A 72,089-nucleotide genomic window follows, 5' to 3' on the forward strand; every position below is an offset into this window, starting at 1 on the left:
TCGTGGCGTCTATTTTTGAACCCTAAATCCCTTTGGGCGCAAACATTAAAACTAAAAGTGCAAAAAGGACCATTTTTGTTATTTTCCTTTTCCTAAAAGTGACTCAACTACTAATTAATCCTAAAATGTGAAATTAAATTCTAAATGCAAATGCCAAATATATTTTTTTTTTGTATTTTCCATTAGTTAAAGTGCGCAAACAAAAACGCAAACAATTACTACAATATGTCACAAAAATCGACAAAATTGCAAATTAATGGAAGAAATCATTTTGTTTGAATTTCTAGGAATAATTCATGTAGGGCAAAAATCACGTACTCACAGCTGCCCCTCTTTGCTCCAGAACACGAAGAGTTTTCGGGCAAAGATAAGTGAGCGGATACGAGCGATTTTTGCCCGTTTGAATATTCCGTGCGAAGCATTTTGAAAGAGTTGACCGCACCCTGCTTCGGAGGTTGCCTACATATCCTTGGCTAAAAAGGAATCAGGTCAGTGTAGTTCGGGAATGTCTGGTAGCTGGGACTACCAGGAGCTGTGATTTCACTGCTATTGCTGCCGCTACTGCTTGCTGACCCCCTTATTACACCGTGTCAAAATAAAAAGAAGCTAGCCTAAGCTATGATCTATGAATTACAAAAAAAGGTCCTATCTATGTCTTCAAACTTGCTCTTGTGTTGCCTTGAACTTGTATTCTTCTGATGGAATTCTTGCGTTGTTGCCTTGCATTGTGATCGGAGATGTTTTGCCATTCCTCCGAGTGATGCTTGACTGCTGAGATTTGAAATATATGCCTCTGTTCTCCAGGCGGGCTCCTGACTGCTAACACTTGAAAGATATTCCCTTGTTCTCCAAGTGGGCTCCTGATTGCTGAACTTTGAAAAGTATGCCTCTGTTCTCCAGGCGGGCTCCTAACTGCTGAAACTTGAAATGTATTCCTCTGTTCTCCAGGCGGGCTCCTGACTTCTGAAACTTGAAAAGTATTCCTTTGTTCTCCAGGTGGGCTCCTGACTGCAACCAAATAGACAAACAAAGAAAATTTCTTCCCCAGCTTGGTGGCTGGGTACAGCATGTTATCAAGTATTAAAAATTGAAAGCTAAAATCTGAATTGTACTTCCCTTGGTCTCCAGGTGGGCGCCTGATTGCTGAAGCTTGCAAAGTATTCCCTTGTTCTCCAGGTGGGCTCCTGATTGCTGAACTTGAAAAGTATTTCCTTGTTCTCCAGGTGGGCTCCTGACTGCAACAAAACAAGCAAAGAAAAGTTTCTGCCCCAGTTTGGTGACTGGGTACAACATGTTATCAAATATTAAAAGCTAAAATTGGAATTGTACTTCCCTTGTTCTCCAGGTGGGCTCCTGACTGCTGAAGCTTGAAAAGTATCCCTTGTTCTCCAGGTGGGCTCCTGATTGCTGAACTTGAAAAGTATTCCCTTGTTCTCTAGGTGGGCTCCTGACTGCAACAAAATAGACAAAACAAAGAAAATTTTCTGACCCAGTTTTGCACTAGGAAGATTTGTGAGTTTGTTAGCAAAATGTAGATCACCTAAGCTATTGATGATGAGAGTAAAACTAAAGACTTGACGGGAATGCACGATCGTGTGAGTAAAACCAAGGACATTTGACTAGCAAATTCATCAGACTAGGTCTTCTATCTTAGGAGAAAGATTTTGATCCTAGGAGAAAGGTCATCAGACTAGGTCGCCTATCTTAGGAGAAAAATTCATCAGACTAAGATTGTGATCCTAGGAGAAAATTCATCAGACTAGGTTGTCTATCTTAGGAGAACAATTCATCAGACTAAGATTTTGATCCTAGGAGAAAGTTCATCAGACTAGGTCTTCTATCTTAGGAGAAAAATTCATCAGACTAAGATTTTGATTTGGAGGAAAATCCATCAGACTAGGATTCAGATCCTAGGAGGAAAATAATGTGAAAAGCAATGGCAGCATTTTGTGCGCGCTAACAAGACAGGCAAGGGCGAAGATTTGAGAAACTTCCCTTTTGCCGGCTCTCATCTTCTTCCTTTTCTTTCTTTTTTTTTCTTATTGTTGAACCAACTTTCTTGCACTGCTTTGTTCCTGTTTCAAACAAAGAAAACTTGTGAGTTTAAAATGAGGTGGTTAGTTTGTGGCCTTGAACTTTGAGGCTGGCTGCTTCTGCATTTGCCAAGATGACTGATTTCAACCCGAAGACCTTGCTTGTTCCTGATATCCTCTACTTGTTGCATTGCATGAACTGGCATCCCCCATCCCTTATGTCTCATATGAATCCCAAAGCACGTCTATGGTGTTCTTTCTTGACTTAATCACTGGCCTCGGCCTTGAAGTTGCATTGTTCCTTCACTTGCCTTGATAACCGATTCCCACTTGGAGACCTTGCTAACCACTTTCCTTAACGCAGAAAATACCTCTGATCCGTTCACCAAGCACCCTCCATCTGATATGTACCAAACCTTTCATGTTTCAATGAAAATACCTTTGATCTATTCACCCCAGCCCCTTCATTTGTTGCGTTGTTCATGAATTGACAAATACCAAGCCCGTGCATTTCACAAGGATCCCGAAGCATGTAGATAGTTGCCAACTCAGTGTGCCTGCTGTTTTTCCTGACTTATGACGATTTGATATGCTGGCCAGATCATGTGTTTGTTCAATTGGAAAGCTGGTGGCAGATTTTGAAGTCATTTCTCACTTGTTACGACCGAATTGACTCAGGATGAGGAAGTAAACAAGGTAGGAGGAATAGAGTAAAGGATAATGGAAAGAAACGATTCCTAACAAGAAACCTACAGAGTAGCAACCCATCGGATGTGAATACCGACTCTAACGACCTCAACATGCACCTGCAGCCTACTCTGTTTAGCAAATCTGATGTTCGGCTCTTGTTGTACCTCTTCGCCGTGAAACTGGGCTTCAATGCTCCGCTTGCCCGATCTGAATCACAATCCTTTTTCGACTTGTGGTGCCCGTAGGTTTTCACCATCAAGCCTCTCTCATTTTGGTTTTTTTCTCAACTCACCATCGCCTTATGGTGCCCGTGAAGGTTTTCACCAATAAGACTCTCTCATTTTGTTTTCTCTCAGCTTTCATCGCCTTGTGGTACCCGTGAGGGCATTTATGTAACGACCCGGCCGGTCGTTTTTGGAATCTATGCCCCGATACCCCATTTACTGCTTCCCCAAAGTTTATTTCTGCTATTTTGGTATGCCTGGACGTTCGGTGTTAAGTTTTGGAGAGTTTTGGGACACTTAGTCCCTAAATGAGAGCTTTAGTGTTGAAAAATAGTCCGTAATTAGAACAGTGCGAGGACGACCTCGGAATAGGAATCCGATGGTTCCGTTAGCTCCGTTAGGTGGTTTCGAGGTTGGGAGCGTGTTCGGAATGTATTTTCGAGGCTCGTAGCTCATTTAGGCTTGAAATGCCGAAGTTTGAATTTTTGAAGTTCCGGTCCGATAGTGAGTTTTTAATCCGAGGGTCGGATTGGAATTCCGGAAGTTGCAGTACCTCCGTCATGTCATTTGGGATGTGTGTGCAAAATTTCAGGTCATTCAGACGTGTGTTGGTTAGGTTTTTGATCGAAAGCGTATTTGGAGGAAACTTGTAGTTCTTAGGCATGAATCTTTGATTTAATCGGGTTTCCGGTGTTGTTTTAGGTGTTTTATGGATTGGTGCAAGTTTGAATAAGGTATTAGGTGGTATTGGTGCTTTTGGTTGAGGTCCCGGGGGCCTCGGGATGATTTCGGGTGGTTAACGGAAGAATTTTTGAAGTGTTGCAACAGCTGGTTTTTTCTCTCTTCTGGTATTTTCGTTTCTGCGGCTTGGGAACCGCAGAAGCGGAGCCGCATAAGCGGCCATCCCATCGCAGGAGCGGAATCTGGGCTCCCTTCAGTTTCCGCAGGTGCGGAAGTTTGACCGCAGAAGCGGTTACGCACCTGCGAGGTATAAGTTGCAGATGCGGCCCTGGGTCATTGGTGAGAAACCGCAGAAGCGGTAAGTATTTCGCAGAAGCGGCTACCGCAGGTGCGGTTTAAGATCGCAGAAGCAGAACCCCTGGATTTTAGTTAATAGTCGCAAAAGCGGCATTTGTTCCGCAGATGCGGTCCCTTGTCCGCAGAAGCGGAAATCCCTAGGCAGAAATAGAAATTTCGAGGGTTTGAGTTCATAAGTTACAAAGATCAATTGAGAACTCGGGTAAGGGCGATTTTGAGTGGGTTTTGAAGAGAAGACTATTGGGTAACGTTTCCTTAATCCCTTCTAGTTATATTTCATCATTATATAGTTAAATGTATCATTGGAATTCGAATTTAGGATCAAAATTGGATAATTTGGGGTAAAACTTCATTGGCTAAATTATGGAGTTTTGAGTGAGCATTTGACCTCCGATTTGGGAGATTTTTATATGGTTAGACTCGTGAGAGTACGAGGGTTCTGAAAATGTGAAAATTATTCGATTCCGGGGCGTTGGCCTGGAGGGCATTTTGGTCATTTCACCTAATTTTACGCCGTAGCTTTGAATTTATTAGCAAAACCAGGTGTTTGCGATGTTATTTACAATGTGTAATTGAATTGAATAGATTTGAGCCATTTGGAGTGGGATACTCGTGGCAAGAGCGTGATTTCTAGTTGATATTGAGCCGGTTCGAGGTAAGTGGCTTGTCTAACTTTGTGTGGGGGACCTTTTTCCCTTAGGATATGATCTTGAATATTTGAATGCCCCGTACGTGAGGTGACGAGCGCGTACTTGAGCTAATTGTTGTAAATCCGTTTCTACTTGAAGTATTTAAATTGAGCTTTCTTGTTTACTTGTTCATTTTAACTGTAAGTTTGTACCTGTGCTAGCTTAGAGACTCATGTTTAGCTGGCTTACCTGCTCATTTGCTTTAACTGTGCTATTTCTACTCTGTGAAGCATGTTAGGCTATAATTTACTACTTCGTGTCCTGATTTTTAGCATTGTTCCGAGATTTAGGAATCGTTGTTGTTGTGTGTTTAATTTGGGACTACGGGACGGCTTCCCGGGAGATCCCTCTGTACTTGAGATATTCTGGACTGAGGGTGCGGGATACCAAGAGATCCCTGGCACAGGTGTTTCTATATACTTATTGAGGATACCAAGAGATCCTCGGGATACTAAGAGATCCCCGACTTACTTATTGAGGATACTAAGAGATCCTCGGGATACCGAGAGATCCCCAGTGTTGATGATGAGGATACCAAGAGATCCTCGGGATACCAAGAGATCCCCCGGCTACTATTCCCTGTGAGGGCAGTTTTCCGTGTATTGTTACCTTTGCTTTCTATTACTGTTCTTCCTTATTTACCTGGTTTAGATTCTCGCTGTAGACTTTATTTAAACTATTTCTGTTATCTCATTATTTATTATGTTACCTCAGTAGGGCCCTAACCTTCCTCGTCACTACCCAAACGAGGTTAGGCTTGGCACTTACTAAGTACCGCTGTGGTGTACTCATGCCCTTCCTGCGCATGTTTTTCATGTGCAGATCCAGGTACTTCCTCCCAGACGTATCATCCTCGTGGTGGAGAGTCCTAGCTGAGACTTGAGGTATATCTGCTACGTTCGCAGACTAGGAGTCTCTACTCTATTCCGGCTTTAGCAGATAGTTCCTTTTCTTTCCTTTCATGTTGTTTAGACATTCTGGTGTAGAGCAGTTTACTACATTCTATTAGCCTGTTTTTCCCGTGAGTTTCCGGGTTTTGGGATTTAGTTGTAGACTTCCGCATATTTTGAGTTGTATAGGCTGAGTGGCCTTATATACAGTTGTTATTTCCGTGTGTTCAGTTTTAATTTATTATTCCGCAAATATTAATTTGTTATTCCGCACTGTTAGGCTTACCTAGTTGTAGGAACTAGGTGCCATCACGACATGTTCATGGAGGGTGAACTAGGGTCGTGACAATTTATCATCAAGACTCTCTCATTCTTCATTTCCCTTGTTTGGACCGGAGTGTTGCCCCTGATATGGTCCACCTCTACTCGCTTGACTTGGCATCTCTCGAAGACTGATCAGAAGGTCTTCCTTTGGACCGTAATGTGGGCTTTTGGATAGGGTTAGAAAGAAAGGGTATCAAAGGCTCAAAACAATTCAACATGGGTTCAAAACTACAACTTTCGGAATCAGATTTCCCACAACAACCACAACTTCTGCCCCAGTTTCTTCCTTGGGGACTTTGGACTTTATTTCGGTGTGACTGAACCTCAGAGAGAGGCTGCCTACGTACCCTTTCGGGATCAAGTCAAACGTAGTTCAGGTCATAGAAATTACTTTGTTGTTGCAATCTTTCCTTTTCTTCCACTTTCTTTTCTTTCTTTTCATTTCTTTTTCTTTCTTTTCTTTTTTTCTCTTTTTTTCTCTTTTTCCTCTTTTTTTCTTTTGCCTTCTTTTTTCTTTTCTTCTTTCTTTTTTTTTTCTTTTTTTTTCCCTTTTTCACTGTTTTTCTCTTGTTTCTCCACTTTCTTTCCCCGCTCGGGCTTACGAGTTTTATTATTGATTCCGAAAGAGGGGTATGCAAGAAAATAACCGAGGCTCGAAGGGGTAACAAAGGATAAAATGTTTGGATAGCAGAACAAAATGCCTTCGTCATTCCAATCTCCAAAACATGCCAAGTACAAACTACATAATTAAACAAACATGGGGAAAACATACGTAACATCTTTTGACTGCACCAGAATTACTAACCATATCCACACATTTGCCTTCAACATTTATCAATTATAATGCGCCATTGGACAATAATCTCGGTACCATGAACGGCCCCTATAGACTTGGGGCAAACTTGCCTTTGGTTTCAAGCCGATGTGGCATGATGTATTTTCACAGTATTTCTTTATGTTCCGTTTGACCCAGTTTCACACAACTTGGGCTCGAAGAGATTTCAAAATCCCTCGACTGTCCTTACATCTTTAATATTGTCTTATTGCTTCTTTACTAAACTGACTTTTAAAACCAGGCTGAGAATTATGCGTGCATGTCATGTCACCAGAACCAGTATGAAAAGAATTGCAAAAGGAAAAAGGAACTAGATAAAATGACTAGAAATGGCGGGAAATAGAGAATTGCATTAGACTGACGGTGAAAGGGTTTAAACAACGAAACAAGCAAACTAGACTAGAGTTACAACCCTTGAACAAACCCAAAACAGCACTACACAAGCTATTACGACGAGACAAACAAGACAAAGTGAAAGGATAGAAGGGTTTGAGTCACAAGACAATATCCGGATTACAACCCTGAAATAACCCGGACAACAGAAATGACAACAAAATAAACCACCAAAACTCCAAGAGATGGAGCGTCTTTCCAATTACCAAGCATGATGTCTTAGCCACTGAATTTCACACCAACATTGCTGGAATTTTCACAAGTCTTCATCACGTTGTTCTGAGCAAACTGCTTCTGGGTTTCTTCTGCCGGCTCATTCTCATTGTGCACAAGAGATGGATCTTGGCCAGTGTTTGTTGCATCTGGATTTTGCACGACGATGTCGCCTGCATCAATAAGCTTTTGAATTGCATTCTTCAGATTCCAACATTTCTCTATGTTGTGCCCAGGGCACCTGAGCAATATGTGCACTTTTGAGAAGGATCAAACTTCTTTGGGAGAGGATTCAGCATTTTTATCTGAATCGGCTTCAACATGTCCAAAGTTCTTAGCCTCTGGAACAGACTGTCATATGATTCTCCCAATGGAGTGAAGGTCTTCTTCTTCCGTAACCTCTCATTCTTAAACGCTGGATTGGGCCGAAAACCTGATCCGGGGTGTTTTTGGTAAGCTCGCGGGGGTAGGTGGGCATTTTGAGGAGCTGGGTACTGTGATGTGCGACTTTGGGATTTCTGTAGAGAGAAGTAGCATCGAGGAAGGTCATCTCATGCACAAGGATAACCACGGGGACGATGTCGAGGCTGGAAGTGTTGATCAGGAAAACCTATCGGATCGTCTTTTCTGTTCCTCTTTCTTCCAACCAAGCTTACTGGTACGTTCTGAATGGCTTCCGAACAACTCACGATTTTGCCTGACTTGATTCCTTCTTCCACTAGCTCCCCCATTTTTAAGACATCATTGAAAGGCTTTCCCAGGGCCGGGATCAAATGACTGTAGTAGGTGGGTCCCTGGGCCTGTAGAAAAAGCTTAACCATTTCTTCTTCGCTGATCGGGGGACTGACTCGAGCAGCTTGCTCCCTCCATCTGAGCCCAAACTCATTAAAGATTTCCTCCGGCCTCTTTTCCATCCTAGATAGCGAGGAGCGATATGAGGTAACCCTCGATTTGCATTGAAAGTATCGGACAAAGTCTTGAGCCATGTCACCCAATGTAAGCCACTCATCGCCATTTTGACTACCATGCCAGTCCAAAGTTGCCCCAGTTAGGCTTTCACTGAAATATGCCATCATCACGTCATCTTTCTCTCCAACAATCCTTATTTCGTTGCAATAGACCCTCGGGTGGGCTACCGGGTCTCCACGCCCATCATACAAGTTAAAGTTTGGTACTTTGAATCCTGCGGGCAGGCGGGCGTCATGTGGCACAATCAGTTCTTTGCAAGTCATGCTACCCTGACCTCCCACTCTTCGCTTGTCCCTTAAGGGCTGTTCTGTGCTTGTCAACTTCCTGGGTACCTCATCTCGTCCTTCTCTTCCTGTAACCTTTTCATTTCTAGCATGGAGCTCATCTCGGGAGCTCTTCTTGTATGAATCAAGGACCCTGTGGGCAACCTCTGGAGGGTGATATTGGGCATTACGAGCTTTGAATGGGTGTTCATTGTTTGGGGTAATGGATATGATAGGAGGGAAATTTTAGGGAGTAGTAACTGAGGGATGAGCGATGGAGCTACTAGGGTAGTTAGGACGAGTGTGATAAGCGGGTGTATCTGGAAAATATGGAGGATCATCTGGTATTGTGTTGGGAGTTCGGGTAAGGTTAGTGTCCGGGAAAATTGGTGGTGGCGGGGGTGGCGCCTTTCCAGTCGTCCAGGCTTGATACATGTCTGTCATGTGTTGTCTCAGCATCCGCACCTCTTCAACCAACCCATTATCCCGTTCAACCAACTGTTGTCGAGCACCAGTATCAACCAACTCAGTTCTCTTGTTGTTTGCCATTGCCTTTTGTCCTTGTGTTGTAAAGAAGAGTTACCATTTTCAAACCACAAACCAACCACCTTTTTCTGGAATGACATGACAAAATGAAACCATCACGTTAGCATTAGGGCATTTAACACATTATTACCGCACATTTGGAGAATGAATGGACCTAGGCAGTTAACAGTTCCTATTATGCTTTTGCTTGGATTGCATGCGTCATCCCGGCTTTATTTACCAAGCCTTTCCCTTAATCCTCCCTCGTGTTTTCCATTGTTTGTTTCTTGCCTTTCCCTCTTTTCTTTGCTTTTCTCTCAGTTTCCTTCTATTTTCCTTTCCTTCTTTTCTTTTGCCTTGGTTTTTCTTGTTCCTATTCTCTCTTTTCCTCAAAATCGTTTTTCCGCTCGTTTCTCTCTTTTCTCTTGCTCTCTTTTTTTATTTTCTCTTATTTGCCCTATTTATTTTTGGTTACGATCGAATCCTATGGAGATTGCCTACGTATCATGACCCCGCATGAATCAGACCAACCGTAGTTCTTGCAAATAAATGTAAAAATAAATGCAAGAAATAAAAAAACAATTTTTTGGGAATTTTCAAATTTGCATTAATAACAACTGCGATTACAAAGCTATTAGACTATTTGTTTTTCGCTTCTCGGAAAAGGAAAGTACAAAAACCAGACTCAAAAGCAGAAATACAGACTCGATTATCTAAGAATACATCAAAGTTTCAAATGCTGGGGCCCGCGGGGCATCACTCGGCATCGCTGCGGGCCTGCGCAAGACTGAGAAGGTTTCAATGTCAACTGTAGACTATTTAAAGAAAGCTGGCCATGTAATGACTTTTTTTTACTTAAAAAAAATGAAAAGTGGCTATGTTTCAAAAATATTTATTTTGAGAAAACAAAGACTCGGTTTTGCAAATACGGCTTTTCAGCACTTCCGGAAGGGAGATTTTAAGGCTGTGCCCGCAAACCATGTAAAAAAATGACTCAGGGTGGCTGTTCTTGCAAAAACAGCCTTCCGGCGCCCTTTTAGGAACATTTGGCTTATTTTAGACAAGAATGGCCTCACCCGACTTATTTATGACAAAAAATTAAAATTTTGACATTTTTTGGCTATTTTTGCAAAAAGGGAGGTTGGACCCGATGAGGGTTGCCTACGTATCTCACATCCGGTGAGAATCAAACCGGCGTAGTTCGGGTAAATAAACCTAACTATTTTTGAAAATAAGACTCTTTTGTTTTTGTTGGCGAATACACTATTTCTGAAAGCAAAATTCATTTTTTATGTTTTCTTGTTCATCAAATAAACAAACTAATTTGAAAATAAAAACCCTTTTTTTCGTTTTTCTTTTCCATTGGTAAACAAAACAAACTAAAGAAAACTACTTTCCTTCTTTTTCTTTCCTTTTTTCAAAAATCCGGCAGCATTTCGGCACTACTTGGACACTGGTTTTTCAAAACTAGCAGTTACCCTCACTTAGCCTTAACACTGTTATTACCTTTTTCCATTTTCTCTTATTACACGAGCCGGTCAACATGCAAAGCCGAGCAAATAAATGCGCAAGTAGCACGTAAGATGCATCAGGATGGTCCATTATTTCAGGTCACCTGTCCTAGACGGACCCAACCCCTGTGTTGAGTCCCCTAAGTCAAATGCACATGATGCAAGCAAGCGTCCTACTAGGGATCCGGCATGAGGTTTTGTTCTTCTAGGTTTAAACCCTAGGTTTATTGGTCTAGACCTGGCTTACCCGAGCGGACAACTCGGGCCGAGGGGGAGGCAGCGTACCGGGGATACAGAAGCTCCGCCGGCTTAGCAGCTTATCCAAACCTCGTTCTAAATGGGAAAAGACTCTAAACAGAAGAGAAGCTACACGAAGTGCACCCTTCTCCATGATGTAGAAGACTCAGAGAGAGGAAGGGATTCACGACAGTTTATATACAATTCAACAAATATCAAAGCGGTAAAACATTTAGCACACAACATGGAACATGTAGAAAAATCATATAAAGCCAAATATAACAATTTAACTGAGCTCGAATTCTTGAATCCTGAATCGAAATTCTGGGTTCTTGTTCCCCAGCAGAGTCGCCAGAGCTGTCACACCTCCTTTTTCATTATACCCCTGGGAGGGCATATAATAAAGGGAGTTTTTCCAATTAAAAGACAATCGAAACGGGATTTATTTATTAAAAGATTCAGAGTCGCCACTTGGGAGATTTATGGTGTCCCAAGTCACCGGTTGAATCCCGAATCGAGGAAAGGGTTGACTCTGTTTAACAGTCTGCGAACCAGAAATCCGAGTAAGGAATTCTGTTAACCCGGGAGAAGGTGTTAGGCATTTCCAGGTTCCGTGGTTCTGGCACGGTCGCTCAACTGTCATATTTGACTTATTTATTTGATTTTTAGTACATGTTTTGGCCTAACTTTGAACCGCTTTTATTATTATTATTTTTAGAGAATTGCAACATCGTGAAAACACGTCTCGAACCACGTCACATAAATGCACCCGTGATTTTTGACACATTTCGACTTCGTTGAGATTTGGATTTGGGTCACATAAATGTGCACCCGTATTTAGGAAGGTAAAATTATTACAACGTGCCCAGAGCAACTAACGTGTTGTTATCTTTGGGGAAGGCCGTAAAATTCGCTAAACGGCCTATCCCGAAGTCTAGGTATTTTAATAAACATTTATCGAGGGCCCCGCAATTTGTTTTGCTTAGCGGGGCTCATCTCGTCTTATTTAAGGATACCCCAAAGTGAATTATATTTTCTATTCTGTTCGTCTCTACAAATAAAGAAAGTTCCTAATCAATTCGATGTTGGACTGACGTAAGCCGGGCATTGGCCCAAGTCCAAAGTGAGGGAAAATGAAATTAGTTCAATTATCAAGACTAAACTAACATTCAGCATTTATTATATTTTGGCCACTATGAATATATGAGTAGGTGCAGGTGTGGATTCAAAGCAAGCTAACTATTTTGGCCACTCAAATTAACACTCCTCAATAGCATTTAATCACTCAAATGACTTCGTGACCTTGCTTGAATCGCTGAAGTAAACAGATAAATTATTTTCAAATGTATATCTACAGCTACCAAACTCAATCAAGTGTTCAGCTCATGATCCGAACCTATAAAGTAATAATCATGCAGTCTATTTTTTAACAATTCATACACAGTATTCAGCTACTAAGAAATTGATCTACAGCTGATTCTAAACATCAGCTGTCCAGTTATACAGTCCAGTTAATACAACTATGAATATTCAATCAAATAGTAATCGAGCTATCTAGACTTAATAAGATTTCAGATTGCAATTCTAGGGCAGCAAACAAACTTCAATTGTATTTCATGTTCAACAGGCGCAGTTACATCAACATAGGCTGAGAATGTGTACCTGGAGAATAGAATATAAGCAAATGAGGATTCACAGCAAAGAAAAATCAGAGGATCAGCACAGCAGTACAAGTAGCAGCAAATGAGAGTTTCCAACAGCAACAACACAGCAAATTCAGCCCAGGAATAGACCAGTGATCCAAGTATCAAATGGAATTGAGAGATTGAATACAATAGCACCAAAATAGACCCAAAACTGACTTGCTTGGACTCCAAACCCACTCGAAATCAAACCAGGATTACTTCTGAACTTCAACTACTAGAAATTAAGTCAAACAATGCAAACTAACCACTAAACTTGAAATTGACCTAAGAGATTGAATAAACATTATTTTTTGGATTTTTCTGTAATTTTCTATTGTTTTTGGCTTTCGAATTTTTGAATTTCTACTTTCAGATCTGGAAAACTGAAGAGTACTTTTGGGTGGGAGCTTTTGGAGACTCCAAACTTGTGACTTAAGGCATTGGCATGCCTTTTTATAGGCAAAATGAGGGCAGCCTTCAGATTTTGTGTTTGCCTTCCAGTCCCTAGGTTATTTTCAAAATAGTCCCTTACTTATTGACTTGTGTCACAAGTTAGTACCCTAAACTTCCTCAAATTCTAAGCATACCCCTATCTAGAAAGATCTAGGGAGTTCTAGCACTAACTAGAACATGATTCTCCCATCCCAAATACCCAATTTGCCCCCTGGAATTAATCTAAAACTACAGCTATAACCAAAGAAACCCCTAATCTCTGACTTACCAACATATTGAAAACTAATCCTAATTCGAACTAAAACTAACAAACTAAGATTGAACTAATCAGCTAAGACTTGACATAAACAAGACTAAACAAGAATCAATTTAAACCAACACTGATAGACTAACTAGCAAATTAAAAGAAATATAACTGAGAACTGAACTAAATCAAAGTTTGGAACAGCTAGAATAACATGGCTGGAAATAAACTCACACCAGCAAACTAAACATGATAACAAGCTAATCGGCGTCAATCAATTATGAAATTAATCTCAAGGAAATGAAATCATTGAATTAAAAATGAACAAAAATCAATTAATAACTCCAAGAACTAAAAACAAACTCAAATGAACAGACAAGAGGGCAATTGGCCAAACCAAGAACAAAATAAAAATAAACTCACTGGCGGGTTCCCAAACTCAAAAGCTCGACCGATTCCATTGAGATTCGAGGGCCCATAATCTTGAATTCATCACGAGGGAAGAGAACAGACCATACAGTACCAAACTTGGCCGATTTTAGAGAATTTAGGGTTTTCGGCCAACTTTAACTCAAACTTCGAGACGCCTGGAGATGATTTGAAGAAAACTAATTGAAGATTCGGGCAAAAGATGGTAAGGAGAACCTATGGTGTTAATTTGGAGAGATTTGGACGAAGTAGCGTCCTGGCCGGAAAGTTTAGATTTAAAATTCGAAGGCCTAGGATGAGATTTGAGAGAAATGGATTATGAATTCGGACAGAGGAGGAAGAGGAGAATCATGGGTGTTATTTTGGGAGTGAACGGCGATGATGGTGTTCGCCGGCGGCGGCGGCTCCGGCGAAATACAGAGAGTGTACGAGGAAGGCGACTTATGTTTTTTAGGGTTTTGAAATTAATTGGACAGTTTTATGTGAAATCAAGATCCATCCTTGGCTGTTGGATTAAAAACGATGGACAACCGAGATCTAATGACGCGAAACGGCGTCGTTTCAGTGGCATGGGGACTGGACCTGGTCAGGGTTCGATTGGGCTTGGGTGTGGAGTGATTCTGGGCTGAGTATTTGGGCTGAAGAAATGGCCCAATTGTGACTAATGAGAGCAGCCCTCTTTTCTTTTAATTCCCTTTTTTATTTTCTCTTTATTCAATTTTGTTTTGTTTTCATTTTTTGTATTTTATATATTTATTTGTATTTTATTTTCTGATTTTGTTAAATGCTAAATTAAAAACCAAAACTCAAATTGACTCTAAAATTATACTTCCAAATTTCCAATTACACAAATTCCCTATTTAAATGCAAACTAAAACAAATTAAAACTAAAAGTGCAAAAAGGACCATTTTTGTTATTTTCCTTTTCCTAAAAGTGACTCAGCTACTAATTAATCCTAAAATGTGAAATTAAATTCTAAATGCAAATGCCAAATATTTTTTTTTTGTATTTTCCATTAGTTAAAGTGCGCAAACAAAAACGCAAACAATTACTACAATATGTCACAAAAATCGACAAAATTGCAAATTAATGGAAGAAATCATTTTGTTTGAATTTCTAGGAATAATTCATGTAGGGCAAAAATCACGTGCTCACAAGCATATGTACAAATCGATAATCGATAAGTAATTATCGATAAGGGTCAAAATCGAATCGATAAATCGAATGCACACCCCTAAACTGTAGACACTTGTAAAATGAGTAATTACCTATTTGTGTAGATTAAAATAACATACAGAATGTATATATATTCCGCTACTATTTTAAAAGCGGCTATACAATATCATTTTCCCTAATCTATACCCTTTCCTTTACCCTAAGTCTCTTACCCTATTATTTCCTCTATCACATTTAAGGAATGATCATATTTAAAGATCAAAGGAATGAAGTTCAAATTAATGGAAAACAGAATTAGCCGTGATGATGTATTTTTTTTATACCGTTGGAGTGTTGGTGGCATACATTTGATCCCTTACTTTAGTTTTGTTGCATGTGCTTGTTGACACAATTTTTATGTTATAAATGGTGTTCGTCTTATTTTAGCTTCTTTTTGTCCATATTAGTTAGGCGCGCTTATAGCGATATACTTTCTGTGGAATTCCGCAAATTTTCTCATTGGTGTAATCGATAACCGAATCGATAAGCCCCCAAAATCGATAAATCGAAATCGAAAAAATCGAAACCTTATTGAAACGATAACGATAAGCATATGTACAAATCGATAAGTAATTATCGATAAGGGTCAAAATCGAATCGATAAATCGAATGCACACCCCTAGGTGAGCCTCGGGTCGGGGGTGTTGATAGAACTAGAAACCCTGAGGCATGGGAAGATCGTTTCGTGAGTCAGGTAGCATTTCACAAGTTTTGAGAGTGGTGGCCCTTGAGGAAGTTGATCCCGGAGAGAACTTTCATTGACAAAGACCTTCTACCCCACAACCCGAACGTGCAAAAGGAGTTCCGAACTAGATATGGCTGGGAATTTTTCAAGGAAAGGTGTATTGAGGCCAATGAACACATGGTGAGAGAGTTTTATTGCAATGTTGCTCATATAGTCAAAGATACGAAGGTGACGAAGGTGAGAGATAAAATGGTGATGTTTGATGGAAAGTCCTTGAATGACTACTTGGGATTCAAAGAGGAGGATGAGTCGGAGTATTTTGGCTAAGTTGGCAATGAGAGAGGAAGTGCGACCGTGGTTGGCCAACTACTTGGAAATTCCAGGCACTGTTCCTAAATTGTTGAAAGCCGGAGAGAAGATTTACAGGAACACCTTCAACTTCGAGGCTCGAGGGTGGTTGACCTTTGTTTGTAGCCGGATTGACCCTTCTACCCATGATCATACAGTTCCTCTTGCCCGAGCTGTTCTTGTGGCATCTATCATGGTCGGGCTTCCTATCAATGTGGGTAATGTGATCTCAAGGGTCATTTCTGCTGTAGGACAGGAGACAAACACAAACTACCCTTTTCCCAACACCCTGTCTATGTACTTTAGGGATCTGGAGGTCAAGAAGAAACGGTTTGATGTCAAGACCAAGCCGGTGGCTCCTTGCTCATGGTATAGCATGTTGGGTTCAGACAACCCAAAGTCAAAGAAGTACCAGCCACCCACCTTTGCCCCACCTGGCCAGTCTGAGGAGCCAGTTGTGGTAGAGCCTTCTACCGGGCCATCCACCATTCCTGCTGCTACTACCGGTGAGACCTTGCCCCCAGGTCCTTCTTCTGTTGCTGGCCCAAGTACTTCAGCTGGTCTGGCAGTCCCATCATCAAAGACTCATCCGTTCATTGCCCACCAATTGAGTCAGTCATTAGCCAGTTTGAACAACTGGATGTCAGCTGTGACATCCAAGTTGTCCACATTGGCCACTTCAGTTGAGGCCCGGTCAGCACCAGCCGTTGTTCAGATTCCCCAATCTATTGAGGATACATTACAGAAGCTCCTGGCCAACCAGGAGAAGATTTTGGAGACTCAGGCCACCTTGATTATGGCGGTAGATTCACATGGCAAAGCTCTCAAGGAGCTTGCCAAGGAGCACAAAAAGATGAGAAAGTCAAGGGCGTCTAAGGAGTCGGTGAAGAAGCTTAGAGCGGACGTGGACAAGCTATTGGCAGATCAGATGCCTTTAGACTTGCTATTTGGGGACCCAGCCCTAGACCCAGCAGCATCTCAGCCACAACAGGAGGAGGAGCCCAGGCCTCCAAGGAAGAAGAGGAAGCTTCCTAGCACAAAGGGTGTAGTGATTGAGCTAGCACAGGTTCAGGAGGGTCCTTCCAGTGTTGCACCCGACATTCAGCCGGTCCAAGAGCAGGCCCTTGTCCCAGCAGCAGGCCGGGAACCAGTCTGAGGTTCCCGCCCATACAGAGGACTAGGGGACCACTGAGGACCCCATGCAGACAGACCAGGCTTAGGGAGCCCTTCTATATCCTTTTATCAATTTTTATGCTTATTTGTGTAGTTGGCATTGGGGACAATGCCAGCTCTTATTCGTGGGGGTTCACCCTACTTTTTGGATTATCTGGATGACTGTACATATTGGATTCTCATTTTATGTTTTGGTTGTTTTGGATTCTCTAGTTGGTCTGTATATAACTTTACATTTTAGCTACTTTTCTCGTACTTTTTAGTCTCTTTTGGTCTGTATATAAAGTACGTTTGGTATATATTCATCCCTCATTGTATATTCTACTCCCCTATTGTACATATTCATTCGATTTTTCTATTTTCGCAAAAATTTTCGTTTTTAGCTTAGTAGTTAGGCTCGTAGCCTTTTGGTTTTGTTTTTGGCAATCTCAATAAGCCCTTGGTTTTCTTAATGCCACGGTTCTTTCCAAGGGTAGAGTATAGTGTGAACCGAGTGGCTCTTCCCGATGATAGATGGAGTGACTACCTTCTTAAGGGTTTGAGTTTGTTTCTTTGAGTTTTCCTTTGTTTTTGATATTTCGTAGTTAAGAGTACCTCAGGCAAAGCTTCACTTGGGCCTAACACATTTGCCTTCGATCCCATGGTCAAAGACATAATGTTGTGTTTAGGGTATGGTGAAAGTTGTGGCCTTGAGACTCTTGTGTTGACCAAACAATCATCATGTGGTCTTGTTGGACCATTGTGCGCTTGAATCGAAAGTAAGGTCATTGTGGGCCCTCGACTCGATATCTTTAGAAATCCCCTAGCATGTGTGGTGAGGAATAGAATTTTGAGTCCAAGTCCCAAGCCAATGGTCTAGAACTTGCCCCGAGTGTTTGTTGAGACGAAATTATAGGTGAAGTTTGACTTGAGAAGTGACTATAGGCTCTCTTTGATCCAATTGTAAAATTAACAATTCCATGGCCTACCAACCAAAATGATCCCTAGTTAACCCTTTTGAGCCTTAAACCTTCTTCTTTCATGAACCAATGTTATAAGCCTATACCCGTTTCTACCCTCTCGTGGCACCCACACTTCCCTTGAGCAATGGCAAAGTCTAAGTTTGGGGGGAGAGACAAGAAGGAAAGCAAAAAGGGGTAAAAGGTACTAAAGCAAGAAGAAAAAGGCAAGGCAATGAAAAAGAGAAAAAGAAAAAGACAAAAAGAAAGACCAAGGTGAAAAAGAATAAAAAGGGGTCAAGAAAAACAAAAGTGAAAAAGGAAAAAGGAGAAATGATTTGAATTGCCTAAGAAAGAGTGACAATATGTCCCTCTAACCCCTTGAAAAGAAGTGAATTACTCAAATGAGTCAAGAAAGTGTGCCAAAATGAATCAAAGAAAGTGATTAAGGGAAGGTTGAGCTCATTTGAACAAAACATGTCTACCCTCACCCAAAAGCCTTCACAATTGACTCCCCAAAAGCCCTATAGGATCTTGAGTCGAAGGGAACCGACATTAGCGGATACTTACATAAGGGGCAAACATATGGTACCTAGAGCCAGACTTGTGACCTTCTTTGTGAGAGAAATGAGTGAAAGTCCATCAACCTCGGTTTGTGTGTCAATACTCTAAAATGTGAGGTTCGCTTAGGGAGAGTTGAGGATGTGTGAGTTTGGCTTCCACAATGACCAAGGTATTTAAGAAAAGCTCTTTGATGAAATGTGTCAACCCTTGATGCTCTTGTGTCACACTTGATCCATAGTTTTCAAAAGCTTAAAATGTGTTAATGATGCATTCGTATTGAGGGCAATTGTTAGTCCCAATTGATGCTTGTTGAGGTTACTTTAGGATGGTTGGAAATTCTTGGATTGCCTTTTTTAGGGTGGGTCTTATTCTGCTTGCTTGGGGACAAGCAAAGGTTTAAGTTTGGGGGAGTTGATAAGTTAGGATTTTACCATGATTATACCCCCTACTTGCTATTGTTTTTGTTACAATTTGCCACAAAATAGTCCCAAAATGCTTACAAGTTGCGCTTAATTGCAGGTTTGAGCGACAAGGTGATAAATGTCAAAGATCGGCTCAAGACGGAGTGAAACCTGCCAAGTGTCAAAGACCAAGTGAAGTTAAGGACCAGGAAGGCCTAGCGCGGACCGCACTGAAATGCCATGCGGCCGCGCTAGGAGATTCAGAGAAGGGGTAATTGTTGCTGCAAGCCACGCGGCCGCGCTCCACTTCCGCGCCATTAAGATTCAGAGACCCACAAGTTCCAGCTAAAAGCCCGCGCGACCGCGCTACATAATTGTGCGGTCCGCATGGATGAGAATCAGAGAACTGGAGATTTGGCCAAGTCAAGCCACGCGGCCGCGCGGCTTTAATGCGCGGTCCGCGCCAACGTCCACCGCGGCCGCGCTACACATTTGCACGGTCCGCGGTCCCCAACTTCAGAGACAAGAATCAGGAGTCCAGAGAGCTGACGCGACCGCGCGACCTTTTTGCGCGGTCCGCGCTGACCCCGCAGGGGTATTTTTGTCCAGTTTTTCCAGCCCGATATAAATAGGACATTTTACCATTTTTAGGTTATGTTTTTTAGATTTTGAACAAGAGCTGCGCTCGTGAGACGTATTTTGTAGACTATTTTGGCAATTTTCCTATTCAATATCATAATTTCTAATTAGTAATCAATCATTATGTTATTTTCATCATCTATTTCATCTGTTTCTTCATTAATTATGTCTAGCTAAACCCATTAGCTAGGATTGTGGCTCAACCCCAGTGTGGGTAGTTAATGGGTGTTGTATTCTAGGGTGAGATTGGGATTGGGTATTTGTTATTTGGGTTAATTTTGTGTTTCAATCTCGGATTTGTGGTTGCAAACATGAATTCAAGCTTAGTGGGTCTAACTCTTCTTGAGAAAGAGAGTCTATGACCCTAAAGTTGTCCCAACAAGGAATTGGGATGGACCCATGAGAATGGTAGTCCCAATTAACGGGTTAAATCTCGAGAGAGTAACCACCCAACTTGAGCCCTAGTTGCTCGGTCAAATTGGCCTACCCAATTGGTCTCGAGAGAGTCAATTGGGCAAAATCGTTCTCTCTACCGAGAGGTGTGAGAATGAGAACAATTGTGCAACGGCTATAGCATAAGCCCCAAATTATCAATCTCCCCTTAGTAACTTTGACCGTTAGCTAGCCACCTAGGTAGTGTCATGACCCTAGTGCTTTTCTCCATAGCTAATACAACTTACGATATTTCCTTAGCATAATTTAGCTTTAATCCTTAGATTACAATAGTAGTTTTAAATATAAAAAATCCCAAAAATGTTAGGAGTGCAATTATAAGTACAAACGCAATTCTAGACTAGACAGACATTCTAACTCCATTACTAGCTCCCTGTGGAAATTCGATCCCGAACCAATATTCGGGTAAAAGCTGTTGCTACCCGCTCTTCCTACCATTGTGTAGAGTTGAGACGGACGCGATCAGTTTGGTCGGGGCCATTTTTAATCCCTAGAAGCAGTTTTAGGCATCTACACCCAGGGTATGCCCTTTAGGGATTCTTACAAATGCGACGTATAGCCTAAACTGCAGGATTTTTCATGCTTGTTGAGGTCTTACAGTTTTCCATCCCTGTTGAGGTCTTACAGTTTATGGAGAATAGATCTAGTTTTGCCGATGTTGCCCGTTAGGAGCTTACAATTTTGGATTTTCCCGTGTGTGGCGATTGGCGACAGTTTCCGAGTCATCAAGTTTGCTTGAAGACAACATTTCATGATCTCGGAGCTGTTACTTGGGCTTGATGAGCCCGAAGTTATTTTTCGGGGGCTTGGTGAGCCCGGTGTTTCGACCCTAGGGTCGTTCGGATGCCGGATTTCCTAAGTCTCTGAGTATCTCGGGACGTATTTCGTGGAGATGTCCCTATCAGGGGGCGCCGTGATTTGTTTCTTTTTGGAAAGCAAGGCTTTGGAGATATGCTTTGATCTATTGATGCGATATATTTGCTGTCGAGTCGACTCGACCGGTTCTTAGGCCAAGTCGGGTTGTTTTGCTGATTTTCACGTTGCTTTGTTCTTGTTTAGGAGCCTTTCTTTTCTCATAAAAGAAGGGGGTGTTTTCGATTGCCCGATATAATAATACATGTTCTCTCCTTAACGAGATTTGGCTATTTTGACCCTTTGGCCTGATACATCATTCCCCCGTAGGGATCTTTATTCGGCGCTCCTCTGAGTCCATTGGATTTCAGGAGGAATGCTCCTAGCTGCTTCGGAGGTTGGCCGTAAGGATGGCTTCGAGCGATTTGTGTGGAGTTTTATCTCCTGGTGGCTTCGCGGGCGTTGTCTCATTAAAAACCTTGCCGGTAAAAACCTTTCTTCTTTTTGGGATAAAAACTCGGTCTAAGGAAAAAAGTGCAACGGGCGCGCCTTTTTTAGGAGGTCTCGAGATCTTCGAACAGTGCCAGTGTCTCGATATCTTTGGTCGGGTCGGGCGCACCTTTCTTGGGAGTCCTCGAGGCTTTCGGACAGTACCTGCACGAGGGTTAATTTCTATTTTGAAAATAAAATAAAATAAATGGTGGTACCTTGAGATGGGATACTTCTGGGTACTGACTTGTTTTGATCGCCCGAGGTCGGGTAAGTGGCGCGGGTTTATTTTTGCGGTTTGTCAAACTTGACCGGGGTTGAGCCCTGATTCGCCCGTGGGCTTATTCAGGAGCAGAGGTAAGGGGACCGAGAATGCATCGTGTATTACAAACATTTCTCTCGCCGCGTGTTGCTCTCCATGGATGGTTTTGACCCCGTCCTTTGTCGGGAATTTTATCATTCGGTGGAGAGTGGATGGTACTGCTCTCATGCAATGTATCCATGGTCGTCCGAACAAGGCGTTGTACCTCATGTCTCCCTCGATGACATAGAACTTGGTGTGTTGGGTTATGCCAGCCACGGTGATAGGTATGATGATCTCCCCTTTCATCGTTTCGCTCGCCATGTTGAACCCGTTGAGGACTCGAGTGGCGGGTATGATCCGTTCAGTTAAACCGAGCTGTTCTATTACCCTTGACCTGATAATATTGGCCGAGCTACCTGGATCCACGAGTACACGTTTTGTCTGGAAAGAATTTACAAGGAAGGAAATTACCAAAGCGTCGTTGTGGGGTTGAGACAAGGCATCCGTATCTTCTTCACTGAAGGTAAGGGCGTCCTTGGGGATGTATCCTCGAGTCCGTTTCTCCTTTGTGATAGATATTTTTGTCTTCCTCATCATGGGTTCTTGCGGGGTATCGTCGCTGCCCATGATCATGTGGATGCCGTGTTGTGGTTCATTCACTTCATTCTTCTTGGCTGCCTCCCTGTCTCGAAACTGATTTCTGGCCCGATCGCTGAGGAATTCTCGGAGGTGCCCTTTGTTGAGCAGCCGGTCTACTTCTCGTAGTTGATGGCAATCCTCGGTCCGGTGGCCATGTGTGTTGTGGAACTCGCATATCAAGTTGTAATTTCTCTACGAAGGATCCGACAGTACTGGTCTAGGCCATTTTGCATCTCAGATTTTACTGATAGCGAAAACGATGTCTGATACGTCGATGCTGAAATTGTATTCCGACAAGTGGGGTGCGTTGACTGGTCCCGTGTTTCGGTCAAATCGGGCCCTGTTGATGACCCCTCGAGGATCCTGTCCTCGATCCATCCTCCTATCGTTGCGGGGCAGATTGCGCCTTGGGGAGTTCCTTCTATCTTCGAGGTACGGCTGATACCGTTCTTTGCTTGGCTTCGTCTCTTTTGCCGAGAATTTGCTTGGGTACACCAAGCCCGATGGGACCCCCAACTGGTCATCCTCTGCCCTGATCTTCGATTGATATCGGTTATGGACGTTTGACCAGGTTAGGGCCGGGTATTCGGTTAGATTTTGTTTCAGTTGTTTCGAAGCCATGGAGCTCCGTTCGTTCAGGCCTTGGGTGAAGGCTTGTACCACCCAATCGTCGGAGACTGGTGGTAACTCCATTCGTTTCATCTGGAACCGGGACACGAACTCCCGCAGCATCTCATTTTCTCTTTGCTTGATTTTGAAAACATCAGACTTCCTTGTCGCTACTTTAATGGCTCGGGCGTGTGATTTTACAAAAGAGTTCGCTAACATGGGGAATGAGTCTATGGAGTCGGGGGCCAGGTTATGGTACCACATCATGGCCCCCTTTGAAAGCGTTTCTCCGAACTTTTTCAATAGTACAGATTCAATCTCGTCGCTTTTTATGTCGTTACCTTTTACTGTGCAGATATACGCAGTGATGTGTTCATTGGGGTCGGATGTGCCATTGTACTTAGGGAGTTCCGGCACTCTAAACTTCTTCGGGATAGGTTTCGGCGCCGCTTCTTCGGGGAATGGCCTTTGAATGAATTTCTTTGAATCTAGACCCTTAAGGACCGGAGGGGCACCAGGGATCTGATCGACCCTAGAGTTGTATGTCTCGGCCCTTTTATTGTTGGCTGCGATCACTTTCTCTCCCAATTTGATCCTTTTGGTGAGGTCCTCGAGCAATTTTACGATAGTGGGGTCAGCCACCGACTCGTTGTTGCTTGACCTTTCGAGCACTCGTTCGGCGGGGGGTTCTTGGGTGGCTTTGTAGCTGAGCGATTTCTAGTTGCTTTGCCTGCAACATTTCAAAGATAACGTGAAGACTAACTTCCTGTTCTTCCCGGGCTGGGGTTTTTTGCGCTTCCAGTTGGTCGCTGCGTCGTACGCTCCTGTCGGTGTGAGACATTTTGTCTACTTGCTGAGCGTCCTGCGAATCCGCGTCCACTGGGATTGGTCCGAGAACGCCGTCAGGATTCTGCGGAGGTACTCCAGCGGCCGGGATGGTCACGCCGTTTTCCCCGTGGTCTTCGAGGTCGTTGTTTTCAACCTTGTTTATCGAGCCGGACATTTTGACCTGCAATCAAAGAGTTCTCGGGCAAGAAAAAGAGTGAAAGATATCGTGCGTTTAAGTGACGAAACTAGCAAGAAAATAATAACTATTATTTTTAGCCCCACGGTGGGTGCCAAACTGTTTACCGTGAAAATGGTAACAACAATTAAATGTATAAATGGGATTCTAAAAATACGTGATCTATTCCGAGCTAGTTTGTAAGGGTAATTAGTGCTAAAACGTGGAGTAAAACAGTAAAGCTCGAGTTAGTCAAAAAACGATAATGAACGAGTAAGGGGACGTTCCCGGGCTTAGAGCAAGCCAGTAGATACCTCGGGGGCAGGCCTCGAGCCTATCTCATTCTTATCGAGGGTAGTCGGGAAGGGGGATAACAGATAAAGATACAAGTAAGTAAGGCTTTATATGATCAATTTTGAACTAAATGATGAAGAACCGACGAAGAAACAATAAAATGCTAAGGATGATCTCGAGATATATTTATTAGGCAAACCGAGAGAATAGCTATCAATGGATATGACTTAGAACCAGAGAGGAATTTAGCGAAAGAGAGAGAGAATATTATTGCGTTCTTTGTAAGACCAATAGGAGAGATATGTTACAAGGTGTTGGTGACCCTTATTTTATAGAAAAAAGGGGGCGTCCAAACTTAGTATGAAATAAACAATACAATAAAAGAACGAGATGTGACAGCCTGCTTTTCTTTGTAGGAGAACTGGCGTCGAGCCGTTTGGAGAAGTCTCGTGGACCCCAGACACATCCCTCAGGGGATATCTTCGCCCATCAGGGTCTTAACCGATGCTCGATCTGGGCAAGGCATCAGCTAGATCTCGAGGGAGGCCACCAAACTGAGATATCGTGCCTTCGGGATTTGCTCTTCGAAGCATTATGTCGAGGGAAAATTGGTCTCTCGATTTCCCCGCACACACTTGACTATTGAAATTTTATTGCTATTTTGACGTATTTCTGCTACTTTCTTGATTAAAAATTTGTTCTTTTTAATGAAAGTTTGTGTTATAACAAAATACAGTAAACTATTCTAAATTAGTTGTAGTTAGCTAAGATAACTCAAAAGAGCCTCTGTCTTATTATAAAAACTGACAATTATAAACAATATTCATATAGGTGAAGTATTACATGAAGTAACACGAAATTCACTGAGTTGTTTCCATGATAAATCATTACCCCTTGCTTCGATTAAAGGCGAGACAGGGGAAAGCAAAAACAAGAAGCTATGAGCGGTACTTTTAGAAAAGATAAAATCGTTGAAAATTGAACCAAACAGACATTGTAATTCAATTTAATTTAGTGTATAAATTGTTCTCTGTCTAAACACACAGAAAAATTATTTTATAAGCTAAATATGGAGAAACTCTACTTTGTTAGACTAATGAATAAAATTGTGCGACTCCAAGGGTCATATGATACTCAAGGAATCTACAAAAACCATTCTATCTAAAAGTGGAGCAGTCGACATCAATTTTTACATAGTGTAGACAACATGCAGGTGACGTAATCAAAGGAAAAAAGAAAAAGATAAGCAAGCAACTAAAAATCTTACCCTTTTTAAACTAAGAAGCAGAGAACTCCAAGAAACTCAGTATAAGTATGAAGCAGAGAACTTGAAGAAACACAATCCTCAGTGTTTATAGTAAGGATTGGAGATAACAGATAGATGAAGTTGGGATTTTTGAACAGTTAAAGAGAACAGAGAAGAAAGTCACAAAGGAAAACAGAGCAAGCGTTGATAAGATGACGATGATCCTACAGGGCGCGGTAAAATTTGCTAAGCACACACGCGTCAGAGCGAGAATAAAAACATGTATATTATTTTGTACGCTAGAGGCCTTAGGGTTTTTTCAAATTTTTCAGCCACTGCTATGCTAAGGAATAGGGGAAAAACATGAATAAAGAGGAGTTTTATAGTTTTTTTGTAAAATCACATTGACCGGAAGTTGTTGTCGATTCCCCTTTAAGAAGAGAACTCCAAGAAACTCAGTATAAGTATTAAGCAGAGAACTTGAAGAAACATAATCCTCAGTGTTTATAGTAAGGATTGGAGATAACAGATAGATGAAGTTGTGATTTTTTAATAGCTGAAGAGAACAGAGAAGAAAGTCACAAAGGAAAATAGAGCAAGCGTTGATAAGACGACGATGATCCTACAGAGAAGAGCACGGGCGCGGTAAAATTTACTAAGCACACACGCGTCAGAGCGAGAATAAAAGCGTGTATCTTATTTTGTACGCCGGAGGCCTTAGGGTTTTTTCTAATTTTTCAGCCATTCTTATGCTAAGGAATAGGGGCAAAACTGGAATAAAGAGAAGTTCTATATTTTTTTTTGTAAAATCACATTGACCGGAAGCTGCTGTCGATTCCCCTTTAAGAAGAGAACTCCAAGAAACTCAGTATAAGTATGAAACAGAGAACTTCAAGAAACACAATCCTCAGTGTTTATAGTAAGAGTTGGAGATAACAGATAGATGAAGTTGGGATTTTTTAACAGCTGAAGAGAACAGAAAAGAAAGTCACAAAGGAAAACAGAGCAAGCGTTGATAAGATGACGATGATCCTACAGAGAACAGCACGGGCGCGGTAAAATTTGCTAAGCACACATGCGTTAGAGCGAGAATAAAAGCGTGTATCTTATTTTGTACGCTGGAGGCCTTAGGGTTTTTCTAATTTTTCAGCCATTGCTATGTTAAGGAATAGGAGCAAAACAGGAATAAAGAAGAGTTTTATAGTTTTTTTGTAAAATCACATTGACCGGAAGCTGCTGTCGATTCCCCTTTCTATAGAGTAGTAAAGTTAAGTTAAAGTATATGCATTACTATCATGCTATAAACTATATAAGCCTAACTTTGTAGATTAATGCAGTACTACTCATATGATTAGGAAAAGTTTAATCGTATTGTGTTGGGCTAGGGCTCAGCATGGGCCTACAACGAATGGAAGAGGTAAAAATAGCGTGTGGTAGCCACTAAATAAGGTGGTGTTTATTTTTTATCCACCAGTTCTAATGCTAAGCAAAAATAGCCACTACTCTATTAAAATTATTTTGAAAAGATATTTTTACCCTTTCTCCCATTTCTTTTCTTCCCAAATCCTCGCTTCTCTTTGTACAGAAGTGGCTGACTATGTGTGCTTCTCTCTCAATCTCTTCTGTGCATTTTTTCTCCCAGTAACCCTAGCTCCTAATTTCTCTTCTCTCAAACACCAATTTTACTACAAATTCAGTTAAGCATTCACTCAAACATATAATCTGCATGCCAGTTTTGTCTTCTCCATTGTAAACACAGAATTAGTTTCTCAAAACAAAAGTTATTTTCTATTTCCAAAAACCAAAATACTGAAACAAGTATTGAATTGTGAATGAAACATTTGGACCAGTTCACAATAAAAGTAAGACAATTAATTTGGAAGGAGGAGTAAATTTACTTATAGAAAAATACATTCCATATTAAATCGTCTTCACAAAGGAGAACATATTTAAGTAGAAATTAAAAGAAACTCGATTAAGATATGGCAACATAAATAGGAATTTGTTCAATTTCCTTTCCATGAGAGAGAATGAATCTTAGAAGAAACTTACAACTTCGATTTCACTGGAGAAGAGTACGCATACAAGTTTGATGGCGGAGGGGGAGAAGTGGCGTCCTGAACTTAGAGTTCCAAGTTCAAAAGTTAAGGACATATAGTCCTGGAGTCTTAACAAGCTCAAAAGTTAAGGACAATAGGTCCTGAACTTAGGCTAAGAAGCCCAAAAGTTAAGGACAATAGGTCCTGAACTTAGACTAACAAACTCAAAAGTTAACGACACTTAGTCCTGAACCCACAGTTACAAGTTTAAAAGTTAAGGACATGTAGTCATGAAGTTAAGTACCATGTAATCCTGAAGTCCGGAACTTAAACTTTCAAGTTCAAAAGTTAAGGACATGTAGTCGTGAAGTTAAGTTCAAAAGTTAAGGACATGAGCAGAAGGGTATTTTTCGTTCGGGCAGTTAAAGTTTATTAAAGCAGTGGCTAAAGATTAAAGATATTTTAAACAGTGACTTAAAAATAAATACACATGTTATTAGTGGCTAATCGTGCACTTCCACGCAGTTGCGGAAGCAGGGAAGGGCTCGTCATGTATGTTTGGGTGCTAAAGGGTATTCTGGTCATTTCATATTTATTCCTAAATTCTGCTGAAAGTAACTAGTTCGAAAGTTTCACTCTGTGTCTCTATTCGTCTTCTTTCGTTCTCTATCTGCGTTGTGCTTCATCTTCTGATTTCTTCTAAGAAAATTGGGGATTCTTCCAGGTTTTTTGGGGTTCCTTTGGCTTCTCTTTATTCGTTGTTGAATACGAAAATTGGGGGATTTCATTGTTTGTTCTTCAATAAGAAAATTTGGGGTTTTGCTAGGTTTTTCTCTCGCTGACATAAACACAAGATTGAAAGGTTAGTTTTACTGCTCTATCTTTCTTGATTATATGGGTGACTGTGATTGTTTTATGTCAGGGTTCTTGTTGGTTTGTTGTTCGAAACTTTGTTGTAGTTTTATGTTAATTTTGTGAACTTCAAAGTATCTTGAAAAGAAATTGGGCTTTATGCCAAATATCTGACGATTCTCCATCTTATTTGTGTTTGAAGGTTTTATCGTTTTGACCAAGAGTTATAAATTGGGATTTTAGAATTCTGCAACCTTTGATTTTCTTGGAATATCAAATTTGTGTTTGGTTCTGTTTAGTGTTTGAGTTATTACAATCAAGGTAGCTCACTTCTGTTTCTTGTTTCTTTTCTGTGGGTTGCAAGTAGTAAGATGGAATGATAGGAATATTGGCCCCTTGAGTGAAAAACTTTTGAATTTTTCCTGGTAAATTGATTGCTTCTACAAAATGGTTTGTGTAATTCAATGAATAAAGTCTTTTGGGTGTGAGCTTAGGTGGAAGTTCTCCTGTTGAAGTAAATTTAATTGGAGGGCTGGAAGTTTTAAGTAGTTGCAAGGATTAAAAGAAACTGAAAAAATGCCGAACCAATTACTAATGAACTTTCAAGTGAAAGCTTATGTAATAAACAACTATTCCTATCCCTTGAGGTTGATCTCCTCAAGAAGTTATATGTATATTTTGTGAACTGGAAGTTATATTCCATCTGCTGCTTATATCGATGATAATCTTAGTCATCATCTGTTCAAGTTATAGCGGTCTTTGTCAAAGAAATGGAAATGAAAAAAGAAAATGGAAAAACCAAATGGAAGTGGAAAAGTTGTGAGGCTCATTCAGTAATGCGTCGTGGCAACTTCCTGTTACTTGGCTTGGAAATTTTCTGTCAACAAAAGAATTAATTTGAGAATTCCGTAAGTTGGTAGTAATGGTTTAGTTAGCTTACCCAGAGGCGAATTGGTGGGTTCATTTTGATTCTATTAAATGTATAGATTACATTTTAAATATTACATCGTGAACAACTTAGTTTTGTTGTTATCTTGAGAACTTAAAAAAATTATCTTGGATATTGAATTATGGTTGTCATTGTAAGGTTAAGGTGGTTGTCAATCTATTTTCGGCACCTCTTCCTTTTCTTTGAATGGAGTTGTTTTTTATTTTATTAGTAGAAACAATATAGTTCTTGACTTCTCTCTGAAAGATGTGTATTCTACAAAAAGGATCTTGCGTCAGTGATAATGTTTGTATATCAATGACGTATGAAATAGTGTACTAAAAAATCCTGGCTTCTCAAGTATCAGCTGTCCCAGATTCAAGAGTGTTGATGACTACCTTATTTTTCCGCTGTAGTCTATGTAATATCGCTCTTAAATACAGAATTCCTAACGTCATATTTGTTTTTATGTTTAAACGCTCAGATTTCCTCATTTCTTGGTTGTCTATTCAATTTTTTTGGTTGGATCTCATTGGTGTCTTTTTTTAGTTTCAGGTGTTATCACTACTGAATTCTTTGTTTTTCTCATCATCTTGTTTACCTAAAATAAGAAATACATACTTTGAACTGTACTTTTCTCTGTTGTTTGTATAACATTTTATATATACAAGTTGTTGTTAGTGCAGATTTGATGTTAAACTTCTATAAATTGCTCGAATTGCAGATGTCGACCAATAAGAAGCATTTACCGTCACCTTGCTGTCCGCAGAAAAAAAAAGCAACAGTACTCAGCAGAAATAGTCTCTAAAATTAACTGTAGGAGATGTGATCTGTACAGGCAATTATCAGTTGATAAAAGAGAGTTGCTTTTACCGCAACGATGATAAAAAAAGCTTGAATTAATAAAGGGTCAAAACGCACTGCTTGAATATACCAAACAAACTGCTGGGTTTGAGTTATCTACACAAAAAACTCTGACGATAGCTGACCCACCATGTGTTACTGGGACAGGTTAGAAACCAAAAAAGATTTATTCCAGAAAAAGGGACATTTACACACACACTTCTTGTAGACACAAATATATGCATGTATATATGTTTTCTTCTTCGTGACTGTACTTAAATGCAATTTGCTCTTGCTATTTGGATTCGCATATTAGCCAGTATATCTTCGGTTACGGAGGCAGTAGCTGATTGTGACAAAGGAAAAAATATTACTGACCACTTCTCCATTTCCGAACATGGTAAGTGAGTGGAAACATGTTGTTTCAGTTTGACTGTACTCCTTTTTAATATATTAATTAGAATTGTTTGTATGTTAGGTTCGACCTCTGGTGTACCCTGTGAAGTGTGAACAGCATCATGCAAATACATCTACTGTCACAAATAAAGTTTTGCCTCCATTTAACCTTATAACACCGTTTAATCTTATAACACCATTTACTGCTACTCTCTTATCAACACTAATGGGATATATTGTTGCAACTAATATACACAGGTTATAGATAAAAAATAATAGGTTGGAACTGGAACATTAGAGAACTACCAAGTGATGCAACCATTTTAAAAACTGTATCGAACTGTAATATTGTGGAGCAAAAAGGTTTGAACTAAGGTTTGACTGCAGGGTAATAGAGGGAATAATGAACCGATGGTCAATAGTAGTATCCACCTAGGGAAGGAGATTGTAAAGGCTCTCTGTACTATGGTCACGTGGGTACATCGAACAATGGGGAGGTTTTTAAAAATGAGGCACGTGTGCTGCCTCATTTTGCTGCTATATTAGACTTAATCATTTTCTTTTTAACCGAAACATTTCTTGTAGCGCAAAGTGATAACAGTAGCCAATATGGAGAGAAACTGTCCTTGTTTATCTTTATGTCTGGTTTCCCAAAGTTATTCAAAGAAATATTTATAATAGGAATTCAGAGTACAAAATATGTCCTGTATCTTACTTAGATGTTTAACTTGCAAGTTGGATAACGTACGGCTTACTTAAAATAGAATTTCACTTTTTGCAGGTGTAAATTTTAGTGACAGAAGTGTAACACTGGTTCCTAACTTGTAAGTTCTGAACACACTTTTCTGACTTATTATCTTCTTATCCCCGAAAGCATAAGTTGCGCCTACGACACTGTGCTATTAGTTGTTATATTCCAAGGCTTGCTCAAATTGCTGTAAATTCCATTATGTACTTTGTGCAAATTTTTTGATCTCTGGAATTAATAAGTTGAAAAACATTTAGTACATTATACTTTTCCACATGTTCTCCAGATGAGTGCAAATACGTGTAGCATTTCAATTTACAAGGTTAAGTCTGTTGGCACTATGAAATGAATTACACAATGTAAATGATGAGTTGAGCATGTTGGAATTTGTTCTATTGTACAAAGGTCACCACCAATACTCTGTTCAACTATAGAGATATCAAAAAAAGAAAAACCAAATAAGTTTTTGTCCCAGAATAGTAAAAGGAAAAAACTGAGTTTGTTATGTTATTTCAAATTTTTAGGTAAGACCGGCTTTTGTGTAGCTGCAGTAACTTACCTAGCCTTAATCTATATATAATAGAACAGTGAGTTATGATTGTAGTAATAATGAACACTAAGTAATAAATTACGCAGAAAAGTATGTGAAAACTACATTCTCCCCGAAATGAGCAGATCTTCTTGTGCAAATATTATAATCAGATAGTGATGGCTGCAGATGTTTAGTTCAGAGACTCATTCTCCTTCATATTTATTTGTTGTCTTTTCACTCAATTAAATTCTGTGCCTACAATGCAGAGTGATGCTTGGGAGGAAATGGTAGGGGCTGGCAGTTGTTATTTAAGAGAGTAAGGATGCAGGGAGTGCCTTTGGGGGGCAACTTTACCTTTACAACTGAAGGCTTAGCAGTAGAAGGAGATTGTTAGTGGATAAATGAGGATTTCTTTCATGTACTTTTGACTGTATACTAGCAGCTTACTTATATTTTCATCCCACTTAATGCCCTTGCTCTAAGGTTCTTATATCCTGAAATAAGAAAGTGATTGGCTTACCAAGGTAAGCTTATTGGATAATAATTGAGTAACAAACCTCTAATATGGTCCCTAAATCATATAATTCTCATAATCATTATTAATGGTCTAAACGGTTAAGAATCTCAAATCAAGGAGCTGAATTTGAATAGTTTCTGATAATATCCAAAAGCTAAAATTTTCTTTTTCCATAATTGATTGCCTCGCGTACTGGGTGGGGGGCAAACCTAAAGCTTTTGCATTTGGGCTCATTTCTCAAGCGCACGAATCTAATCTCTTTACTGGCTCAATAAAAGACACATCTATCTTAATACAAATAGCCTTTATTTTTCCTAGCATATATATNTTCTGTAATACTATTTGCGTCTTTCAAATGTACCCCAGAGCATGAAATGCCTTCATTTTTTGAGATTAAATTGATTGATCGGAGAAAAAAACGTTTTTTGTAGCCAACAACTATTAGAGCAAAATTAAAGTAAAACGAGATGCAGCGCCCATTTCTTTAGGATTACTGACCGTACATAGGTATGCTTATGGATCAAACGATGATTGTTTAATTGACCAGCTTTTAGGACAGAATAAAAAACGTGAAGTAAATAATTCAAAAGAAAGAAAGAAGAAATAATTGTTACATTATGGTAAGCAATTTTTTTTTTTTTTTTTTTTTTTTTTTTTTTTTTTACATAGAGCATCAAACTGCAGTGGTGCAGTTCATATGCTCTGAGGTTGGAAAGCTTAGTTGAATATTACAATTGATGTTCAGCTCTTTAATTCTAGAGTTGGTATAAGGGGGGTGCTCATGGTTGTTGTGAATACAGCTCAATGCATGAGCAGTAGATTTCTGTCCCTTTTTCCATGACCTTGACTTTGTCATTCATGGTCTGTAAATTGTCACAACAGACCATGGATGGATATTTAGTTAACCCATCCAGGTAGTTCTCACAAGCATCAAACAGGTATGTGTTTGGTTCTGCCTTGGAAATAGTTGAATTTGCCAATGGTGTGCTTGGCAAATTTATGGTTGAATTTGGTTTCAACTTCATAAACAACATAATTATTATGATAATAACTACTGTTGCTATCATTGTTTTTTTGTCTACCATTTTTTTTGGATGCTTTGAAATACAAAGAGACTTTTAATTTTGGTTGACAAAGAGATATTTTGGTTTCCGAGACCTTTGGGTTTATATAGAATTAAAGTGTCATAGATTAATTACTCTTTCTCTAACAGATTTTGAATGAAACAAAGAGTAATTATCCTAGAAAATCTTGAAAATTAAGACACTTAACAAATTCATGTGGCATTGCCACAAATTACCAATACACATTATATATGCACACACGTAAATCACAAATTTGATGCCATAATGCTTGATTTGTTGTTCATGTCCATAATTCCCAAATGATTGAAGTTTGAATGTATATGTGTGTGTGTTTACATGGCAGTAGTGGTAGTAATTAGTTGGCAAATAAACCAAAATTATTCGATCTTGATTCTAAAAGATTCGCGTTGAAGACTTCATGCCCTGAAATAGCTTTCTTTACAAATTGGCAAACAAACTCACATGCTTTAAATTCTAGGGAGTTTTAGAGCTTTACTCATCAAAATCAAATTAATTACTCTTGCTTATTCATTTACTTTGGTACCCATCAAACTAATTATTCTTCCTATCCATTGTAGTCTTTATGGGTAATTGACTCTTTTTTCTCCTTTTCTTTTTTCTTCTTTTTCGTTGTTTTTGCTCTTTCTCCCTTTCTGTTATGTTTTTTCAATCATATCATTTTTTATTTTCTTTTTTTACCATAATATGATTCGATACTCAATTTTGGCTCCTTTATTTTTATTTTATTTCTTTCCTTTTATTCATTTTTCTTTATTTCTTTGCTTCTTTTCGAATTTCATTTAACTCTTTTTCCCCTAGATAATCTAATCACATTCACTTTTTTTTTTGCTCCCTATCTTTATTCTTCTTTATTTTATACAACAATAAAATATAAGTAATATACTAAACATTCATTCACTGTTTTTTTCTTCATATAACTGATATAATATACCTTATGTCTTTTATCTCATTTTTTCTCTCTAAATCAATTATTAGAACTAATTTTTCATGTTTTCGCTTCTATTTTTTTCATTGCATTTTTTCTTTTTTCTCCTTTGCTAATTTTATTTTTATTATTTTTAAATTATTTTTTCTATATTTCCTATTTTTCCTCATAATCTAATTCTAATATCTTTTTGGCCCTTTATGTTTGTTATTTTTTCTCTCCTTTTTTTTACTATATCAATTAAAAAAACAATCGATATAGTCCATATTTTTATTTTATTTAATTTTTCTTTTACTAGTTATCAGAAAATAACTCACTCTAGCATATGTATATGAAAAATAATATATTAGTAGCAGTTAAAGTATATTGTTGTATTATACTATGATACTCACGTGGTATATTATCATATAATAACAGGGTATCATAGAGGTCTAGTTCATTCCTTTGAGAAATACACTCAGTTCTCTATGATACCTACATATTATATACCACATATTGACATGATATAATGTGGCATTCCTTCCAAAATAACACTCAGTCTCGCTGATACCAACCTGGTATATAGCATATGATAACAGGGACTCGTAGAGGACTGGTTCATTCCTTAAAAAAAAAAAGCACTCGTCTGTACTTTATGATACACACATGGTATATATTATATACTGACAAGATAGACGTCTGGTTAATTCCTTCAAAAATGAGGCCAACCCTCTATGATGCCAAACTGATATACAAGTATACCATTTTGGTATATAATTCAAATTCATCTACTTCGCTACCTCAACATCATTTCAACCCAAACTTCATAACTCTAATGCAAAATCTCCACCAATTTAGCTCAAAATTTAGCCACAACCTTCATTCAACATTTCAAACTAAGTATTTTTGTTTAAGAATTTTTTTTAAAAAAAGGCATGAAAACTCTATTAAAACATCGAAAAAGATTCCAATGAAAAAGATATCAACCTGATATATATATATATTACTAACATGGTATCATAGAGGACTGGTTCATTCCTTTAACAAAAAAAAAAAAAAATACACGTCAGTCCTCTATGATACCCATATGGTATATATCATTACTGACATGATATAGGTATGGTTCATTCCTTCAAAAAAGAGCTTAGTCCTCAATGATACCAAACTGGTATACATGTATATTATTTTGGTATATAGTATAAATTATCTTTATCACAAGTTGAACTCAATTTCAACCCAAATTTTACAACTCTAGTACAAAAAATCCACCGAATTGGTTCAAATTTAGCCACAACCTCCGTTCAACATTTAAAAGTAAATATTTTTGTTTAATGAAAATTTGAAAAAGGCATGAAAACTCCATTAAATTTTTTAAGAGATTCCAATTAAAAAATTCAATAAATTTAAAAAGGACCAAATTATAACGGTATGCCATTGCACTATATTATATATTATAAGAGTATACTGTTGGAATAAATTGTATAAATTAAAATTATATACTAAAGTGATATACATGTATACCATTTTGTTATACAGTACAAATTCATCTTCTTCGCTAGTTCAACTTAATTTCAACCCCAATTTCACAACTCGACCGCAAAATCTCTGCCAAATTGGCTCAGGCTTTTGCTACCGCTTCTAATTAATATTTCAAATAATATTTCTCCAAAAATCTCCAGTATGAACTTTCTAAAGATACTATAAATAACTTTTTAAAATATCTGTTTTGAATCTAACAACTAATCTTAATGTTGAAATTTCAATTCAAAAGCTTCAAGCTCAACAATGACGGGTCTTTAAAAATTCATTCCCAAGCACCTCAAATCAGCTTCAAATAAAATCAAATTTCAGTATGATTAATATCCTTTCTTTTACTATAGCATAACATCTTACTTAAAAACCGCATTTAGGCTACAATTATAAATGATTAAGCTTAGACCATTCCATTTGAGAATCCACAAAAAGGAAATATTTTTATCATATATGTTTGAAAAATAGTGATTTCTCCATATTCTCTATAAATAAATATACTAAATAATGAGTTAAGTACATAAGTGAGAAATAGGGGAAGATGCTCACAGCAACGATGACGCTGTGATTAGCGAATGCAACGACTTGGCAGAAGATAAGTGAAGGGACGGGTAATTATTTTTAACCGTATGGGTAGCCGTTGTAATTAGTTTTAGGGTAGATAATTACTTTAGGTTTTATAGATATTTTGTGTAGATTCCCGTAAATTCTATACGTGATTACTTGAAGTAACTTAGTTCGTAAATCAGTCATTCGCTTAGCTGATTAATTGCTATTTGAAAACCTTCAAATTTAATAATGGGCCAAACAAAAATAATTTCAACAGGCCCAATGTCAATAAAGCTCATAAGTTGATCCATTTTCTTTTAAATAAAGGTAGGCACAATGCCAATTAATAAGCTTGAGGTCATATTTTCTTAGGGGGTATTATCACTTTAGCCTGCGCCGGAAACTATTTACATCTAATAGCTGAAAAAGTATATAAATAATTTTTTTATATGACATATAAAATGTGTGTGTAACACAAAAAAAATACGAATTTTATATATTTGTTTGGCTATTAATTTTACAGCGACTATACTGTGTCATTTTTCCATTTTCCTTTTAACAAGTTGCTGGCCCATTCTTTTCATTTAGCTTGTTAGCCCACTTCCTCTTTAATATCAAAGCTGGCCCAAAATCATAATACCTAGTCCAATACATATGTAGCAACCAATAAATATGATCAAATTTAATTTGTAGCCATCCGGAAAAAATAATGACAATCGGTAGCCACGAAATAAATCGTATAATTAATAGCCCAAAACCAATTACAAGGACTAGCCCAAAACCACCGCCACTCTTCCCCCTTTAAAATTTCAAACTTTTCAACTCGGTAGCCACTGGATTCGGTGGCTATGATTCAATGAACCAAAGCAAAAATTTCAGGAATCATTGTCTTTATGGTTGTGAAATTGAAACGCACAAATCAAACCTCTGATCAGGTGAACATAATCCAAAGATATTGGGAGAAATTCACAAATAGCCAGATTTACAAGTGGTTGTTCAAAAATAGCCTAATTTCATAAGTAATCGAAATCTAACCACTTTTCATGTAAAGATAAATCTGAGCGAAAATACTGTTCAAAACCTATAAATATGCCAGTACATTATGCTGGAGCTCCAACATAAGTATACTTGAACTCTAGCATATTATACTGGAGTTCCAGGAAAAGTATGCTGGAACTCCAGCATAATATGATGGAGTTCCAGCATAAGTACACTAGAACTCCAGCATAATATACTAAAGTTCCAGCAAAGTATACCGGTCCAGTATAATATGCTGGAAATTCATACACAAGTGCTCGAATCTCCAGTATATTATGCTGGAACTTTCCGTGTGTTGGAGTTCCAGCATAATATGCTGGAAGTACATACACAGGTGCACCGAACTCCAGTATATTATGCTGGACCGGTCTCTGTTGTAGCAAAATAGTGGCTATTTTTTATTGAATTGCTAAATGCTGGCTATTTATGAATGACCAATTCGAAAACTGGCTAGACCGTGCTATTTTTACAAATATATGTTTAGTTTAAAGGGCCTAGCTAGCCCATACCTAAGAAAAGCAATAAACGAGGAAAAAAGATCATTTTATCACATGGTTATGGTTGGGGGTGTACAAGCAAAACTGGAAAACCGCACCAAACCGAAAAGTCAAGCCAAACCGATTAAAAAATTCGGTTAGGTTTCGTTTGATTTGGTTTGGTTTTGAGTAAAAAAAACTCGAACCAAACCGACATATAAATATATAATTTTATATATACTTTTAAGATTTTATATAAAATTTTCTTTAAAAGATGTCTAGAAATATTTGGGATTCTCTTGCAGGATATAATATTTAATAGTATATGAACTGCTCCATATTTATTAACCTTAAATAATGTGTTGCATGATCACTTTCCCATCAAGTATGATTGAAATGCGTCAATCTCTTTGTTCTTCCATATTCATATCATATGTTAAAATCTATTAAATTGTTATATCTTTTCAGATGTGAAGTGATCAGTACTATTTAGGTATCATATTGATTTTTATGTTTAGTTACTAAATTCGGTTAATCTTGAAAGTGTGCATCAACGCAACATTGTCAGATGACTAAAAAAATAACAATTACTCCCTCTGTTCCAATTTATGTGAACCTGTTTGATTGGGCACGGAATTTAAGAAAACATGAAGACTTTTAGAATTTGTGATACTAAACAAGTCAAAAAGGGGTCCAGAGTATTTGTGTGGTTATAAAAGCTTCCCGGTAAGGGTAGAATTGACATTTTAAGCTAAATTGTTTCCAAATTTAGAAAGGCCCATTTTTTTTGGAACATACCAAAAAGGAAATATGTTCACATAAACTGGAACGTAGGGAGTATGTGTTACTAAGAAAATTCTCTCATAAGAATACTTTAATAGATAATATATTTATCAATTTTTTATATTTTTACTAAACATATATTTATTTATTAAAAATTTAACAAAGTAAAATTGAAATAATATTTAAGTAACAAAAAGCTCGAAAAATCCGACAAAATCGAACCAATCCAAACCAATATAGTTGGTTTAATTTGGCTTTGATAAATCCGAGCCAACCCGATCTATGTACCCCCTAGTTATGGTGGATACAATTTTCAAAATAATGACACCATATCCACACATATCAAAAGAGTCCAAAAGAGTCTATTTTTAAAGTTGAAAATAGCAACTTTAGTAATTTTGTCAAAATATAAAAAATATATACAGTTTATATGCTGTCCCTATTGTCTATTTATAAAATAGATTGTTACTGTACAATTTATATACAATAGACTGTCACTATATAAAATATATACAATAAACTGTCACTATACAAAATATATATAAAATAGACTGTCATTATACAAAAAATATACTAAATAGACTATCACTATACAATTCATATACAATAGACTATCACTATACAAAATACATACACAATAGACAGTCACTACATAAAAATATACTAAATAGACTGTCACTATACAAAAAACTTACAAATTAGACTGTCACTATGTAAAAAAATATACAAAAAGACTTTCACTATCTAAAAAATATATAAAATAGACATTTTGGGCTATTAGATATAATATGTTTGGGCCAGAGGGACATTTCGTGTTAATAATTTTTTTTTTCCATAAAGCACTATCTTTTAGTAGTAATTAGCCATCTATAGATACTATTTGCTATATTACGGATTCTAGATACCTCTTTTGTGGTTATAAGATGTATTTGATGTATTTAAGCTATTGTATTCATGAATACAGTAGCAAAAATAGGCGTGAATCAGGAAAACCCAGCTAATCAGTTGTTGTATTCGAGTGTATTCGACTATATTCATGGAGTGAAACGTGGGATTACAGCTGGACAGATTATTGTATTCGACTGTATTCACGGTGTGAAATAGGGGATTACACTGTTTTTAAAACGAAAAGTGAATCAACATAATAGACTCCTAATATAAATCAACAAACTCAATTATAACACACACATTTTGTATTTTCAGTTATAAAAAAGATTCTCCACTGAAAAATACACCAAAAACATAGCAATCTTCAGAGAAATTATATAATACATCTGAATACATAAATTATATTAATTAAAAAATCATATGAATACTTTCATGGCATATAGCGAGACAGTGAATACAATGAAATACATAGAATGCAACGGGATACATTGAAATACAATGAAAAAAAGACAGTGAGTACAATGAAATACATGGAATACAACGAAATACATTGAATTACAATGGAAAAAAAGACAATTAATACAATGAAATACATGAAAATACATTGAAATATATTAACAAAAAATCAAGTTGCTCAGACCCAAATTCCGTCGTCTTTGTTCAAGAACAAACTCTAATTTTCGGCGAATCCGCCGTTCACCGGAAGCCGGTAGTGAAAACGCGCCGCCTTGGTCCGGCGATGGTGCCTTCAATGGCAAAAAACAACGTCAAAGCCTTCAATGCCATATCTCAGAAGATGTAGAAATCACAGAAACTTATATCCTTAAATGACGAATTGATTGATAAAGACGAATTAAGGATATCACAGAAACTTATATCTTTCAAAGCCTTCAAGCCTTCAATGACGAATTGAGGAAGGAAGAGGAACAATGAATTCAATGTCGAAGTCGACCTCTCGTCTCTACTTATTCGAGATTAGATGGAATACTCATTGGGTACACGTTGTTTTCGTACTCATACTACACTTCTGTGCATTTTTGTTGTACAGGTTCATATGTGGCTAGTGACTTAGTGACAACGGCATGGTTGATACGGAGACTTAAGTGAGCTGCACCTCTCGAGACAACCCGCAGCCAGCAGAGTCTTCTTCAGAGTATTGCACTTTCCTTTCTGTCCAATTTGTATCCCGAACAGTTACTGTGTTACATTATTTCTTAGAAATTGCTCATATACTTGTGTCACCGGGTTCTGGGATGATCACGGGATTTTTCAGTGGTTAAATTTTGTAAAGATTTCCGCATTTATTCAGTGGAGTTTATTACTTATTATTTATTTGTTTAAAGGAACTGATTTCAAAATAAATAAAAATGAGAAATTGCTAGTAAATTGTTGTTGGCTTGCCTAACAGTGGTGTCCGACGCCATCAAGACCCTTAGTGGATTTTGGGTCGTGATATTTCGGGCTTAGGGGCGTGTTTGGATTATGTTTTGGAGGTTCGTAGCTTATTTAGGCTTGAAATGCCGAAAGTTGAATTTTCGAAGTTTTCGCATCGATAGTGAAATTTTATATCGGGGTCGGAATCCGATTCCAAAAGTTGGAATAGTTCCGTAGTATTGAATGTGACTTGTGTGCAAATTTTGGGGTCAATCGGATATGGTTTGGTTGGTTTCGGCATCGTAGAATTCTTGAGATTTCAAGTTCATTAGGCTTGGATTGGAGGGTGATTCGTGGTTTTAGCGTTGTTTGATGTGATTTGAAGGTTCGACTAAGTTTGTATGATGTTTTAGGATTGGTTGTCATGTTTGGTTGAGGTCTCGGGGCCTCGGGTGAGTTTCGGATGCTTAATGGAATTGAATTTGCACTTAGGCATATTTCTAATGTGCTGAACCTATTGGTTTCGCACCTGCAGAGTTTGGACCGCAGGTGCGGCACCGCAGAAGCGGTTTCGTGACCGCAGATGCGGTCTGAGGCTTGGAGATCAATTGTCGTAGATGCGGCTCAAGGAACGTAGAAGCGGAACCGCATCTGCGAGTAAAGGAGCACATGTGCAGAATCTGGAGGCTTAATGAACTTCCGCAGGTGTGGAGTCTGAGCCGCAGAAGCGGGACCGCATGTGTGCTTGTCCCCTCGCAGAAGTGGAAATCGATGGGCGGAAAAGAGTGAAATCGAGAGTTTGAGTTCATAACTTCTGAAATCGATTTTGAGCTCGGTAGAAGGCGATTTCTGGAGAGATTTTGAAGGAAAACTATTGGGTAACGAATCTTAACTCTAATTTGGTTCTAATACATTAATCTATTGTTATTTTTCTCATCTAATTAAGGAATTTGAGGGTAGAAGTTTGGAAATGGGGGAAAAAGTTCCCCAATGGAAAATCTGAGTTTTGAATAAGAATTTGACGTTGGATTGGGATGATTTTTATACGAGTGAACTCGTGAGTGAATGAGTGTTCATAATCCATAACTTTTACCCGATTTCGAGACGTGGGCCCGCGGAGGATTTTTGGGCGTTTTTCTATTTTCTTGCCTTAGCTTCGATTCCTTTAGCTAAACTAGTCATTTGTAGTTATATTTACATTATGAAATTGATTTAATTAGATTTGGGCCACTCGAATTTGGATACTCGTGGCAAGAGCCTGATTTCGGATTTGATTTGAGCTTGGTTCGAGGTAAGTGGCTTGCCTAACCTTGTGTGAGGGAACTCCCCTTAGGATTTTGATACTGTTGTTATATGAATATCGTGTACGTGAGTCGACGAGTGCGTTGTGCTAATTGTTGAAAAACTCCATTTTCATTAAGTAAATATCTCTGTTTCCCACTTAATTGAGCAATACTAGTATTTGAAGCCTCCTGTTTAGCTTAGGAAAGCATGACTATGTGACTTAACTGTCTTATCTGCTTTAACTGCTTACTTGGATTCTGTGTAGCATGTTTAAAGTAGAATTTCCTGTTTCTTGATACGAACTTGAATAGAACTGTAGATTTATTTCTTGTGACTGTTGTGTGTTTACTTTGGGACTACGGGACGGTATCCCGGAAGATCCCCCTGCATATTTATTTTGGGGCGATGGATCGGCATTCGGGGAGATCCCCCACACATTTATATTTGGAACTACAGGACGGTATCCCGGAAGATCCCCACTGTACTGGATATTTACTTTGGGACTACGGATCGGTATTCCGGCAGATCCTCCTGCACATTTACAATTTGGATTCCGGGACGATATCCAGGGAGATCCTCTGCACATCTATGTTTGGTACTATGGGACGTTATCCTGAGAGATCCCCGGTTGCTATCTTTGTTTTCTGAGTTATTTCTTTCTGTGATTTCATCTTTATTGACTGTTACCATCTTTAATCATACTGTCACATGTCATACTATTTTACCTTATCATCTATATATATATATATATATATATATATATATATATATATATATATATATATATATATATATATATATATATAACCAGTAGGGCCCTGGCCTTCCGGCTTGGCACTTACTGGGTACCTCTTTGGTGTACTCATGCCCTTTCCTGCACATGTTTTTTCGTGTGCAGATCCAGGTTCTTTTGCTCAGCCATACTATTTGTGAGGTGAGGCAACTCAGAGACTTCGAGGTATATCTGCCACATCCGCAGACCTAGAAGTCCCTCTCTATTCTCCCTTTTAGTTATAGACCTCTTGTATCTACTTTTGTTTAGACTTCTGGAGTTAGAACACTATGTATTTCGTTAGCTTGTGATTCATGAGATTTCGGGTTTTGGAAATGTTATTATTGGTCGAGAGTGTTATCATTGTATATGCCGAGCGGCATTCCAAACACTTTATTTATATTTCCCTGTTAGTTGGCTAGTTTTGTACTTTTAATTCTTTTTTCGCTAATTGTTAGGCTTACCTAGTCGTGACAAGTTGGTATCAGAGCTCTAGGTTCATAGGAGTCATGAATCAAAGGCCAGTTTATTAGAGTCTTGCGGGTCGATACAGAGACGTCTGTACTTATCTACGAGAGGCTATGTAACTGTTAGAAAAATTCCACTTCATTTCATTCCTCGTCGTGTGAGATTATCGATATTAAAATTCTAAATCTCTGTCTTCTATTCTCTCACAGATAGTGAGTACACGTGCTATCGGAGATGATCAAACACCCGCGCCCCCTACTAGAGCCGCCGGAGGTCAGGGCCGGGGTAGAGGCCGAGGACGCGCATGTGGTGCAGCTAGAACACCCGCTGAGCTGCCACAGAGGAGCCACCACCAACTCTAGTCGAAGCCCGGGCGGCTGATACGCCTACTGCTACTACTACTACTCCAGCTCTCCAGAAGACCCTTGCACAGTTCATGAGCATGTACACCACTCTAGCTCAGGCAGGGTTGATTCCCTTTGCTGCAGCCACATCTCAGGCAGGGGGAGCGGCACAGACTCTCACCGCCCGTACCCCTGAGCAGCGGGTTCAGGTTGATCAGATCCTAGAGGTTATATCGATACCGCCTGTAGCCCCATTTCATCCCGAGGATAGGGCAATAGCTTCAGAGGAGGAGTAACGGAGGCTTGAGAGGTTCAAGAAGTACCAGCCTCCTACATTCAGTGGTCTAACATCAGAGGATGCTCAAGGATTTCTGGAGGAGTGCCACCGTATCCTCTGCACTATGGGTATATCAGGGTCGAGTGGGGTTTCGTTCATTGCCTTCCAGCTTCGAGAAGCAGCCTATCAGTTGTGGCGTACTTTTGAGTTGGACAGTCCGGGTGAGAAAGTGTCACGACCCCAAATCCCGGTCGTGATGGCGCCCAACACAATGCTAGGCAAGCCTGACCAATTACCACTCACAACCCCTTCTTATTACGATTTATTACTGATTAACAACTTTAAATACTATTTTGATACAATTTGAAAGTCTAAGATAAAAGATGAATTTAACAGGTGAAAAGTGCGGAAACTATAATCATGAAAAATCTCTGTAAAACAGCCCACTGATCCGGTGTCACAAGTCTGAGCCTCTAATACAAGGTTTGAACAACCTAATACAGAAATATGTCTGAAATGCGGAATAACAAGTAAAGATAGAAGGAGAAATCGGGTCTGCGAACGCCATGCAACTACCTCGACAACTCTGATGAACACTGAACGACAAGAATGCTCGCTCTATGCCTCAGGGATACCTGTACCTGCACACATGGTGCAGGGAGTAATGTGAGTACTCCGACCCAGTGAGTAATAAACATAAATAAAGGCTAAGAAAAAGAAATCATGGAAAAACGCAAAGTAAACTATAACTAGCAATTTCGAGCATTTAATAGTGAAGCAACAAGTCAATGAAATAAGAGTACATAAATATTATGACAGGTAATACAGATAAGGACCAAATGCATGAGTGAAATGCAATGCATATGACGGTACACTCTAGTACCCACTGCGGCGTGCAACCCGATCTATCCATTTAACGTCGACGACGCTCACTGGGGTTGTGTACAGACTCCGGAGGGGCTCCTACAGCCCAAGCGCAATATCAAGCCATCTCGTGGCATCAACCAGGCTCTCGGCCTCAATATCACTATAATCAACCAGGCTCTCGACCTCAATATCAATATAATACTGCTACGGCACGCAGCCCGATCCATGCATCAGTCCAGAAATTTATATAAGCCTCTCGGGCAATATTAAAATAATAGTTCTCAGCTCAAAACATCATTTAAAATGTCATTGAAGTTTTCCAATCTTAGAAAGATGGCTGAGTTTGCAAAACAGTATTTAAAACCTTGGACTGAGATCAAATAATATGTCAAACAATGCGAAAACAGTGATATCGATCCCTGAAGGATTCAAATAACTAGCACGAAGCCCAAATGTAACAATTAAATCCAAGTAAGGATGATTCTCAATTTATCTCTAGTTGAAAATGCGGTAAAAGCATCACTCGGGACGGACCAAGTCACAATCCCCATGAATCTACGACCTTGCGCTCATCATAGAGTGCGTGTCTCGCCTCAATATAGCGTTACGATGTGAAATTCCGGGGTTTCAAACCCTCAGGGCATCATTTACATTCATTACTCACCTCGAGCTGGCCAAAACTCTAGCTCGCTATGCCCTTGCCTCTCAAATTGGCCTCTTCGTGCATCGAATCTGACCAAAATCACAACGAATATATCACATTATGCTAAGGAGACAATACCCAATCGAAAACAATCAAAAAATATCAAAAGTCACGAAATTGACAAAACCCGAGCCCCGGGCCCACGTCTCGAAACTCAAAAATTTTTACACCATCGGGTTCCTTATCTCGCCACGAGTCTATACATACCAAAAACTCTCAAATCGAACCACAAACGGCCCCTCAAATTCCGAATTTAGAATTCAAAACTCAAGCCCTAATTTCTTTCAATTTGGCTAAATTCTCAAGGATTTCAAGGATGATTCTACAATATAATCATGTTTTTAACTCATAAAACTTACCTCCAACAAATCCCAGTCGAAATCCGCTTCAAATGCTCCCAAGTAGCTCTCAAAATGCTCAAAAATGGTGGAAAATAGGTTTGGGTTCGCGGATGAACTGTTTTTAACATTCTGTCCAGGCACTGTAGCTAACCCTATGCGATCGCATCCGAGCTCCTCGATCGCATAGCACAAAATTTTCCAGGGTCTCAAATTACCCTATGCGATCGCAGTGCATTAACAAACAACACTGTGCGATCGCAACCCCTTCATGCGATTGCATTGAACAACCAAACAGCCCCTAAAATCCTTCTATGCGATCGCATAGGCCCTCCTGCGATAGCATAGAGCAATTGTCTGCAACACTGAACCTGCAATTTCTGCAACACCCTAAGTCCCAAAAACCTTCCGTTAGCCATCCGAAATCACCCCGAGGCCCCCGGGACCTCAACCAAAAGCACCTACATGTCTTAAGACATTATCCAAACTTGCTCCAATCGTCAAAACACCTCAACTAACACCAAAATCATGAAATTACATCGAATTCAAGCCTAAGTTCTTTTAAAACTTCTAAAACACGCATTCGATCAAAAACCCAACCAAAACACGTCCCAATGACCTGAAATTTATCACACATATCCCAAATCACCTAACGAAGCTACATCAACTCTCGAATTCCATACTCCCAGATCAAAATTTCACCTATCAACCGAAAATCGCCAAAATACTAACTTCGCCAATTCAAGCCTAATTCTACACCGGACCTCCAAAACCATTTTCGATCACGCTCTTAAGTCCCAAATCATCTCCCGGAGCTAACCGAACCATCGGAATTCACATCCGAGCCCTCTAACAAATAAGTCAACTTCCGGTTGACTTTTCCAAACTAAGCCTTCCTTAAAGAGACTAAGTGTCTCATTTCTTATCAAAACCACTCCAAATCAACTCGACTACAGATGACACAGATAACGAAGCGTATAGGAGCAGAAAATAGGAAGAACGGGGCGGTAATTCATGAGACGACAGGCCGAGTCGTCACATCCTCCCCAACTTAAACAAACGCTCGTCCTCGAGCGAGTTAAGAAACATACCTGAAGCCTCAAATAGGTAGGGATATCTGCTCCGCATCTCCCGCTCGGTCTCCTGGGTAGCCTCATCCACGGGCCAACCTCTCCATTGCACTTTCACTGACGCTATAGCTTTCGATCTCAATTTTCGAACCTGTCGACCCAAAATAGCCACTGGCTCCACATCATAAGTCAAATCATCATCCAACTGAACCGTGCTGAAATCCAAAATATTAGACGGGTCCCCAACATACTTCCGGAGCATAGAAACATGGAATACCGGATGAACACCCAACAAGCTGGGTGGCAAGGCAAGCATATAGGCTACCTCTCCAATCCTCCTAAGTACCTCAAAAGGTCCAATGAACCGCGGACTCAACTTCCCTTTCTTTCCAAACCTCATCACACCCTTCATGGGCGAAACCTTCAGCAAGACTTTCTCACCCACCATATAAGACACATCTCGAACCTTCCAGTCCGCATAACTCTTATGACGTGACTGTGCTGTACGAAGCCTCTCCTGTATCACCTTTGCCTTCTCTAAGGCATCCTGAACCAGATCTGTCCCCAATAGTCTAGCCTCGCCGGGCTCAAACCAACCAACTGGAGATCTACACCGCCTCCCATACAAGGCCTCATACGGTGTCATCTGAATACTGGACTGATAGCTGTTGTTATAAGCAAACTCTGCAAGCAGCAGAAACTCATCCCAAGAACCTCCGAAATCAATCACACAGGCATGCAACATATCCTCCAATATCTGAATGGTACGCTCGGACTGTCCGTCCGTCTGAGGATGAAATGCTGTGCTCAACTCCACCTGTGTACCCAACTCTCGCTGGACAGCCCTCCAGAACTGGGATGTGAATTGAGTGCCCTTATCTGAGATAATAGAAACTGGAACCCCATGCAATCGAACAATCTCCCGGATGAAGATCCCTGCCAGCCGTTCTGAAGAATAGGTCGTACACACTGGAATGAAGTGCGCGGACTTGGTCAGCCGATCCACAATCACCCAAATAGAATCAAATTTCTTCGAAGTTCGAGGAAGACCACTCACAAAGTCCAAGTGACTCTTTCCCATTTCCACTCGGGAATAACCATCTGCTGGAGTAAATCGCCCGGTCTCTGATGCTCGTATTTCACCTGCTAACAATTAAGACACCGAGCTACATAACCCATAATATCTTTCTTCATTCTCCTCCGCCAGTAGTGCTGCCTCAAATCCTGATACATCTTCGCAACACCTGGATGAATAGAATACCGCGAGCTATGGGCCTCCTCCAGGATTAACTCTCTAAGCCCATCCACATTGGGCACACAAATCCGGCCCTGCATCCTCAATATACCATCATCACCATGGTCACATCTCTGGCATCGCCATGCTGAACTCTGTCCTTGAGGACAAGCAAGTGCGGATCGTCATACTGGCGCTCTCTGATGCGATCATATAGGGAAGACCGAGAAACCACACAAGCCAACACCCGACTGGGCTCAGAAATATCTAACCTCACAAACCGATTAGCCAAGGCCTGAACATCAACTGCAAAGGGCCTCTCCCCACTGGAATGTACGCCAAACTCCCCATACTGACTGCCTTTCGGCTCAAAGCATCGGCCACTACATTGGCCTTTCCCGGATGGTACAGAATAGTAATATCATAATCTTTAAGCAATTCTAGCCATCTCCGCTGCCTCAAGTTAAGGTCCTTTTGTTTAAACAAATGCTGAAGACTGCGATGATCAGTGAATACGTCACAAGATACGCCATATAAATAGTGCCTCCAGATTTTCAAGGCATGAACTATAGCAGCCAACTCTAAGTCATGAACAAGGTTGTTCTTCTCATGGGGCTTCAACTGTCGAGAAGTATAAGCAATAACTCTACCCTCCTGCATCAACACGCAACCAATCCCAACTCTAGAAGCATCATAATATACAATATATGAGCCTGAAGCTGATGGCAATACCAACACTGGAGTTGTGGTCAATGCTGTCTTGAGCTTCTGAAAGCTCTCCTCACACTCGTCTGACCATACAAATGGAGCACCCTTCTGAGTCAACTTGGTCAAGGGAGACACAATGGATGAAAACCCCTGAACGAACCAGCGATAATAGCCTGCTAACCCAAGAAAACTCCGAATCTCTGTGGCTGAGGACGGTCTAGACCAACTCTGCACCGCCTCTATCTTCTTTGGATCAACCTGGATACCCTCGCTGGACACTATGTGTCCCAAGAATGCCACTGAACTGAGCCAAAATTCACACTTGGAGAATTTTGCATAAAGCTTCTCCTCTCTCAATCTCTGCAACACTGCACGCAAATGCTCTACGTGTTCCTCCTGGCTACGCGAGTACACCAGAATATCATCAATGAACACTATAACAAAAGAATCCAGATAAGGCCGGAATACACTGTTCATCAAATGCATGAACGCTGTTGGGGCATTGGTCAGCCCAAAAGGCATGACAAGAAACTCATAGTGACCATATCTAGTCCTGAAAGCAGTCTTAAGAATATCTGAATCCCTGATTTTTAACTGGTGATAACCCGAACGTAGATCAATCTTGGAGAACACCCTCGCTCCCTGAAGCTGGTCAAATAAATCATCAATACGAGGTAGAGGATACTTGTTCTTCACTGTTGCTTTATTTAATTGCCGGTAATCAATGCACATTCTCATTGTGCCATCTTTATTTTTCACAAACAGAACTGGCGTACCCCAAGGTGACACACTAGGCCGAATGAACCCCTTATCTAGGAGTTCCTGAAGCTGCTCCTTCAATTCCTTCAACTCTGCGGGTGCCATACGATATGGAGGAATAGAAATGGGCTGAGTGCCCGGCACCAGATCAATACCAAAATCAATATCCCTATCGGCGGCATGCCCGACAGGTCTGCAGGAAATACATCAGGAAAATCTCTCACCACTGGGACAGAATCAATACTAGGAGTCTCAGCTCCAACATCTCGCACAAAATTTAGATATGATAGACAACCCTTCCCAACCATACGCTGGTCCTTCAAGAAAGAAATTACTCTGCTAGGAACATGATCAGTCATACCACGCCACTCGATCTTCGGAACACCCGGAATAGCCAAAGTGATTGTCTTAGCATGACAATCTAGAATAGCATGACACGGAGATAGCCAATCCATGCCCAGAATAACATCAAAGTCCACCGTGCTCAATAGCAATAAATCAACTCGGGTCTCTAGACCCCCAATAATCACAACACACGACCGGTACACATGGTCCACAACAACAGTATCGCCCACTGGGGTCGATACATGAACAGGTAAAGCAAGAGACTCCCGGGGCATACTCAAATAACGAGCAAAATATGAAGACACATATGAATAGGTGGAATCGGGATCGAATAATACAGCAGCATCTCTGTGGCAGACTGAGACAATACCTGTAATGATAGCATCTAAAGCAATGGCAGCTGTCCTGTCTGGAATAGCATAGAAGCGAGCCTGGCCACCACCTGATCGACCTCCATCTCTAAGGTGACCCCTGGCTGTCTGGCCTCCACCCCTAGTCGGCTAGGCGGGTGATGAAGAAGCTGGAGTAGAAGACGAGGGCTGATCCCTCTGCTGAAACTGACAACCATGAAGTCGAGGACACTGCCTCTTCATATGACCAAACTCTCTGCACTCGTAGCAACTACCAGGTGCTGGAGAAGGGAATTGGAGGGAACCCCTCGCACCAGAATGACCAGCCGATGAACTTGGCGCAGAAGAACCCTGAGCTGAAGGGGCATAAGATGAGCTCTGAGCTGGGAGGGCGTTAAGTGAAGATTGACCCTGTTGAAACCCCTGATGACCACGATCTTAAGATGCCCTACTATACTCTGGACGGGCCGAATGAGGAGGCCTGAAGGAACGACATCTACCACGCTGGAACTGGCCCCTAGACGGAGCACCACTGAAACTGCCTGAACCTCGAGGCCTCTTGACCTCCCTCTCCTCTCCCTCTCTGCGACGAACCGTCTCAATATCATGAGCAATGTCGACTACCTCCACGAACGAAGCACCCAATACTCTCTCTAGTCATCAAAATGCGGAAGGAGTAGTTAAGGCCATCCATAAATCTCCTGATCCTCTCGCGATCCATCGGAATCATCCAAGTAGCATGATGAGCCAACTGCGAAAAATTCATCTCATACTGGGTCACTGTCATGTCCCCCTAAGTCAACCACTCAAATTGCCTATGCAGCTCCTCTCTGCGGGACTGTTGTACATATTTCTCCAAGAAGAGAGTGGAGAACTACTGCCAAGTAAGGGGCGCTGCACCAACAGGCCTACGCCTCTCAAAATCCTCCTACTAGGTAAACGCAACTCCCGAGAACTGAAATGTAGTAAAAGCCATCCCACTCGAGTCTAGAATCCCTGTTGTACGAAGCATACGCTGACATTTGTCAAGAAAATCCCGGGCATCCTAGCCCTCAGCACCACTGAATGACGGAGGCTGGAGTCTACCAAACCTCTCAAGGTGACGTTGCTCATCATCTGGCATAACTGGTACTGTATACTCCGGAACTGGTGCAACAGGCTGAGCTTGAGGTGCCTCTGATGTCTGAAGTCCCTGCTACCTGCTCATGCGCGCGATTAACAGGAGTCTGGGTGCCTTCCCTGGCCTGTGAAGTAGTTGCGGCTGTAGTGGCTGAAACCGCCTGAGCCAGGCCGGTGCAAACTGTCAAAATCTGAGCCAAGGTCTCCTGAAGACCCGGAATTACCATAGGCATAGCTAGTGCTTCAATTGGTACAACTGCTGGGGCCTGATCTGAAACTGGGGCAGCTGGTAGATCAACAGGTGCTGCCCTTGCTACTCAGCCTCTGCCACACCTACGACCGCGTCCACGGCCTCTGGTGGCATCAGTGGGTGGCACTTGTAGTCGTCCACCTCGTCTAGTAGCACGAGTCCTCGCCATCTGCGAGAGAATAGAATAACAGAAATTTAGTGTTCGGATCAACAAAGTCGCACGACAAGAATTTCAAGAATATGAAGTTTCCTAAAAGTTCTGCAGCCTCTCGAGGATAAATACAGACGCCTCCGTACCGATCCGCGAGACTCTACTAAACCGGCTCATGACTCGCAAGACCAAGTGACCTAGGCTCTGATACCAACTTGTCACGACCCCAAATCCCGATCGTGATGGCGCCCAACACAATGCTAGGAAATCATAGCCTGCTAACCCAAGAAAACTCCGGATCTCTGTGGCTGGGGACGGTCTAGACCAACTCTGCACCGCCTCTATCTTCTTTGGATCAACCTGGATACCCTCGCTGGACACTATGTGTCCCGAGAATGCCACTGAACTCAGCCAAAATTCACACTTGGAGAATTTTGCATAAAGCTTCTCCTCTCTCAATCTCTGCAACACTGCACGCAAATGCTCTACGTGTTCCTCCTGGCTACGCGAGTACACCAGAATATCATCAATGAACACTATAAAAAAAGAATCCAGATAAGGCCAGAATACACTGTTCATCAAATGCAAGAACGCTGTTGGGGCATTGGTCAGCCCAAAAGACATGACAAAAAACTCATAGTGACCATATCTAGTCCTGAAAGCAGTCTTAAGAATATCTGAATCCCTGATTTTTAACTGGTGATAACCCGAACGAAGATCAATCTTGGAGAACACCCTCGATCCCTGAAGCTGGTCAAATAAATCACCAATACGAGGTAGAGGATACTTGTTCTTCACTGTTGCTTTATTTAACTGCCTGTAATCAATGCAGATTCTCATTGTGCCATCTTTATTTTTCACAAACAGAACTGGCGTACCCCAAGGTGACACACTAGGCCGAATGGACCCCTTATCTAGGAGTTCCTGAAGCTCCTCCTTTAATTCCTTCAACTCTGCGGGTGCCATACGATATGGCAGAATAGAAATGGGCTGAGTGCCCGGCACCAGATCAATACCAAAATCAATATCCCTATCCGGAGGCATGCCCGACAGGTCTGCAGGAAATACATCGGGAAAATCTCTCACCACTGGGACAGAATCAATACTAGGAGTCTCAACTCCAACATCTCGCACAAAAGCTAGATATGATAGACAACCCTTCCCAACCATACGCTGGTCCTTCAAGAAAGAAATTACTCTGCTAGGAACATGATCAGTCATACCACGCCACTCGATCTTCGGAACACCCGGAATAGCCAAAGTGACTGTCTTAGCATGACAATCTAAAATAGCATGACACGGAGATAGCCAATCCATGCCCAGAATAACATCAAAGTCCACCGTGCTCAATAGCAATAAATCAACTCGGGTCTCCAGACCCCCAATAATCACAACACACGACCGATACACATGGTCCACAACAACAGTATCGCCCACTGGGGTCGATACGTGAACAGGTAAAGCAAGAGACTCTCGGGGCATACTCAAATAACGAGCAAAATATGAAGACACATATGAATAGGTGGAACCGGGATCGAATAATACAGCAGCATCTCTGTGGCAGACTGAGACAATACCTGTAATGACAGCATCTAAAGCAATGACAGCTGTCCTATCTGGAATAGCATAGAAGCGAGCCTGGCCACCACCTGATCGACCTCCATCTCTGGGGCGACCCCTGGCTGTCTGGCCTCCACCCCTAGCCGGCTAGGCGAGTGATGAAGAAGCTGGAGTAGAAGACGAGGGCTGATCCCTCTGCTGAAACTGACAACCATAAAGTCGATGACACTGCCTCTTCATATGACCAAACTCTCTGCACTCGTAGCAACTACCAGGTGCTGGAGAAGGGAATTGGAGGGAACCCCTCGCACCAGAATGACCAGCCGATGAACTTGGCGCAGAAGAACCCTGAGCTGAAGGGGCATAAGATGAGCTCTGAGCTGGGAGGGCATTAAGTGAAGATTGGCCCTGCTGAAACCCCTGATGACCACGGTCTTAAGATGCCATACTATACTCTGGACGGGCCGACTGAAGAGGCCTGAAGGAACGACCTCTAGCACGCTGGAACTGGCCCCTAGACGGAGCACCACTGAAACTGCCTGAACCTCGAGGCCTCTTGACCTCCCTCTCCTCTCACTCTCTGCGACGAACTTTCTCAATATCACGAGCAATGTCGACTACCTCTACGAACGAAGCACCCAATACTCTCTCTAGTCATCAAAATGCGGAAGGAGTAGTTAACATCCACAAATCTCCTGATCCTCTCGCGATCCGTCGAAATCATCCAAGTAGCATGACGAGCCAACTGCGAAAACCTCATCTCATACTGGGTCACTGTCATGTCCCCCTAAGTCAACCACTTAAATTGCCTACGCAGCTCCTCTCTGCGGGACTGTTGTACATATTTCTCCAAGAAGAGAGTGGAGAACTGCTGCCAAGTAAGGGGCGCTGCACCAACAGGCCTACACCTCTCAAAATCCTCCCACCAGGTAAACGCAACTCCCGAGAACTGAAATGTAGTAAAAGCCATCCCACTCGACTCTAGAATCCTGCTGTACGAAGCATACGCTGACACTTGTCAAGAAAATCCTGGGCATCCTCGCCCTCAGCACCACTGAATGACGGAGGCTGGAGTCTACCAAACCTCTCAAGGCGACGTTGCTCATCATCTGGCATAACTGGTACTGTATACTCCGGAACTGGTGCAACAGGCTGAACTTGAGGTGCCTCTGGCGTCTGAAGTCCCTGCGCTACCTGCTCAGGCGCGCGATTAACAGGAGTCTGGGTGCCTTCCCTGGCCTGTGAAGTAGTTGCGGCTGTAGTGGCTGAAACCTCCTGAGCCAGGCCGGTGCAAACTGTCAAAATCTGAGCCAAGGTCTCCTGAAGACCCGGAATTACCATAGGCATAGCTGGTGCTTGAACTGGTACAACTGCTGGGGCCTGATATGAAACTGGGGCAGCTGGTGGATCAACAGGTGCTGCCCTTGCTACTCTGCCTCTGCCACACCCACGACCGCGTCCACGGGTTCTGGTGGCATCAGTGGGTGGCACTAGTAGTCGTCCACCTCGTCAAGTAGCACGAGTCCTCGCCATCTGCGAGAGAATAGAATAACAGAAATTTAGTGTTCGGATCAACAAAGTCGCACGACAAGAATTTCAAGAATATGAAGTTTCCTAAAAGTTCTGCAGCCTCTCGAGGATAAATACAGACGTCTCCGTACCGATCCGCGAGACTCTACTAAACTGACTCATGACTCGCGAGACCCAGTAACCTAGGCTCTGATACCAACTTGTCACGACCCTAAATCCCGGTCGTGATGACGCCCAACACAATGCTAGGCAAGCCCGACCAATTACCACTCACAACCCCTTCTTATTACGATTTATTACTGATTAACAACTTTAAATACCAATTTGATACAATTTGAAAGTCTGAGATAAAAGATGAATTTAACAGGTGAAAAGTGCGGAAACTATAATAGTGAAAAATCTCTGTAAAATAGCCCTCTGATCCGGTGTCACAAGTCTGAGCCTCTAATACAAGGTTTCAACAACCTAATATAGAAATATGTTTGAAATGCGGAATAACAAGTAAAGATAGAAGGAGCAATCAGGTCTGTGAACTCCATGCAGCTACCTCGATAACTCCGATGAACACTAAACGGCAGGAATGCTCGCTCTATGCCTCAGGGATACCTGTACCTGCACACATGGTGCATGGAGTAATGTGAGTACTCCGACCCAGTGAGTAATAAACATAAATAAAGGCTGAGAAAAAGAAATCATGGAAAAACGCAAAGTAAACTATAACTAGCAATTTCGAGCATTTAATAATGAAACAACAAGTCAATGAAATAAGAGTACAAAAATATTATGACAGGTAATACAGATAAGGACCAAATGCGTGAGTGAAATGCAATGCATATGATGGTACACTCTAGTACCCACTGCGGCGTGCAGCCCGATCTATCCATTTAACGTCGACGACGCTCACTAGGGGTGTGTACAGACTCCGGAGGGGCTCCTACAGCCCAAGTGCAATATCAAGCCATCTCGTGGCATCAACCAGGCTCTCGGCCTCAATATCACTATAATCAACCAGGCTCTCGACCTCAATATCAATATAATACTGCTACGGCACGCAGCCCGATCCATGCATCAGTCCAGAAATTTATATAAGCCTCTCGGGCAATATTAAAATAATAGTTCTCAGCTCAAAACATCATTTAAAATGTCGTTGAAGTTTTCAAATCTTAGAAAGATGGCTGAGTTTGCAAAACAGTATTTAAAACCTTGGACTGAGATCAAATAATATGCCAAACAATGCCAAAACAGTGATATCGATCCCTGAAGGATTCAAATAATTAGCACGAAGCCCAAATGTAACAATTAAATCCAAGTAAGGATGATTCTCAATTTAGCTCTAGTAGAAAATGCGGTAAAAACATCACTCGGGACGGACCAAGTCACAATCCCCATGAATCTACGACCTCGCGCTCGTCATAGAGTGCGTGTCTCGCCTCAATATAGCGTTACGATGTGAAATTCCGGGGTTTCAAACCCTCAGGGCATCATTTACATTCATTACTCACCTCGAGCTGGCCAAAACTTTAGCTCGCTATGCCCTTGCCTCTCAAATTGGCCTTCTCGTGCGTCGAATCTGACCAAAATCACAACGAATATATCACATTATGCTAAGGAGACAATACCCAATCGAAAACAATCGAAAAATATCAAAATTCACGAAATTGACAAAACCCGAGCCCCGGGCCCACATCTCGAAACTCATAAATTTTTACACCATCGGGTTCCTTATCTCGCCACGAGTCTATACATACCAAAAACTCTCAAATCGGACCACAAACGGCCCCTCAAATTCCGAATTTAGAATTCAAAACTCAAGCCCTAATTTCTTATAAATTGGCTAAATTCTCAAGGATTTCAAGGATGATTCTACAATATAATCATGTTTTTAACTCATAAAACTTACCTCCAACAAATCCCAGTCGAAATCCGCTTCAAATGCTCCCAAGTAGCTCTCAAAATGCTGAAAAATGGTGGAAAATGGGTTTGGGTTCGCGGATGAACTGTTTTTAACATTCTGTCCAAGCAATGTAGCTAACCCTATGCGATCGCATCCGAGCTCCTGCGATCGCATAGCACAAAATTTTCCAGGGTCTCAAATTACCCTATGCGATCGCAACAGGCCCTCTGCGATCGCAATGTATTAACAAACAACACTGTGCGATTGCAACCCCTTCATGCGATCGCATTGAACAACCAAACAGCCCCTAAAATCCTTCTATGCGATCGCATAGGCCCTCCTGCGACCGCATAGAGCAATTGTCTGCAACACTGAACCTGCAATTTCTGCAACACCCTAAGTCGCAAAAACCTTCCGTTAGCCATCCGAAATCACCTCGAGATCCCCGGGACCTCAACCAAAAGCACCTACATGTCTTAAAACATTATCCAAACTTGCTCCAATCGTCAAAACACCTCAACTAACACGAAAATCATCAAATTACATCGAATTCAAGCCTAAGTTCTTTTAAAACTTCTAAAACACGCATTCGATCAAAAACCCAACCAAAACACGTCCGAATGACCTGAAATTTTGCACACATATCCCAAATCACCTAACGAAGCTACAGAAACTCTCGGAATTCCATTCCGACTCCCGGATCAAAATTTCACCTATCAACCGGAAATCGCCAAAATACTAACTTCGCCAATTCAAGCCTAATTTTACAACGGACCTCCAAAACCACTTCCGATCATGTTCCTAAGTCGCAAATCACCTCCCGGAGCTAACCGAACCATCGGAATTCATATCCGAGCCTTCTAACACATAAGTCAACTTCTAGTTGACTTTTCCAAACTGAGCCTTCCTTAAAGAGACTAAGTGTCTCATTTCTTATCAAAACCACTCCAAATCAACTCGACTACATATGACACGGATAACGAAGCATATAGAAGCAGAAAATGGGAAGAACGGGGTGGTAATTCATGAGACGACGGGCCGGGTCGTCACAGGAAGCTTCCCTTATATGGACTCAGTTTTCAGATATGTTCTTAAGGGAGTATATCCCTCAGAGCCTTAGGGACGCATGGCACACGGAGTTTGAGCATTTGCGCCTGGGTTCTATGACTGTTTTGGGGTATACTGTCTGTTTCAATGACTTGGCTAGGCATGCACCGACCTTGGTTTCTACGGTTCATGAGAGAGTTCGCCGGTTTATTTATGGGCTTATTCCCAGCATCATATCTAGCATGGCCCGGGAGTTGGAGATGGATATTGCTCATTAGTAGGTGGTGAGCATTGCTAGGAGAGTAGAGAGCGTGCATGCTCAGGATAGAGAGGAGATAGAGGCCAAGAGGTCTCGAGAGTCGGGCCATTATTCTGGTGCTCGTGCTCTAGCTGCAGTTCGTCATGGTAGGGGTTATATGAGTCGCCCCGTTCATTCAGATCTTCCAGCAGCCAGTGGTATTCCAGCTCCTCCTAGACCTTAGGAGCCTTATTATGCACCTCCAGTATCTAGTGCGCCTCCTGCACGGGGTGCTTCCAGTGTTCAGTCCAGCAGACCTAGCTAGTCATAGTCGCCACGTCCTCCTAGAGTTTTTTATGAGTGTGGCGACACATGCCATATGGTGGGGGATTGCCTTAGACTTAAGAGGGGTGCACCTCCACAAACTTCTCAGCCACAGGGTGCTCCGCAGTGTTCCCAGGCTATATTACAGCACCAGTTGCTACCCCACCTGCCCAGCCAACCAGAGGTGGAGGTCGGGGACGTAGAGGTCGCCCTAGAGGGGGAGGCCAGGCCAGATACTATGCCCTTCCTGCCCGTACCGAGGCTGTTTCCTCCGATTCTGTCATCAGATATATTGTTCTGGTCTGTCATAGAGTTGCATCGGTTCTATTCGATCAAGGCTCCATTTATTCTTATGTGTGCTCTTATTTTTCCCCGCATTTAGGCGTGTCTCAGGATTCTTTGAGTTCCCCTATTTATGTTTCCACTCCGGTTGGAGATTCTCTTGTTGTGGACCGCATTTATCGATCGTGTTTGATGTCTCTTAGTGGTTTTGAGACCAGAGCCGATTTGTTATTGCTCAGTATGGTAGATTTTGATATTATCTTGGACATGGACTGGTTGTCGCCCCATTATGCTATTCTTGATTGTCACGCCAAAACCGTGACGTTGGCTATTCCAGGTGTACCACGAGTAGAGTGGAGGGGTACCTTAGATCACACAGTTATTTCATTTGTTAAAGCTCATCGAATGGTTGAGAAGGGGTATGACGCATATCTAGCTTATGCGAGAGATGTCAATATTGATAACTCTACAGTTGATTCAGTCCCAATAGTGCATGATTTCTCTGATGTGTTCCCAGCTGATCGTCCAGGCATGTCGCCCGAAAGAGATTGATTTTAGCATTGATTTGTTGTGGGGCACTCAGCCCATTTCTATTCCTCCTTACCATATGGCTCCTCATGAGTTGAAGGAGTTGAAAGAGAAGTTACAGGAATTGCTTGATAAGGGCTTTATTCGGCCCAGTGTGTCACCTTGAGGTGCTCCTGTCTTGTTTGTGAAGAAGAAGGATGGTTCTATGAGTATGTGCATTGATTATCGCCATTTGAACAAAGTTACAGTGAAGAACTGATATCCTTTGTGATGAGTTTACAATGCCTTAGCTTTATGTTTTGATGATCTAATAAACTTAACCTTTTTCCAGTGAACAAAGTTTCTATCTTGCATAAGACGTGAGATTTGAAGATCTCCACATGATATATTTTTCATTGGATACCTTTTTGCTGAAAATTTCGACACAAATCTGTCACGACCCAAAACTCAACCCGTCGTGATGGCGCCTATCGTGGCACTAGGTCAGCCTCAACTCAATGTAATGCAAACCACAATACTAAAATTGGAAACATTGGTGGATTTAAAACATAAAGCAAAATTCATCATACGGTCCAACCAACCTAAAACCAGGGGGTCACAGAGTACATGAGCGTCTAGAAAAAAATAACATAGTCTACTACAAGGTTTACTGAATACAACTGAAACACATCTAGAGTATAGGACAAGGGTCATGGCATGCGAACGCCCCGTAGATACCTCAACTATCTCCAAAGCCTGCAACCTCGATCAATGACTGCCACCGGGACCGAAAGTATCTAGATCTGCACACAAGGTGCAGGGTGTAACGTGAGTCCACCAACTCAGTAAGTAACAAGTCCAAACTATAAAATGAAAGGTAGTGACGAACACAACCTCATCAGGGATAATAGAAATAACATACAAAAACGTAGGCATGCTTTCAGTTCAATAGACAGCTCAAACAGTGAAACAGAGCAAATATGAACATGGTAAAGAATATAACTCTAATACATCTACATGCCAATGCACATGCTATATGTAATGCACCATGCTGAGTGCCTCATGTGCACATAGTCCCAAATTCTCGTCCACTCTGTACCGTATATGGCTCATCTGGACCTGGGAAGATCCATCCCAGAATATATACATCTCTGACAGCAGTCACTCAGTACTAAGGAAGGGTGATCCAGCCCTATGGAGAATATCCATCTACAGATAATGATAATAACCTCACAACCACTCGGCACTGTATATGGCTCACATGGCCTAGGGAGGATCCATCCCGGATTATGTACATCACATGCTACTAGTCTCCAGTACCAAGGAAAAACAGGCCAATCCACCCTCATGGAGAAGATCCATCTCCATACCAAGGGAAGATCCATCCCTGAATATAATCTACCGCGCCCACTGGTGGCTAATTACAGACTCCGAAGGGGCTCCTACAGCCCAACCGCTACCATAATCATCAACATAACCGTTGCGGCGTGTAGCCCGATCCCATAACTGTCACTCATGATTAGGCTTTCAGCCTCACTCAGCCATCACTCTCCAGTCTCACACACACGGGCATACAATGCCATGAAACTAGCCCGAAACAATGATATGATATACTTGTGAGCACGTGATTTTTGCCCTACATGAGTGACTCCCATAAATCAAAACAAAATATTTTTCTTTTTATTATTTGCAATTTTGTGAATTTCGTGGCATCTTCTGTTAATTGTTTGCACTTTTGTTTGTGCATTTTAAATTAATGAAAAATACAAAAAATGTGTTGCATGTGCATTTAGGAGTTAATTTTATATTCTAAGAATTACTTAGTAATGAGGTTGTTCATAAAAGAAGATCACAAAAATGATTTAATTTGCACTTTTATTTCTAGCGTGGATTTTGAGTAGTTTTTGTGTTAATTTATTTTTAATTAACTGTGTTAATTGTCATTTTAGTTTTGACTAGGTTTGTTTTTTAGTTAGTTGTGTTCTAGAAATTAATTTTGATTTTTATCTAATTAGATAATGAGAAAAAAAAAGAAAAAGAAGAGAAAAAAAGAGTTTGGAAGAGAAATGAATTGAAAAAGAAATGATTTGGGCTCCTTATTTAAAAGAATTAATTTGGGCCAAGTCTTTTTCCCCATTCCTGATCCCTAGGCCCAAATTGACGCCCCAACCCGGTCCGGTCTCATCAGCTAACCAAACGACGCCGTTTCCCCAAAGTTTGATCTGGACCGTTGATCCCAGATGATCAAACGGTCCGGAACTAACCCTTTGCTAACTATAAATGTGTCGGAACGTCCCCCCCACCCCTTTCAGAACCCCCCTCTCTCTCTATCGTCGTCGTCTCCCCAAATCCTAACCCGAGAGATGCCGCCCCAAATCCCCACCGCCATGGATGGCGGCGCCACCTCTGTTCCCCACCGAATTAACACCAATCAATCTCCTCCACTCCCCCGTTCTGAATCTGCAAGCATCTCCCATCGAACGAGCCCAAAACGCCTCGAATTTTGATTCATAGGCACGAACCCTAGCGCCGCCCTCATTCCCTCCAGTGGCGGCACCGTTCCAAATCATCCCATCTCAACATCCTGGAATCCCTGTCACCTCCACATTCTAAATCCCAACCCCGTTTGCCTCGAATCTGGCCAGAAGTGTTCGAATCTTGAATCAAAGATTCAAGTCCTAAAGCCCAAGACCAAATCTGCATGCAAGTTCAAGTCCTTCGTGTTTCTCCGAGTGCCTGGAGTCTGTTTAATCTATTTCAAAGTTTCAAGTCTAATTCAGTAAGTTTTCTTTTGTTTTGACCGTCCGTTTCCATTTTCTGGTGTCCATATATTTGTGACCTCTTGTTACTTCTCTTGTTTGTCTGTTAATTGTTTTTCTTTTCTTTTGATTATCTTTTCTTGCTTTCCTAGCATTATTACGTTTGCTTCATCACTTTTGTTATTTCTTTTCTCTTGATTCCTTCTCATTCTCTGATTCTTCGAATTCAGTCATTATACATGTTAGATTTGAGTTTAGTTTAGCATGATTCTTTCGGTGTTGGTTTCTGTTTGAATGATTTGTCTGTTTATTTTTCTTTGGGCCTAAAACTTGATGAGTCATAAGTGTAGTAATTCTTGGTCGTCAATTGGAATTTGTTTCTGGAAATTGAAAGCCCAGTAAAGGAAGGGATTCATATCAGGTGCTTAAAGGCCTATCCCTGAACCGTTGGGTTAACTTGACCCGTATGAGTTACTGAGTGTAATTTTAGGGGTTTGTGGGGGTATTCTAGGAATTTGGTGTAAGGAATATTTTCTGTTATGGGGGAAGTCTCTAGAAGATAAGGTTGGGGTCACATGTGAAGAGAGAGGGAAGGTTTTTAGATATTATATGGGGGAGGGAAAGGGGTATTTTCAGCATTAGAACTCTAATCTAGGTTTGAATTGACTGCCCTATGGTTGAGACTATATAAGATACCTCCTTGCCTGTCAAGGCAAGAATTAGAGAGCAAAAAACCCCAAAAAAGAAACTACTCCAATATGTACTTTTTCATTGAGTTCATGATCTAATCTTCAATTTTTGATTTGTTGAAACAATTCTGATTCATCTGAAAACTCGAAATGGATTTATTTTGTGTTTTGGAAAGCTTTGGGTCAAGCCTGCTGAGGAATACTGTTTTATTGGGTTTCCTTCTTTAAAAAAGAGCTATTTGCTTTGCTTGGTTCATCTGAATCTGGGTTGTTCTACTGCTGCTGCTGACCTCTATTTTGTGACTGATAACTTTTGATCCTGTTTCTTTCCACTTCCAGGTACACCCCTTGTAACCATGTTGGTTGTGAAATGAAATTGGAGAAAACGAATTGATATGAAGATGTTGAAGCATGAGAGTCTTTTCAGTTTGTTTAATTTAGGTTTATATTTGGTTTGTAACTATTACTCGAAATGATTTGTATGTTAGCTCTTAGTTCATCCCTCCCTCTTAATTTTCTCAAGTGGTGAGTGCTTAAGTTCACTGAAGAACTGTGTAGTTGTTAATCTCAGTAATATGGCTTAGTTTGTAGTTCATGTTAGTTGGGGGAACTATCAGGTTCTATCATTGATCTAGTGTGTGTGAACCTGGTAGTTCTCTAGTAGTTTGGTCAAGCTGTGATAATCGAACGTCTGTTGTTCATGAGGCATGGAATTCATCTAGAGTTTAGCTTAAGGTAGTACCGATTCCTTTCAAATGTTTCAAGGTTTGTTAGCATGTTTAAATGTTAGTTTGAATTTTAATCTTGGAATATTGGGTGAGCATAAGAAATGATTATAGGATTAATCTATTGGTTTGCATAAGTATATCTATCTTCTGTGAATAATAGGTGTTCAAAATGATTTCCAGTTAATTCAGGATCTAAGCGTTAGTGTTTGGTTTTTCACAATTTAGTTATGTGATCATTTGACTCAAGTCACGAAATCTACAAATGTAATATCAGTGGTCAATACCTTTCTTTAGATTAAATGTTTCTTCTATATAATTGCTTAAACGTGATTCCTTGGCATCTTTCTCGTTTGTTTGGATTTGCTCTGTTGGTGTTGGGCTTGCTTCGAGCCCAAGTTGGTTCTGGCATGGCATGGCCATCTTCAGTGGTTGTGGAGGCTTCATCTTACGTGCACCTCATGTGGACTGGGCTCCTTTTGGGCACAGGATTGAAATAGTAACTGGTCCGTTGATAATTAAATGGTAGGCTTTGGGCCTTTCAAGTTAAGTAGCATACTCGAACTAAGGGTTTCTTCAGTAATGGAGATCGTCCTTGTTCGAGTTTGGACTTGAGCTTGGGGTCCATATTTCCTTGAACACCATGATGTTAGTTAAGTCATAATGTTAACAATTTAAGTTTTCAGAATAGAGACGAATCTTAATAGTTAATAGTAGTTCATCTTTAGGACGACCTTTTTAACATAAATTGAGGTGCGCCGCGCCAAACAAAATTGACAAATTGCGTGACCCTCTTTAATTATGTCTTTAAAATATTTATAACTTGAGGCGTGCCATTTAGCTAAATTTCATGGCCCTCATAAAGTTGACAACGCATTAATTGCTTTTAGGCACGTTATTTAATAATTTTACCTTCCTAAACTCAGGTGTGCAATTCATGTGACCTAAATCCAAATCCCAAAACGTCGAATAAGATGTGTTCCGGATTGCGGGTTTCATATGACGCGGTCCAAAGACATGTTTTAAACGACGTTCAACATTCTTTAAAAATCGAATAAAAGCGGTTAAAAGCTAAAATTTGCACATAGGTTCAAAATGTATTAAAATCAGATAATTAAGCCAAATATGATAGTTGAGCGACCGTGATAGAACCACAGAACCCGGGAATGCCTAACACCTTCTCCCGGGTTAACAGAATTCCTTACTCGGATTTCTGGTTCGCGGACTGTTAAACAGAGTCATTCTTTTCCTCGATTCGGGATTCTAATCCGGTGACTTGGGACACCATAAATCTCCCAAGTGGCGACTCTTAATCTTTAATAAATAAATTCCGTTTCGGTTGTCCTTTAATTGGGAAAAACTCCTTTATACCCTTCGGGGGTGTAGGTAAAAGGAGGTGTAACAGCTCTGGCGACTCTGCTGGGGACAAGAACCCAGAACTTTGGTTCAGGTTCAGAATTCGAGCTCAGTTAAATTGTTATATTTGGCTTTATCTGATTTTGTTACATGTTTGGGCCTAATGTGCTAAGTGTTGCTATTACCGCTTTGATATTTTGTGAACTGTATATAAACTGCTACGAAACCCATCTTCTCTCTGAGTCTTCTAAATCATGAAGAAGGGTGCACTTCGTGTGACTTCTTTTCTGTCTAGAGTCCAATCCCATTTTAGAACAAGGTTCGGATAAGTTGCTAAGCCGGTGAAGCTTCTGTATTCCCGGTATGCTGCCTCCTCCTCGGCTCGAGCTGTCTGCTCGGGTAAGCCAGGTCTAGTACAACAAACCCAGGTTTTGAACCTAGAATAACTCAGCCTCATGCCGGATCCCTAGTAGGAACGTTTGTTTGCATCATGTGCATTTGACTTTGGAGACTCAACACAGGGGTTGGGTCTGTCTAGGACAGGTGTACCTGAAATGAAAAAGACCATCCTGATGCATCTTATTTGCTACTTGTGCATTTATTTGCTTCGGACTTGCATGCTGACCGGCTTTTGAATATTGGGAAAAATTGAAAAAAAGAGAGAAATAGCAGTGTAGAGGGTTGAGAGAGTTAATCACTTGTTTTGAAAATACCAATGCCCAAATAGTGTCGAAACTCTGCCAAATTTTTGAGAAAATGAAAAAAAAAGAGAAAAAATTGTTTCAAAAAATAGTTTATTTTATTTGCCAATAAATGAAAAAGAAAAGAGTCTTGTTTTCAAAAATAATTTGTTTTATTTGCCGATGAAATCACAAAAAAGAAAAGAAAAAATGTTTTTGTTTTCAAAAATAGTTTGTTTTATTTGCCCGAACTACGCCAGCTTGATTCTCACAGGGTGTGGGATACGTAGGCAACCCCCATCGGGTCCAACTTCCTTTTTGCAAAAATAGCCTGAAAAGAACAAATTTTGTTTCTATCCGAAAATAATTAAGGTGATGCCATTCTTGTCACAAATAGTCGAATGTCCCTAAAAGGGTGCCGGAAGGCTATTTTTGCAAGAACAACCACCTTTGGTCATTTTTCAAGGTTTGTGACCGGTTAGCCAACACAGCCTTAAAATATTCGTCCCCGAGGTGCTAAAAGGCCGTGTTAGCAAAATCGGGTCTTTTATCTTTATTTGAAAAACAAGAAAAAATGTCAGTTTTGTTTTGAGTCAAATAAATCTTGAATTTTGCTTAATCACCTTAATAAATGTGCAGGATGAGCACGAATGAAACTGAACCTTTCACAGTCCTTAATGAGATCCCCTTAAAGCTTCACATGTGGTGGAATGATCTGGGAAAGATAGCAAAGAAACAATGGTGAACGTCCTGGGAGGTCTCGTCGGTTTATTGAATGTCAAGCCAAGATTGGTTATCATCGAAGCTTTAATACCTTTTCGGGACCCGACTCGCAATGTATTTCGCTTCTCTGACTTTGAGCTTACACCCACGCTGGAGGAAGTCGCGGGTTATGCGGGCCTGAATGGAAACCTGAGAGGTCAATATCCTTCACCAAGACCGATATCTCCACACCGATTTTTGGATCTACTGAGTATTATCCGGGATGTTCAGAATGGGGACTTATATGAAGGATGTTGTACTCTCCTGTTCTTGTACCAACGTTATGGTAATCCTCGAGGTTTCGAAGAGCCGAACCTTGGGCTGACTCATGCTGGAAATAGAAACAAAGGGGAAGCAAGGTGAGATTTGGCGTTCATCGTAGCATTCTTGGGGGTTGTGGTCTGTCCACGAAAAGATGGTAAGATAGAGATAGGCCTTGTAGGGATGATCGATGTTGAAATCAAGAAGGCCAACAGTACCGTGGTCCCCCTGATCTTGTTAGAAATCTACCGAGCTTTGACTATATGCCGGGAAGGAGGAAAATTTTTTCAAAGTTGCAATCTGTTACTTCAATTGTGGATGCGAGAACACCTCTGCCACCGGGTGGGATATATGAACTACGGTTTGACCGGGTTAAGTTGCATCGAAGAATTTGAAAAACGAGTAATGGGTGTTGAATTTCCTGAGAGTACTGAAGCTTGGCTTGTACAATTGAGATCCTTGTCTGCCGATAAAATTGAATGGGCTTTTGGATGGCTTCCTGTCATTGAGGCATTATACATGTCTACTGGAGAGTGTTATATTATCTTAATGGGCATCCGTAGTATCCAGCCATATGCTCCTCACCGAGTATTGCTCCAGTTAGGAAGATTTCAAGTCATCCCCAGTGATGATGACCTGAGTAAGCAAGTCATTGAGTTGGGCACAAAAGCCGCATTTCCAGAAGATAAAATTCGCAAGCTATGGAATGAATGTTGATTTCTCGAGCCTAGAACCATGGTCCGAGATCTAGCTAGAGGCGAAGTGGACCCTAAGTATCATGTCTGGTTCGGGAAAAGATTCCAGATTCCCCAAAGACCTGCTAAGAGAGCCCATGTTCAGCAATTTACTGATGACTCACAAGAACAATGGGGTTGGTTGGCAAAAGAAGAAAGCTACAGGGCTACAATAGGAAAACTAGAAAAGCAAGTCAGGGATATGCAATTTGAAAATGGTTTACAGGCCGCCGCGGATGAGGGCGAGAAGAAGAAACTAGCCAAAGAAAATGAGGCCCTTCGAGCCCAAATTCAGAATGAAAGTGGCGGCAAAAAACCCTGTCCGAAGTGCCAAAGATGTGAAACTTATAGATAATTTGAGGAAGAAAGTGAATGACTATAGTTTTGATCTGAACAAAGCAGAAAGAGAACTGGCCAGGGCTCGAAAACAATTGGCTGAAAATGAGGCAGAACGAACACGTCTGGTTAAGCAGTTGAAAGAAGAGTACGACAATGAGGTCGCATGACTAAAAAAAAGGGTCATCACTGCGGAGAATAAAAAAATAAGACAAGCAAAAGACTTCAAGGCTGAAAGAGAACAGTGCTACGCAGCGATGGCACAACTAGAAAATGATTTGCGGCAACTTCGAGAGCAGAATCAGGTAGCCGAGCAAACTTTGGGAGCCAAGCCGAGCAGATTGGGCGGTTATTGCAAGAGAAAGGTGTCATAAGAGAGAGAATCGGAAGAATCGCCAATTACATCGCAATGAAGTGCAGTAGTTGCGAGGACATGACTAGATCTATGTTCTTCGCCACTGTGATGATTTTTGTTCGCCGGGTAATGGCAGATCTCCACCACCTCCAAGGGGATTTAGCTAGTCGGCCCGCGGCAAGACCGAATGATGCCCCGCGGGCCCCAGGAGCAATTGAGGCACTAATGTATTCGTGATTTCTTGAGTCTGTATTATCTTTCTATTAAAGTCTGTCAGTCTGTCCTTGAGGTTGTATTTCTTTTATCAGAGTATGTGGGTTGTTTTGTTTTTCGAGTATGTATTTCGTTTTTCGTCAAAGTTTGTTAGTTTGAGTTTGTTAGTTTTCGAGTCTTTGTAATCAAAGTTTGTTTTTATGAAAATTTGAAAATTCCAAAAATGTGTTTTATTTATTTTACATTTTTTTTATCTCCAAGAACTACGCTTGGTCTGATTCATGCGGGGTCATGATACGTAGGCAATCTCCATAGGATTCGACCATAACCAAATAGAAAAAAAAAGAGAAAAAAAGAAAAGAAAAAGATAAGCGAAAAACAAAAGAGGAAAGAAATGAAAGGAGCAGAAAAACAAGAAAAGAGGGAAAATGAGAAAGAAAGAGGAAATAAAAATAGAGAGAAAAAGAGAAGTTTGAAATTGAAAGTAGGAAAGGGCGGGATGACGCATGCAACCGATCAAATGCATAACAGAGACGGTTAACTGCTTAAGATGCATTCATTCCCCAATGTGCGGTTACCAATCTGTTAAAGCCTAATCGCTAACAAGGTTGTTGTTTGATGTGTTGAGTCCAGGCAGGTGGTTAGTTGATTGGCATTCTGGCAACTCATCCATACAACACCCAGTCAAAAGACAAACTGAACATGACAGGCCAGGAACTAGATACCAGTATTGTGGATCCCTCAAAAGAGGTGGAAGTGGTTGATGTTAATGCAATGAAAGAGGAGATGCATAAGTTGAAGCAGCAAATGGCCGAAATGTATCAGGCCTGGGCAAAGGGGCAGCCGGTGCCAGTTTATCCCGCCAATCTGGCCTATATCCCACCTTTGGCTCAATCTCAGGAGCCTCCTACTGTGAATTCATCTCCAGCCTTCCCTTTCTACCAACAGAGCTATGGCACCACTTCCTACACTCCCCAAGCTCCACCTCCAAAACAAAACCCTCCTCCACCAATCACCCCTGTCTTTGTGGCACCTCTACCTGCCACACTGCAAAGATCTTCTAGTGAGCCATTGTTTCAGACTCACGACAATCAGTACTACCCTCCTGAGCCTACCTTTAAAGCTCCTGAACCATATTCCTACACCCCTCACTTTGATATCCCGGCGGAACCTGAAAAGCCACCTAAGAACCGGGAGCAGGAAGAGATGTTTCAAAAAGTAAAAAGCCTGGAGCAATCCTTCAGGAACATGCAAGGTTTGGGTGGCCAAGTCAGTGTGGCGTATAAGGATTTATGTCTGTTCCCAGATGTTCAGTTACCAGCAGGGTTCAAGATGCCTAAGTTCGATCTGTATGACGAGCATGGTGATCTGGTAGCACATTTGAGAGGGTTTTGCAGCAAAATGAGAGGGACAGGTGGAAAAGATGAGTTATTGATGGCGTACTTCAGCCAGAGTTTGAGCGGGTTTGCATTGGAATGGTATACACGATAGGACCATGGTAGGTGGTACACCTGGGACGACTTGGCACAAGCATTCTTCTGCCACTTCCAGTACAATCTTGAAATCATTCCAGACCGTTTGTCATTGATAAAACTCGAGAAAAAGCCCGGGGAGAGTTTCAGAGAATATGGGTTCCGTTGGAGGGAGCAGGCCGCGAGGGTCGACCCTCCAATGAAAGAGAGTGAGATGGTTGATTACTTTTTACAGGCTTTGGAGCCGACTTATTTTGGTCACTTGGTGACTGCGATTGGCAAGTCTTTTAATGAGGTTGTAAAAATGGGAGGCATGGTTGAGGATGGACTTAAGTCCAACAAGATCATGAGTTATTCAACAATCAAACCAATCACCCAGGCCATCCAAAGCGGCACCGGGGGTGTGCTTGGGAAAAAGAAGAAAGAAGATGTTGCGACAGTTGAGTCCGGAGCCTGGTTCGGATCTAGAGGCCCATCACCCTACTATAACCAACCCCGACCCCACCACCAAAATTACCCCCACACTCCATATAGCCTCCATAGCACTACTACCCACCGCCAGATCCTCACCTTTCCGTCCATCATGCACAAACCTATACCCACACCGCGGCTCACGCACAATGGCGCGCGCCAGCTCCACAAAATCCATACACATCTCCACAAAACACATATCCACCCCCAAGAGCCTACAGAAATCCCCCCGGAGCAGGCTACCGACCAAACCAAGCCTTCAAGAATGAGAGATTACAGAAGCAAAAGACTTTCACTCCACTGGGAGAATGATACACCAGTTTATTCCACAGGTTGAGGCAGTTGGGCATGCTGAATCCAATTAAGCCTAAAATGCCAAATCCCCCTCCTAGAAATCTTGACCACTCAGTGAGCTGCGAGTACTGTTCAGGGGCCCCGGGCATAATATAGAGAAGTGTTGGAAACTGAAAACAGCTGTGCAAGAGCTTATTGACACCCACCGGATCGAGGTGCAGGCCCCAGAAACACCTAATATCAATCAGAATCCGCTGTCGGTTCACCATGAGACCCATATGATTGAGTTGATACATAAGGGAGAGAAGCCTAAGAAACCCTCTCAGACGGTAATGATGATCTGTTCCTGCGAAACCAGGTCAAATGAAAAGGATGCCAGTGGGAAATTAGTGGTTCAATTGAAAGGGGTATACAACAAGCCAGATGTGGTAGCCGAGAAAGGGTCGTCAAGCACTGTTGCAGTGAAGCCAGAGAAAGTTAAAGTGGTGGTACTAGGGGTAGCAAGTAAACCCGTTGTGGTCGTGAAGGGTGCTCGAATAGAGCCTATTATCATAAAACCAGTAACTCAGTTGCTAGTGATCGACAGCAAGGCTGTTCCATGGAGTTACGAACAAGTGGTAGTAACATACAAAGGGAAAGAGATCAAAGAAGAAGTTTGTGAAGCTCAGGGTCTGACTCGTTCGGGGAGGTGCTTTGCCCCCGAAGAGTTAAGAAAATCCAGGGTCCCCAAAGACAACCCGGTATTGGTGAAGAAGGCTGTAACAGAGGAAGAATCGGAGGAGTTTCTAAGAAAAATGAAAGTGCAAGATTATTCTATTGTAGAACAGTTGAAGAAGACACCGGCCCAAATCTCGTTTCTTTCATTGTTGATCCACTTAGATGAGCACTGCAGGGCGCAGATGAAGATACTGAATCATTTAGAGAAGATAGCAAATAAAATCTTTGAGGTGAATAGAGTGACTTTCTCCGAGGATGAGTTGCCGTGGAGGGCACCGGACATAACAGGGCTCTTTACCTGACAGTAAAGTGTGAGGATTCTGTAGTCACCCGAGTACTGGTTGACAATGGGTCCAGTACGAACATCTGTCCTCTGTCCACATTGAACAAGCTGAAGGTCAACGATGAAAGAATTCATAAGAACAACATTTGTGTTCGAGGGTTCGATGGTGGGGGTAAAGACTCAGTGGGCGACATAATACTAGAATTGACAATCGGTCCAGTAGAGTTTACTATGGAATTTCAAGTACTAGATGTGGCGGTATCTTATAACCTTTTGCTAGGATGACCATGGATTCACGCCGCCAAGGCGGTGCCATCTACATTGCATCAAATGGTTAAATTCGAGTGGGACAGAAAGGAGGTCATGGTGCATGGTGAAGATAATATGTGCGCTTTGAGTGATGCCATTGTGCCTTTCATAGAAGTTGACAACGACAAGGGGTCATGGGTCTACCAAGTCCTTGACACGGTCTCAGAGGAAAAGGTCCCAGAGGGGAAAAACATCCCAGTCCCTAGAGTATCGTCCACGACTGTCATGGTGGCCTCTGAGATGTTAAAGAA

The 72,089-nt window shown here is 41.1% G+C and overlaps 1 long non-coding RNA gene across 2 annotated transcripts; it reads left to right on the plus strand.

Annotated features, from left to right (window-relative positions):
• LOC109229020 lies at positions 28,164-32,380 on the plus strand. 2 transcript variants are annotated; one of them, XR_002068494.1, is made up of 4 exons: positions 28,164-28,399; positions 30,042-30,560; positions 30,639-31,380; positions 32,103-32,380. It is a non-coding gene; the product is annotated as an uncharacterized LOC109229020 (long non-coding RNA). The 2 variants fall into 2 exon arrangements; XR_002068493.1 differs by having other exon boundaries at positions 31,338-31,380.

Source organism: Nicotiana attenuata, chromosome 7 (assembly GCF_001879085.1).
Source record: "Nicotiana attenuata strain UT chromosome 7, NIATTr2, whole genome shotgun sequence".
Taxonomy (NCBI): Eukaryota; Viridiplantae; Streptophyta; class Magnoliopsida; order Solanales; family Solanaceae; genus Nicotiana; species Nicotiana attenuata.